Source organism: Ictidomys tridecemlineatus, chromosome 5, assembly GCF_052094955.1.
Source record: "Ictidomys tridecemlineatus isolate mIctTri1 chromosome 5, mIctTri1.hap1, whole genome shotgun sequence".
In the NCBI taxonomy this organism is placed as follows: Eukaryota; Metazoa; Chordata; class Mammalia; order Rodentia; family Sciuridae; genus Ictidomys; species Ictidomys tridecemlineatus.
In genome coordinates, this window is record NC_135481.1 from 96,258,493 (window position 1) to 96,312,536 (window position 54,044).

Here is a 54,044-nt window from a genome sequence, read left to right on the forward strand (position 1 = left end):
TGCAAAGCATGTGCTGTATCACTGAGCTAGATCACCAGTCTCTACTATATATTTCAAAATAGCTAGAAGAATTTTGAATATTCCAAGACAAAGAAATGATAAATGTTTGAAAGGATAGATACACAAACTACCTGGATTCAATCATTGCCCCTTGTATCTATGTATCAAAATATCACATTGATGTTACCAGGCATAGTGTTGCACATCTGTAGTCCCAGCTCCTTGGAATACTGAGGCAGGAGGTTCGCAAGTGTGAGGCCAGCCTGGACAATTTAGCAAGACCCTGACTGTCTCAAAATAAAAAATGAAAAGGATTGGGTTTGTAGTTTAATAGTAGAGCACCCTGGAGTTTAATCCCTAGTACCAGGCACACATGCACACACATGCGTGCGTACACACACACACACACACACACACACACACACACACACCCTATAACTATGTATAATTATTATGAATGTATGTTTAAATTCACGGGCTGACCAATGAAAGAATAGGAATGATCAATATCTTCTATGGAGATGGAGGCAAGGCAGGGACTAAATGAGAAAATGATAAAAGCAATAATGTATGTCTTTCACTGGCTTCAGGATGCCAAGCGGCACCAGAACCATTGCTTCAGCATTAGCTATAATGGGTAGGCTGTCCTGACTGTGCAAGCCTCCCCATCCAAAGGGTGCCCGCCACCTTGTGTCTGTATTCTTTATTCCATAGTCTTTCTTTTGTTTCCATTGCTCACTGGTTATAATCTGTGTCACACAGTAGACATCTGTGATGGTCTCCCAGCTTGTTCAGCCCATTTGGATATGAACTGTTTGCACCACTCCAGCACTCTTGTGACAGGCTCTGTTCTGGTTTCAGAAATTGTGTGTGTATGTGTGTGTGTGTGTTATTGGGGATCAAAACCAGGAGTGTCTTACCACTGAGCTACTTCTTCATTCCTTTTTATTTATTTATTTATTTATTGGCTACTGGGTACTGAACTCAGGGGCACTCGGCCACTAAGCCACATCCCTAGCCCTATTTTGTATTTTATTTAGAAACAGGGTCTCACTGAGTTGCTTAGCACCTTGTCATTGCTGAGGCTGGCTTTGAACTCGTGATTCTCTTGTTTCAGCCTCCTAAACCGGTGGGATCATAGGCATGCCCCACCAAGCCTGGCTCCTTTTTATTTTTTTGTTTTTAGACAGGGTCTTGCTAAGTCACCCCGGCTTGCCTTGAATTTGTGATCCTCTTTGCCTTGGCCTCCCAAATATCTGGGATTATAGTTGTGCATCATGGCACATGGCTCCAGAAACTCTATTTTGGATTATGTACATCTGCAGAGGTCTTTGTTTTGGTTTATGGAATCCTAAATCTGGTGTGCTGTTTAGTGAACATCTGTAACTCTGTTGCCTTTTACCTGTGGGGATCTGACACCTGGTCTAACTCTGAGGTTTCTGTGTCTTCTCATTTCTTGTCTCACTTTCTTGACGCTTTCTTTTCTGTTTATTGATTAAAGGATTGCCATGGGACAAATGTTTATGAATGTATATGATAAAGAAAAAAAAACAGAGTCATTTGAAACTAAGCTTAAAATGCTAAACATCAATTGCTAAATATGAATTCAAGAATCTTGGCTTCTTAGATTTTATTAAAAAGGCAATATTCAGACCTAGAGCAATGAAGTCAGTCCACCATGAACTGAACTGCTGAAACTGTGAACCCAAAATAACTTTTCCTCCTATAAATTGTTCTTGTCAGGTATTTTGTTCACAAAGATGAGAAATTGACTAACACAGCATTGGAGGGGACACTATGACTGATATTTTTTGGCTTATAAACACTGACTCACAGAAAATGATCAGAAAATCAGACTCCAGTCTCAGTGGCACACACCTATAATTCCAATCACTAGGGAAGCTAAGCCAAGAGAGTCACAAGTTCAAAGTCAGCCTCTGAAACTTAGTGAGACCCTCAACAACTTATGAGATCCTACTTCAAAATAAAAAAATAAAAAGGACTAAGGATTTAGCTCAGTGGTAGAGCAGCCTGGGCTCAATCCCCACTACAAAACAAAACAAAACTGATGGTCCTGGTAAATGTTCCCAATCATGATTGTTATCTTAAAACACCGTATGCAATAAACTCTTATAAAAATTCTAATTGTGGCTGTTCTCAGTCTTTCATCATCCACAGTTTTGATTCTTTTCTGCAGAGTTTACAATAAGATTTATGAAAAAGTCTCTAACAAGGACAGACATTTTTGTCATTTTTTGACAAAAATGAACCTTATTTTACCGGCAAATTTGGTTTCCTTTGATTGGCATGACAAAATTGATATGACAAAACATTATGTTTCTTGGTTCAAAACTACTGTACACACTGAATTTTTTTTGTTTTCATCCTTTTGGTTTTGTTCTACATTTCCGTCTGCTTTTGGTTTGTATTTTCTTTTAGTTTTGGTTTTTTTTTAATTTCCTTTTGGATTTGTTTTGTATTTCCTTTTTAAAACTTCGTGACTGTGGCCTCTCCAAAGTCTTCTGAGGTAGAACTACTAACAAAGCGATGTGGCCCGATACCTTGAGATGCTAACCATTATTCCAGAACAGAGAAGATTAAACCTAACAGTGGGTTCCAAGTAAGCTTAGCCTAAGAACCACTCCTTCTAAATCTCTTTGCTGCTCAAATGTAGCTAAAAGTGTTTGACACTGATCCCAATTGTCAATCACTTTCCCTCCAATGTGGGACTTGCCGATCATCAACTGGGTCACATAGATTCCCCACAGTGAGGGACAGTCAGGATGGTTTATTAGTGATGTCTTTAAAGACAAGAGAGGAATATAAAAACAATGAAAGATGTCAGAATCAAGATGGAGTCCCTTGTGTCAACCCCACCAAAAGGTACATAAAGCCAGGAGATGGTGAAGGAAGGGTTTTTATGAAAAAGTGTCTGGTAATAACTATCACAGAAGACTCTGAAGGATCATAAACATGTGCTTAGTCAATCTGAGGCAGATCTAAAAGACTTGCTATTAAAAAAATTCAGATCTTCAGAGCAGTTTTATGGAACAAGGAAAACAAAGATCAAGATATGTGATAGTAACCCAGAAAAAGGAAGAAATAATAATAATAATAATAATAATAATAATAATAGCCCTTCTACAACATACCTCCATAGAAGAGGTGGTGCTTTGTAGCTCTGACAAGGGCCCTCTGCTTAGGTAAAGATTAAAAAAAAAAAAAAAGCGATTTTCATTGACCCTAAATATGTTTCTTCCAGTGGCCCATCTCATGGAGCCATTAAAAAGAGAAAGGAGCGCCTGCATGATTTGGCTGGTTGGATACCTTCGGCTTTGACTTCCTTTTATATTCTTTTTTTGGGGTGTATGATAGTACATTTTCTTTCGGCTGAAATATCTACCTGCTTTGTAAGGTAGTACTTAATCTATTTTAATTGTCAAGAAATCATAGGGGATGGGGTTATAGCTCAGTGGGAAAGCGCTTGCCTTGTATGTGTGAGGCACTGGGATTCGATCCTCAGCATCATGTAAAAATAAATAAACAAAAAGTAATTGTGTTCATCTATAACTAAAAATATTAAAAAAAAAAAACAAGGGCTGGGGTTGTGGCTCAGCAGTAGAGCGCTCACCTAGCACGTGCGAGGCCCTGGGTTCAATCCTCAGCACCACATAAAAATAAATAAACAAAATAAAGGTATGGTGTCCAACTACAACTAAAAAAATAAAATAAAAAAAAAAAACAATGATAGACATCCTGTTGTTTTTATGCAACTACTGGTGAAATCATAAAACAAAACAAACAAACAAACAAACAAAACCCTAGGCTCTTAAAAAGACAACCTGGCTCCAACCACAGAGTCCAGCTTCCCTGCCCAGAATGATTAGAACACTGTTAAAAAAGCTTTGCCAGATGTCCCCTGATTTCTACTTTTTAGGTCCTATGCCTCTTATTGTGCTCTTTAGGCCATGTGTCCTCAACTATCTGATTTCAGAAGCCAGGGAATCTGTGTCCTTCTTGGGGAAGACAGTTGCTTTTACATTCATACCTCTAGGCAAATAATGAAAACATCAGTCTCAAAAGAAACATTGCCATCTTGGAAAAAAATGAAAACAAAACTGAGGCATGGCGATGGGGTGGTCTGTTATCTCAGATTCTTCAAGACTGGTTTGGAGGGTCCAGGCCCTTACTCAGCCCTTTGCTCTCAATTTTAGTTCTTGTGACACTTCTTATTTTTTTCCCTAGTTTATTTTACCTGCTTATATAAATGTGAATCTTCCAGGCTAAAGCAATTTCAAATCCAGCTAATGTCCATGCAGGGTTTCCAAGCACTATCCCCTGACATCTGTCATTTGTCTGTTAACCCATCTTCTTCTGCATCCTCTTTAAACCAGAGAGTGAGAGATTCTCATTCCTCCAGGAACATGCAGGACAGCACCCAAACCAGAGGGGCCCTGCTCCCATGATCCACTAAGATTAAGGAAGATAAAATCTCTCAGCAGGGAGTGAGACAGCTAAACAAGCCCTTCATCTATGGGGGTTAACAAGTGGGCCAGTCTTCAAGGCTGTGAAGATAATACCCCTGGAGATGGGAGACTGGAAAGTCAGCTTGGCCTTGAGAGAGTATGTGGTCAGCAGAGCTACCAAGAAGGCAGAACAAGAAGAAACAAGGCCATTAAAGTCAAACCTGCTGGGCCAGGGTTGTGGCTCAGAGGTAGACCACTCGCCTGGCGTGCATGAGGCACTGGGTTCGACCCTCAGCATTACATAAAGTAAAAAAAAGACATTGTGTCCACCTATAACTAAAAATAAATATTAAATAAAATAGAGGTAACCATAGATTATACATGTTTTGGACCTTAACACCTGGAATGTCCTAATAATATAATACTAAATATTAAAAAAAAAAAATCAAACCTGCAGCTGGCCATGGCTGTGCATGTAGGTAATTCCAGCTACCCAGGAGACTGGTACCCAGGATTGCAATTTCATTGTCAGCCTGAGCAATTTAGTGAGACCTCATCTAAAAAAACAATCTGATGCCTGGAGCAGTGGTACATGCCTCTAATCCCAGTGGCTCAGGAAGCTGAGACAGGAAGATCAAGAGTTCAAAGCCAGCCTCAGCAAAAGCAAGATGCTAAAAAACTCAGTGAGATCCTGGCTCTAAATAAAGTACAAAATAGGGCTGGCGAGTGGCTCAGTGGTCGAGTGTTCCTGTGATGTGAGGTAGTTCTGTAGTAGAACACCCCTGGTTTAAAAAAAGAAAAAAATCAAACTGAAACAGGACAATAATCTGCCCACTTCTGAAATAATATTAGGACATTCCAGGTGTTAAGGTCCAAAACATGTATAATCTATAGTTACCTTTATTTTATATGTATTGTAAAAATCACACTCTAGTGTGTTGGAGACCAGCTCCAACAGGGGGTTTCAGGAGACAACGGATGGTAAGGAGTCGGCGAAAGGGGGGTGGAGAAACAACACAGACACCAAAGTGAAGGTGCTGAATCCCAATCTTTATTCGTGAAGTTAATCATATATACTTTTCATTTTGGCAGGCTCACAGTACTTTGTGGTTACAAAACAGGAATCATTATTCAAAGAAACAAAATATTATGTAGCTTCAATTAGAATAGAAGACTGTATCTTGGCTTATGCATAAGCAAGCATTTGTACTTTCAGTTCGAGTTTTGCTTTGAGCTGTTTCTGCTTAGTTAACTTTTAATAATAGTTAGAAATGTCCCAAACTATTGGCCTATACCTTGACTATTCTTTTTTGACTTACTGACTGGAACCGGTGCCATGGTTACGGCAAGTGGTTGACTTGTTATTAATTTTAATCAAACAAGAGTAAGAGCACCAAACCATTTTGCAGAGGAACAAGAACAAGTTGCCCAGTACCAAGCACTAATCTGTCTTCTTAACATTAATTCTTCTTCTCTAGATTTTAATTTCTCAAAAACTTCCTTGACAGGAAAACAGGGAGTTTTTCATTAGACATTAACAATTTACGTTCCACAGCTGAATCATTGCATTTAGAGCAAACAGATTTATTCTTTAGAAGTAGTTGCATTAATTGTTTTTTTCCTTCATACTTAATGGTCATATGAGAAGCCGCAACTATACTTAGGATGGACACCTTGCACCATCCACCTCAGTAGGGCCTTGCCATTGCCTGAGTCAGAGGAGGGGCGCAGCACCTAGTGTGGAAATTTCAGATAGTAATGATATAAGTGTTGCATGAAGAAGTATCATGAAAAAGAGCCCAGGCACAACCCAAACTCCACCTCCACATGTGCTGATATCAAGAGACCACCTCCCTGTCTACCCCCTAGCTGCCAGGAAAGCTGTGTATTCTTGTCCTTTGTTTGAGTTGACTTAGGACTTCTGATCCCACATGCTGCCTCCCTTTTGCATATGAATAACTAAGCTTGCTCCAGTGCCAATGTGCTCTCATCTGATTCTTCTGATAGACAGCACAAGAACCCATGGAGTTAATAGTGACATCATTTGGAATTGTCCTCTTTTTCCCAGTTATTTCAGTTTTCCTATATTCAGTTCTAGCAAATAAATCAAGGTCCAAACAGGGTTTATTTCACATGAATGTATTAACTGGATTTTTTTTTTGTCAAATAAATATGGAATTCTCTTTAAATAATCATCTCCTCACTTTCTGAGTGGCCCATCAAGAGCAAATCTTCAAGCATCCAGGGGACATGAGTCTTAAAAGGAAGGGGACAGGCAGAGGGGCTGGCATAAGCTATGATCAGTACTCAGGGTTGGGGTGCCCTGGTTTCCAGCCAACCTGCAGCCCCCAAATAGCATGCTTGGATGGACATGCACTCTGGCCCCAGTTGAGAAGCCCCTTGTAGAGGGAGGAGAGACTAGAGGGAAAACAAATTCCAGAAACACTAGTAAGGAATCAGAAGGGCTTTCTTCCTAGCCAGTGGCCACCACCCAAATCCTGGAGGCTCATAGTAAAGCTCTGAAGTCAGAAGTGGTAACAGATGGCCAGGGACAGGGAAGACAGTGGGCATGACTAGGCCAGACCTGGCTGAATGGAATGGGGTTGACAGTCAGATGGGCAGTGACCTTCCAAGGCCAGGCACGGACCAGTGGAAGGAATGTGAGTCAGACCTGGCAGTGCCTGTTGGCCCACTGGGAAGACATGTGGTGGTCTGAGGGAGCTCAGGAGGCTGATGCAGAATGCCGAGCTGACCAGGGGCTGGACTGCAGTGGAGGAGGTGGCCACAGAGTCCCTCTGTGAGAGGGAGCTACTAGAGTGAAACAGGAACAAGAGGATGACCTGGGGCTCCTGAGCTGAGCCCCAGAGGTGGGGAGAGGGGTTGAGTGGGCTGAGCTAGTGTGGAAGCTGGGTTGCCTGTTCAGAGGCCAAGGATCCTGCCTTCCCAGACCCAGGGAAGAACATGGTCTGTCTCTGGCATCTTTCCTGGTGATTTGATATTACAGGAGTCACCAGTATAGCACCTGATAAAGTTAATGTCTCCAACTTCCCAGGGTGAGTTGAAACTAGGGCAAAAGTCTTGGCAAGCACCCAACTAGGTGGCTGAAAGGATCAAAGTTCTGAAAAGTCAGCCAAGAGAGGGCTTACCAGGGTAATGAGGAAGCTCTTTACCAGTGGCTGCTTTGAAAACCCTGCCTTCCCTGAATCTAATCTCCCTGAGTGTTGGGAGATCTCCCTTCAAGACTAAGAATGAGGCCCTTAAAAGGAGAAGCACGTGACCACTGACCCACTACATTATCTTCTTCCTCTGGAGAAACTGTCTGCCTGAGTTCTGATGCTCTGAACAAACAGAACCGTCAAAAAGTTCAGCGTATTTCCGATACAAGACCACACACAAAATGAAAATTCCTGTAAACCTCAAGCCACTGGGAAAGTCTAAGTGTTTGAGGATATGGAGGAGGAAGGCTCTGCGGGGGACAGAGGACCAAAAGAGCCTCTCTGGAGGTTTCATCACTCCCCAGGACAGCTGTGTTATGTTTTTCTTTTTCTAAACTTTTACTTTGAAATAGTTCTATACTTACAGGCATCTTTCCAAAAAAAAAAAAAAAAAAAAAATTTACTAGGGCTCCTTATGCCCTTCCATCAAACTTTCCTTCATGTTCACATCTTACAGACCACAGCAAAACTATTAAATCAGTTACCATTGAGACAACACTGTGGTCATGATGCTCCTGAAATTAAGTTTGAGGAAAAGTGCTTATTTGTAAATTGTTCTCGAAACTAAAGTGATGTTGAAGCCATTAGGCAGCAAAGCCTGGTATCAGGAACTCCCAGCAGCTACCCTGCTGGTTTGAGAATGTCTGCCTCATGTGGCACCTGCCTATTCCATCTCAAATTCAGCACCAGAGATGGGGTGACCTGCTGGGGACACACAGCCTCATGGAGATGGGTGTGGGTTGCCAAAGTGCCAATTAATCTCTCTACTGCAAGACACCTGCCCCACCAAGAAGCAAGCAGTGAACCAAGCCTCCTGCCGCTGAAACCTTATCCCTGTCTTTGATGTACTCCTCCTTAAATAAGAATTGGGGCCCTAGTTCAGTTGTTCAGTTCAAGCTCCTATCAGGATTGGAAGACCCATTAAGTGCTCCCCTTTTCATATCCCTTTTCTGTATCTGTCTTTATTTTTTACTGATTATTTCAGACTTTTTATATCTCAGGCGACTTGCACCTCTTGAGCAGGAACCTACCCTGTTGGGATGCTGGTCACCCCTGATACATATTCAAAAGGGTGGTATACAGACTTCTAAAAAATGAAAATATGGAGCTCTTCATCCCACTCCAACTCTAGATATGAAATGGGCCCAGACCCAGGGTCATGAGTGAAGTCAGAGCTATGACACCAGAGTGAGTGGGAGTCTGTCCCAGCTCCAGTCTTTCCCCCTTTACTCTCAGTTGGCTTATCAGAAAAGGAGATGGATCCTGCATAGTAACTGAGACTCCCAGAAAAGTAAATGAACTTGAGTTAACAGTGACTGACATCATGTATCTATAACAAGATCTCTCAGAATTACCCCCAAAGGATTCCTTTATCAAAGGACAAAGTGACAGTAATTTAAAGTTGTTAATTGGCTTTATTGTTTAGTCTGTAACTGGGCAAAAAAGATTAAGCATTCCCCTGAATTGAACAGAAGAGGTCTGAAAGAAGAAGAAACAAAAAAACAAGAAGGGACTGTGCATGGGAAAATTAACTTTCCTTAAAAGGTGGAGCCAGGAAGATTGCACAATAGAAGAATGGATTGGCTAACTTCAGGTTACTTGATATAAGGATTAAAAGAATAAGAATTAAAGCAAAGAAACTTTAATGATCATGCCTCTTGGCTCATTTAGGAAACCTGTCATCATACTCTTCTGGTTTCTCTAACTTCAGGCAACAGCTTGGTTTTATTTGGTGCCTGGAATTTTAGCCTAAGTGGCTCCATTTTGATTTTTATTCTTGTCTCTTGGGGCCCAAAGAATGGCCTCTCATGATTTTTATTGAACACATTCATTGAGCTTCCTAGAGCACTCTTTTCAGCCCCGATGCATTTCTAGACATCGTCAGCAGTTTGCCTCACTTGGCAGCAAGTGATGCCCCTATAGTCTTGCTTCAGGAACTTTCAGTAACATTAGCCATGATCTATTGAAGTGGAGCTTCACCCAGTGAGCTAGAGCCAATTCAGACCCAGAAAATACTCGTTATCTTCACGGTGCTCAGTTCGGGGCTGGCCCAGAAAGCCACTGCTTCTGCAGCTCAGACTTTCCACACTGAATGCTTAACTCAAACCAGTGGCTGTTCACCATGAAGCCAGAATTAGACAGGCAGTCAGTGTAGACAGGTAAATTGAGTCAGGTCGGGTCAAGGAGGCCAATTTTGAGTGAGTCTGGGAAGTTGGAGACTGTCCCCTAAGGGATCTTATCAAGAATCAGGCCCTGCTCCAACCTGTTGCCAAGATAACCTGTCCTAGGAATTTCCCCTCCCTACAGGGGGCGCTATAAGGTTATTAACGTGTCCTTGTCTACTCCATCCTGCCCACCTATTTCCCACCTTTTTGCCTTCCCACGGAGCATTCCTGGGCCTAGTCTGGTGGAAAGATAAGGGGGTGGGGGAAGGCAGGAGAACAAAGGAAGAATAGGACATATAAAAAGGGCAGAACACCCTGTTTCTTGGGATACCATGATAAAAGCTATGGCCCCCTTCTCCCTTGCGGGAGAAGTCTATGTTACCCCTTTTTAAATAAACCCTGATTCATATGCTTGCCTCCGCATGCTTCTGTAATGTTCAACCTTCAACATGTGGGGAAGCAGGACTCATCACTGATAACCAGCCTTATCAACCATGGTAAACCTACGGGACCCTCTCAAAGAGGAAACTTCCAGGAGTGTCATATCTGGGTAACCAGGAAATTCTGCTCTAAAGAGGGGAAGGGAGTTTGTCTAGCCACGAGGGTCTCATGCTTTGTTAGGGGCACAGAAACTAATATGTGGTCTAATTCTGGAGACAGCATGTTATAGAACTGGGTATGAGGTACAGCCTTCAAGTTACTGGACAACACTGGCCATTGTGTGGGGCCACCCTGCTCTCACGGGGACAGAGCACTTTCTACAGCTACTGATTCTCTGCAGATCACAACATCCCTGACAGCTGGCCTGACACCACCTACTTCTTCCATGGAGCTCCCAGGACAGAATGCCCCAGAAGAAGGGGCTCTGAATGGCTCATGGCAGGCCACCTCCTCAACTGCTTTTCCCTCCTGTGTCAAAGGGCCACTCTGTGTGTCTCCATAGCAAGCTGGGCATCAGGGAAGGGGAGGCAGGAGCTGCTCTTCTGAAATCTGAGTGTCCATTTCAATTTCTGTGTTGGTGGCTACAGCCGCTCAGGTCAATTCTTTGCAGATGGTATGTGTTTAAAAATCTGTAGCTGCAGTTGCTTCATTAGGTAGAGTGGGGGAAAGGTCACTGAATTAGGAGAACTGGATCCTGATCTAATAATGTTTTCTTGCTGCAACCTGCACTACCAAACCCTAGAACCTGGCAAGGGGTGATGGGGGATTAAGAAAGACACAGAAACATTTATAAGGAGAAAGCTGGGACAAAGTGGAACACCTTCCTCTGATGGAGGATCAGTGACCCAGAGCTAGCACAGCATGTTTATTATGTAGGTTTTATCATCAAAAGGTTATTTGTAGGAAAGTTTCTGCAAAGCAGGCAGGCTTGAAGGTCATAGCACTGATAAACGTAACCAGTGGTGAGTTCTGCTCCCTCAAATGTTGAAGTTTGAACATTAGAGAAGCATATAGGCAAATATATATATGCAAGCATATAAAGCAGGGTTTATTTAAACAGGGGTAACAGACTTCTTTAGGGAGGGAGAAGGGTGCCATAGCTGATATCCTGGTATCCCCAGAAACAAGGTGTTCTGCCCTCTTTATATGTCCTACTGCCCTCTTCCCCTTATCTTTCCCCTTCCTGTGTACTTGACTAGGCCCAGGAATGCTCAGTGGGACAGCCAAAAGGTGGGAAACAGATGGGCTGAAGGGGGAAGGGCAAGATGGTACAACCCAGGACACATTAACAACCTTATAGCTCCCTATAGGGAGGGGCAACTCTTGGGACAGGTTACCTTAATAACAGGTTGGAGCAGGGGCAGGTTCTTGATAAGGGTGGAGGAAGGGCTCTGAAAGAATTAATATTTCAATCCCTCAGAGAACCGTCTCCAACTTGCTGGACTCACTCAAAATTAGCCTCCTGAATCTGATCTGACTGGATTTACCTACCTATACTGACTGCCTGTCTAATTCTGGCTTCAGCACTTGCAAGATATTGTGGTTATCTTGTTATACTCAGAACTCTGTCCCTGGCAGCTGGTGTCTGAACTCAAGGTCAAGACAGTTATTGTTCCATGCCTTAGCATCAAACACTCTGTACCTTTGCATGGAACTACCATAGTTCCAAGGAAATCTCATCCTGCATCTTTGCACAGAATGTTTCAGGGCAAAGTTTAGCCACAGCTCTGAGGCAGTCAAAGACCATGGTCCAAGTCACCATTCTCCATATTTTCCTCCCCGTTTGTAAATGTTTATTCAGCTTGTTGTTGCAGGCCAGCCAGGGGCTGTATGGGTGAGCTGTGAGCATTTTGAATGCCTGAGCGGACTGGACTGATGTTACTGTTCTGTCTGGGCTGTGCACATACATATCCTTTTAGCTCGCTCTGCCTTTGATCCCACACAGCACCTGAGATGGGTGTGACTTGCCAAAAGGTCAATCAATCTACTAACCACAAGACATCAGGAAGCTAGATTAAACCCCCGAAACTTGACCCCTTACTTTTTTTGGATGGAATGTTTCATTGAACCTCCCCTTGTGTGTCCCCTATAAAAATAAAGAATTCAGGAGGCTTTCCATTGGACCCCTAGGGTCGAGCAGAAAAAGTTATTCTGTCTGTGTAATTATTTCATGCCAACCCAAATTCACCTGGAGTGTCCCGGAATGATTTAGTTGTGTGTTGCAGCAGCTTGTATTTAAAAAACACCTTCCATGTACTCTTCTTTCTCCGTCTGCTCAGTGTCCAATTAGGCTAAGCTGTATGGTTAGCTTCAGCCAGAAACTCACTTGCAAGATACACAAGGTCAATAGAAGAGTGAACTCAAGGTACTGAGTGGCCCCCACTTCCATCTCATTATAGGGTGTCTGCCTTCCTACAGGAAGGCAACAGTTCCTGCCAAGCAACCTCTTCTTTGAGCCCACAGTTCTTCACAAAACCTTGTTGGATCTCTTTGTTTCTAACCTTCCCATGCCTTTGCAAACACTGTGAAACTCTATGAAACTCTTTTTTTAAAAAAAATATTTATTTTTTAGTTTTCGGCAGACACATCTTTGCATGTGGTGCTGAGGGTCGAACTCCGGCTGCACACATGCCAGGCGCTACCATTTGAGCCACATCCCCAGCCCCTGAAACTCTTAATGTTACCCAATTTGCCCATGCCATTTGCTTCCTGCCAGAACTACAAGCCATACAACCCCAAACTGAACACTACCAACAATTAGATATGTGAGTTGAGAAGCAATACTCTTTCTCTGGGAATTGATACTGCAAACATATCACTGCTGTTTTAAATAGTATCTCATCTAATAGTCCCAACAAGCCTTTCAGATAAGCACAATGTATTCAGAGACTTCATGATGAAACTTTGCTGAAGACTCCTCAGATGTTAAGGAGCAGGGTCAGACAGGACCATATGCAATTGGACTCCATAAGCATCAACCTGCTCTGGAAAGAGCTCCAGGTACCAGGAGCTCTAGAAAAAGGCTTGGTAAGGAATTAAGAGACAAGGAGGGCTGGGGCTGTGTGTCTCACAGATCACCTGATACACGATTGCCCGGGATGCCTTTGCAAAAATTCAGATTCGTGCAATCTTTCAGCTTCAGCAGTCGTATTAGTAAGTCTCTTTCCACACTCACCACATGGATCTCCTGATTGACTTTGCTCTTAGCAGGCATTCTTCCTTTCATTCAGAAAGCTTTCAATTTGCACAAAGAAGCCTCACACAGCGACTTGGAGGGTGTCCCAAAGGCGAGCCAATGGGAGTAGTGCGACTGGTCCCGCCTGCGTAGGCTTCCCCGGATGGAGTAAAGAACCCTGCCCCACACCCCCAGGCGGTTCTGAGACCATTCTCTCATTTTCTCGCTGGATCCTGATGGCTGCGACTCTGATCCTGGAGCCCGCGGGCGGCTGCCGCTGGGACGAGCCGGTGCACATCACCGTGCAAGGCCTGGCCCCCGAACAGCCGGTCACGCTGCGCGCGTCCCTGCGCGACGAGAAGGGCGCGCTCTTCCAAGCCCACGCGCGCTACCGCGCGGACGCGGGGGGCGAGCTGGACCTGGCGCGCGCGCCCGCGCTGGGCGGCAGCTTCGCGGGCCTGGAGCCCATGGGGCTGATCTGGGCCATGGAGCCTGATAAGCCGTTTTGGCGCATGGTGAAGCGGGACGTGCAGACGCCCTTCGTGGTGGAGCTGGAGGTGCTGGACGGCCACGAGCCCGACGCCGGGCAGCAGCTGGCCCGCGCGCTGCACGAGCGCCACTTCATGCCGCCCGGGGTGCGGCGGGTGCCGGTGCGGGAGGGCAGGGTGCGGGCCACGCTCTTCCTACCTCCAGGTGAGCCTCCACTTGGCCTTTATTGTTTCGGTCTAGCACTGTCTCTTGTCTCCGTGTTATTTCGCCTAAGAAAGAGATAAATCCCAACATCCCAGAGGTCCGTGTTAAGAAGATAGCAATGGAATAAAAAGCTGCCTGGAGAGGTGGTCCTGATGATCCAAATCTGAGATTCTTCAAATCCAGGCTCAGCTATAAAGACATCATACGGAAAGGGCAAAGACACTTCTAATAATTTTTAAAAGCCATTGTAGGTAGTTTCAATTTTTCGGTGTTCTTTTAAAAGTTTCTCAGTTTTACAACTTTTCTTCCCATTCCCACACTATGTTAAGATTTATGTAAATTAGCAGTTGCAATAGGAGGAAGTTCACTTCTTGGAGATTATTGGGTGTTTATATACATAAAGTTATTGGTCAGTGAAAAAAAATGAAAGATTGCATAGCCTCATTAATAATGAAGGAGATGCAAAAATAAAAATACAGAATGCATCTCATAACCTCAAGAGTGGCAAAGATTTAGAAGTCTAACATGATCAATTGTTGCCAAGTACCTGGAGGAGAGAAACTCACTTTCCCAGCAGAAGCAGTCACAGTGTTCAGCTACTCTGGTCACAGTGTTCAGCTACTGCAGTTACCTAGTTGAATATGTCTTTCTACTTGTTCTGGTACATGTGCACCCAGAGGCATGTTGTTTGCTAACAGCTTGAATATCCACCAACAGTGGAAGTGATGGATAGATGGAGCTGTGTTTCAGCAAAGTGAATGAACCACAGCTGCAATAATCAACATGGATGAGTGTTCCCCACAGGTTAGGTGAAACAGTCAAATCCCAGGAGAACACGTTCAGTATATTTGCACTGAGATAAAATTCAAAAGACAGGCAAAAGGAGCAAAATGTTGTTTAAGGTACATATGTACATATATAAGTGGTGATATTATCAAGAAAACTGGCAGGCGATGGTGGTCCAGGAGTATGGGATGTTCTAGGCCAGCCTCAGCAATTTAGAGAGATCCTGTCCAAAAAAAAAAAAAAGGCTGGAATATACCTCAGTGATGGATCTCCCCCTGGGTTCAATCCTCATTGTGTGTGTGTGTGTGTGTGTATGTGTGTGTATAAATGCATACTTGAACACACATATGTACATATCAAGAAAACTGAGAGAAGGGGAGGTGGGGAAGGGACAGAAAGATTCAGGGAATAACAATGTATGAGTACTGAACTATTTTCTAAACAGAATGGTGCCTAGCAAGTGTTTGTTATGTTTTTCTGTAAACTGTATATATGAAAGAGATTTTTCTTACTATATAAATGGCGAAAGTATCTTATATGTATAATCATGCAGAATGAAGCTTTTTATTTTTTATTATGGGGTTGAGGATTGAACCCAAGGCCTTACACCTCCTAGTCAAGTGCTCCACCTATATACTCCCAGCCCCAGTAAGTAGCATTTTGAGTCTGTGCCCATTGGCTAATCAGATTGCCTTTGAGACTTACTGACCTGTTCTGTGTGTTGCAAAACATGGATATAGAGCAGTTTATATTCATTCATCAGTCAAAACACATTTGTTTGCAGTTTGTGGCGATTATACAAGGCTGCTACAAACACTTACACACAAGTTTTTGTGTGAAGATAGTTTTTATTTCTCTTGGGTAAAGACGTAGGAGTAGGATTTTGGGATCATATGGGAAGAATACATCGGCCTTCAGAGGAAACTGCCAACTGATTTCTTCACAGACTGCACTATTTTGCATCACAATCAGCATTGTATGACAGACATTGTATGACAGACAGCTGTGCATTCTCTAGCAGTTGGCATTGTCCAATTTTGAGGATTAGGAAAGGCCATATGTTTGTTGCTCTTATTGTTCATTTGTGTGTGTATGTGTGTGTGTATTTTTTTTCAATGCTGTTACACCCAGGGCATCACTCATGCTAGCCAGTTGCTGTATCACGGGGCCATAACGTGTTTTTGATCTCAAAAGAAATACAAGGTCTTTGTGAAAATCCTTGGGGCTTTTTTGATACAGAGGGGAACGTGGATTTAGCCTAGGCCACTCTCTGGATGTTTGGATACCAGAGGTCTTTAAGCATTTTTGATAGTGGAAAAGTTGTTCATCTCCCAGTAGGTAATATATGGCTTTTGATGGCACTGCAAAGACTTAAAAGGATGAGGAGATAATCCTTGCTTATTTTATAACTCCCTTTTCTGTTCTGTTTTGTTTCTCCCCAAGAACCTGGGCCCTATCCTGGGATTGTGGACCTGTTTGGACTTGGAGGTGGCCTTCTGGAGTACCGAGCTAGTCTGCTGGCTGGCAAGGGTTTTGCTGTGATGGCTCTGGCTTATTATGGCTATGATGACCTTCCCCGGAACCTAGAGACTGTGCACCTGGAGTACTTTGAGGAAGCTGTGAACTACCTGCTCCATCACCCTGAGGTTAGATCTCTTCTTAGTTTTGTGGGCTGCTCCCCACCCCATGCGTGCTTTTGGTTTCCCAGAAGTCAGCCCATTCTTGGGGGCCTCTCCTAACCCAGCAGCCACTGCCTTGCATAGACACTTCTCAGGGATACTTCTGTACAGTTCTACAGTATCACATTTCCTGTTAGTAAAGAGGTTACTAGTTGGTATTCTGGAATTCTGAATTCCAGGTTGTTTTAGTATTTCATAGGGTACCTTTGAGAATCTTGAGATTGTCAGGAAGTAAATGGTAAGAAGAAGCCATGACCTTCCCCAGGAGACGCCTGCTTGTAAGTCTTTGTACTCAGCCACCTTCTCTCCCCCATACCCCTGTGAGAGCACAGGGATAACCTTAAAGGGGGAAATTGAGAGCCAACACCTGGGTTCCTGGAATAGTTTATGGTTTTTAGACTCAATGTAGCCAAGAATGAGGAGGCAGTCCTTGCTAATTTTATAATTCAATCAGGGCACAATATGGATGGAAGCACTGGAGCTCTTGGAAAAGGTGATATGGCTGGGCGTGGTGACACACACTTGTAATCCCAGTGGCTCAGGAGGCTGAGGCAGGAGGATCACAAGTTCAAAGCCAGCCTCAGCAACTTAGCAAGGCTCTAAGTAACTTAGTGAGATCCTGTCTCAAAAGAAAAAAAAAAATTTAAAAGGCTGGGCATGTGGTATGTAGATCATTGATTAATCATCCCTGGGTTCAATATCTAGTACCCCTGAGAGAGAGAGAGAGAGAGAGAGAGAGAGAGAATAAAAGAAAGGTAATATGACTAGGCACCATGATACACACCTATAATATAAGCAATTCTGGATGCTGAGGCAGGAGATTGCAAGTTCAAGGTCAGCCTGGGAAATTTATTGAAACCCTGTCTCAAAATAAAAAATAATGGGCTGGGGATATGACTTAATGGTAGAACATCGCTGGGTTCAATCCCCAGTTCCACACAGACACACACACCCTCACACCAAACATGTAATTTCTAAAGCAGTCAGAAAGTATATATTTTACACACACACACACACACACACACACACACACACATATACATATATATGTGTAGTTGTAGATGGACACAATACCTTTATTTTATTATTTTATTTTTTTATATGGTCCTGGGGATCGAACCAAGTGCCTCACACTTGCTGGGCCAGTGCTCTACTGCTGAGCCACAACCCAGCCCCAGAATGCATATATTTTAAACATCAGAAAACATACTTTCTCATGTTCAATGTCAAGGGGTGACCCTCCTCGAAGGGCAAGGAAGTTCCTTTTCTGAGGACTTGTTTCCTCATTCAGGAGAAGGGCCTTACGCCGGCCAGGCTACTCCTGCCTCACTATGTGTGACTGCACAGGACTCCCTGCATCCCAGAGCACGGGCTCTCTTCCCTCTGCTTGTGCCATGCCATCTGCTTGGAATTCTCTCTTCAACTCCTTTTCCTGTCAAAGAATCAGTTGATTAAAAAGGTTATACAGGATAGGCTGAGGTTGTGGCTCAGCGGGAGCGCTCACCTAGCACGTGTGAGGCCCTGGGTTCGATCCTCAGCACCACATAAGAATAAATAAAATAAAGGTATTATTGTGTTCAACTACAACTAAAAAATAAATATATTTTTAAATTTTTTTAAAAATATATTTTTAGTTGTAGTTGGACACAATACTTTTATTTTATTTATTTATTTTTATGTGGTGCTGAGGATCGAACCCAGCGCCTCGCACGTGCTAAGCAAGCACTCTACTACTGAGCCGCAGCCCCAGTCCCCTAAAAAATAAGTATTAAAAAAAATAAGTTATAGGAGCCAGATGTGGTGGTACATACCACTAATCCCAGCTACTCAGAGGGCAGAGGCAAAGAGATCTCAAGTTTGTAGGCCAGCCTCAGCAGCTTAGTGAGGCCCTAAGCAACTTTAAGAGACCCTGTGTCAAAACAAGAAAGGGTTGTGGATGTAGCTCAGTGGTAAAGTGCCTCTGGGATGAACCTTAGTATCAAAATAATAATTATTATTATAATAACAAAAAACAAAATGATACATGGTGTAGTGGAAACAGTTACAATATCAAAATAATAACAACAACAATAATAATTATTATAATAACAAACAAAATAATATATGTATAGTGGAAACAGTTACAATCTGGAGAATAGATAGAGCTAGATTCAGGCTCAGGTCCAGCCAATTTCCCGTGTGGGCACTGTTTATTCTGTTATACTGTTGGTAAATTCACTCTTCTTATTCTTCTGTCCCATTTTCAGGTAAAGGGTCCAGGGATTGGGCTTCTTGGGAATTCCAAAGGGGGAGAACTTGGCCTTGCCATATCCTCTTTCCTGAAGGGCATCACGGCTGCAGTCATAATCAATGGCTCAGTGGCCGTTGTTGGGGCAAGCATACACTACAAGGACGAGACACTGCCCCCTGTGGGTATCATGAGAGATCGAATCAAGGTGACCAAAGATGGCATCAAGGACGTTGTGGAAGCCCTGAAAAGTCCCTTGGAAGACCAGAAGAGCTTTATTCCCGTGGAGAGGTCTGACACCACCTTCCTGTTCCTTGTAGGTCAGGATGACCACAACTGGAAGAGCGAGTTCTATGCTAATGAGGCCTCTAAACGCTTGCAGGCCCATGGGAAGGAGAAGCCCCAGATCATCTGTTACCCAGAAGCAGGGCACTACATTGAGCCCCCTTACTGGCCCCTGTGCAGGGCTGCCCTGCATATCTTGGTGGGTGGTCCTATTGTTTATGGAGGGGAACCCAGGGCTCATGCCATGGCCCAGCTGGATGTGTGGGAACAACTCCAGACTTTCTTTCACAAACACCTGGGTGGTAAGAGTTAAGGAGGGCTCTTCCAAAAATTTAACCCATTATCTGAAGGTTTGGAAGATAAGACTTAAGTATATTCTAAGAACACCAGTTAAGATTAGTTCATCTGATTAGAGGAAATAACTCCTCTAAGTTGCATACTGTTCTCTTTAAATATTACTATTCAAAATAGTGTCTATCCAAGGGCTGGGGTTGTAGCTCAATGGTAGAGCACTTGCCTAGCATGTACAAGGCCCTGGGTTTAATCCTCAATACCTCAAAAAAAAAAAAAAAAGTGCCTATCCAAAAAATGATATCAGGAATTAAAAAGGGAGCCTTAAGTATATACACATTTATTAAATTAAAAATTGGACCATTACAGGGGCTGGGACTCAATGGTAGAGTGCTTGCCTAACATGTGTGAGGCACTGGGTTCAGTTCTCAGCACCACATATAAATAAATGAATTAAATAAAGGTCCATCAACAACTAAAATAATATTTAAAAAAAGAAAAAATTGGACTTATAGACAAAGCAATTGTTTCCTTCATTTCTTAAGATACTGCCCACACAGCAACAATAAAGGGGCCATAGGAGATTAAGAAAAACACAAACATTTTTAAGCAAGGCTGGGGCCAGGTGGGACACTGCCCTCTGATGGAGGAATAGTAGCACAGAACTAGCTCATCATGTTTATTATATAGGGTCTCATTATCAGGAAGTTTAACTACAGAAGCTTTGTAAATGGTTCAAGGCTTGTGAGTTATGAAGAGGCTTCTTTGTGTAGTAAAAAGTTACAGAGCTAGAAACATTTTTGTGGTTATCCTGCTGTTACAGTGTTAGGAACTTCCTGCTGCTATCCTGCTGTATCCAGAAAACCCACTATACTAGAACATGTGATAACTATTGATGTTAGAGCTGAGTATCAAGGTTGTTCACATCCTCACCTTTTGGCAGGGACTATTTCCCAGGCTTGGCTTTTGCCTACACTGCAGGGTCAGCCAATAACCAGGGCTCATTCACTCTCCACATCTCTCCCTTTTTAATTTTTTAACTGCAACTCATGCATGTCTGCTCAGAGGTGTTTGAACTGGGATTGGATGAGCTTGCCTGGGACAAAACAACAGAATTAAGAGTAAGAAAACAAACCCTATGAGATACCATGCAGTATGTTTTAGCATATTTTAAGAATTGAAAGCATTTACATCATTGAATACCTTTTTTTGCAAAACTGGAAGTGATAAAATGGGAATTCTACGTTCCTGTGTAGCTTAGAGGTAATGGTGCTGTTACAAGAGATCTAAACTAACACTGTTATGAGTCCAAATTCCTAACAGATGCATCTTTATCTTTTTTTAATCCCATTGGAAGCTATTATATAGAATAGGTAATAAGTGACATGATATTGTAATGGTTGTCTGACATTAAGACTTTGTATCTGATCACCCAAGGCCATTACAATAACCTCTAGTGTATTTAACTTAGCTTTGAGTTTATTATCATAGCCTCTTCTGATTCTGGTCTCATTTCCCTGTCTGATTAAGGGAACCCTTACTGCTATAAGGGGAAACAGGCGATGGCTGCTTTGGCTGCTTCAGGCTGAGAGGGAGTGATGTGGAGCAAGCAGTTTGGGTTTGTCTTTTAGGAAAGTTTTGGGTCAGTCCATTGGTCCATGGTAAAAGTCGGGTTTGGAAAGAACTGGTTATATAGTCATTTTTGAGGTTGGTGTTTCCATGAGAGCAACAAGAAGACATGAGTACTGGAATGAAAGAGTCCTTTAATTAGGTTAAAAAATTATTCTCATTGACCCTAAATATGTTTTCTTCCAGTGGTCCTTGCTCATGGAGTCATTAAAAAAGAGAAAGGAGCCACTGCATGATTTCTGGGGCTTTGACTTCTTTTTATGTTGTTTTACGGTTTATAATGGTACTTTTAATTTAGACTGAAATATGTAGCCACTTTTTAAGGTAATAAATCTATTTTGATTGTCAAGAAACAATGATAGACATTGTGTTGTTTTTATGCTAACACCAGCGAAATCATAAAAGAAAACAAACAAACAACAACAACAAAAAAAACCCCCAAGGCTTAAAAAAAACAACCTGGCTCCAACCATAGAGTCCAGCTATCCCTGCCCAGAATGATTACAATACTGTTAAAAGGGCTTTGCCAGAGGTCACCTGGTTTCTACGTTTTAGCTCCCATGTGACTTATTTTGCTTTTTTAGGCCATGATCCTCAACTATCTGATTTCAGAAGCCAGGGGAACCTATGCCCTTCTTGGGGAAGACAGTTGCTTCTACATTAATACCTCTAGGTAAATAATGAAAATATCAAAGTCTTAAAAGACACATTGCCATCTTGGAAAAAATGAAAGCAAAACTGAGGCATGGCCATGGGGTGGTCTGTTATCTCAGATTTTTCTTTTTCTTAAAGAATCTTTTTATATATATATATTTATTTTTTTAGTTTTTGGCCCACGCAACATCTATTTGTATGTGGTACTGAGAATCGAACCTGGGCCACACGCATGCCAGGCGAGCGCTACCACTTGAGCCACATCCCCAGCCCTCAGATTTTTCAAGATTAGTTTGGAGGGTTCAGGCCCTTACTCAGCCCTTTGCTCTCAATTTTAGTTCTTGTGACACTTCTTATTTTTTTCCCTAGTTTATTTTACCTGCTTATATAAATGTGAATCTTCCAGGCTAAAGCAATTTCAAATCCAGCTAATGTCCATGCAGGGTTTCCAAGCACTATCCCCTGACAACTATCATTTGTCTGTTAACCCATCTTCTTCTGCATCCTCTTTAAACCAGAGAGTGAGAGATTCTCATTCCTCCAGGAACATGCAGGACAGCACCCAAACCAGAGGGGCCCTGCTCCCATGATCCACTAAGATTAAGGAAGATAAAATCTCTCAGCAGGGAGTGAGACAGCTAAACAAGCCCTTCATCTATGGGGGTTAACAAGTGGGCCAGTCTTCAAGGCTGTGAAGATAATACCCCTGGAGATGGGAGATTGGAAAGTCAGCTTGGCCTTGAGAGGGTATGTGGTCAGCAGAGCTACCAAGAAGGCAGCACAGGAGAAACAAGGTAAACCTGCTGCTCAGCACGGCTGTGCATGTAGGTAATTCCAGCTACTCAGGAGCCTGAGGTAGAAGGATTGAAAGTTCCTTGCCAACTTGAGTAATTTAGTGAGAACCTGTCTCAAAAAACAAACTGGGGATGTATTTCAGTGGTAGAGTACCCCCGGGTTAAAAACAAACAACAACAACAAAAAACTAAGACAAGATAATCATCTGACCTAACAATATTAGGACATTCCAGGTGTTACGTTCCAAGACATGCATAATCTAAAGTTACCTTTACTTTATTTGCATTGTACAAATCACACTCCAGTGTGGAAATTTCAGATAGTAATGATATAAGTATTGCATGAAGAAGTATCATGAAAAAGAGCCCAGGCACAACCCAAACCCCACCTCCACATGTGCTGATATCAAGAGACCACCTCCCTGTCTACCCCCTAGCTGCCATGAAAGCTGTGTATTCTTGTCCTTTGATTGAGTCAGCCTGGGACTTCCCTTTTGCATACTAAGCTTGCTCCAGTGCCAATGCTTTCATCTGATTCTTCTGATAGACAGCACAAGAACCCATGGAGTTAATAGTAACATCATTTGGAATTATCCCTTTTTTTTTCAATTATTTCAGTTTTACTATATTCAGTTCTAGCAAATAAATCAAGGTCCAAACAGGGTTTATTTCACATGAATGTATTAACTGGATTTTTTTTTGTCAAATAAATATGGAATTCTCTTTAAATAATCATCTCCTCACTTTCTGAGTGGCCCATCAAGAGCAAATCTTCAAGCATCCAGGGGACATGAGACTTAAAAGGAAGGGGACAGGCAGAGGGGCTGGCATAAGCTATGATCAGTACTCAGGGTTGGGGTGCCCTGGTTTCCAGCCAACCTGCAGCCCCCAAATAGCATGCTTGGATGGACATGCACTCTGGCCCCAGTTGAGAAGCCCCTTGTAGAGGGAGGAGAGACTAGAGGGAAAACAAATTCCAGAAACACTAGTAAGGAATCAGAAGGGCTTTCTTCCTAGCCAGTGGCCACCACCCAAATCCTGGAGGCTCATAGTAAAGCTCTGAAGTCAGAAGTGGTAACAGATGGCCAGGGACAGGGAAGACAGTGGGCATGACTAGGCCAGACCTGGCTGAATGGAATGGGGTTGACAGTCAGATGGGCAGTGACCTTCCAAGGCCAGGCACGGACCAGTGGAAGGAATGTGAGTCAGACCTGGCAGTGCCTGTTGGCCCACTGGGAAGACATGTGGTGGTCTGAGGGAGCTCAGGAGGCTGATGCAGAATGCCGAGCTGACCAGGGGCTGGACTGCAGTGGAGGAGGTGGCCACAGAGTCCCTCTGTGAGAGGGAGCTACTAGAGTGAAACAGGAACAAGAGGATGACCTGGGGCTCCTGAGCTGAGCCCCAGAGGTGGGGAGAGGGGTTGAGTGGGCTGAGCTAGTGTGGAAGCTGGGTTGCCTGTTCAGAGGCCAAGGATCCTGCCTTCCCAGACCCAGGGAAGAACATGGTCTGTCTCTGGCATCTTTCCTGGTGATTTGATATTACAGGAGTCACCAGTAAAGCACCTGATAAAGTTAATGTCTCCAACTTCCCAGTGTGAGTTGAAACTAGGGCAAAAGTCTTGGCAAGCACCCAACTAGGTGGCTGAAAGGATCAAAGTTCTGAAAAGTCAGCCAAGAGAGGGCTTACCAGGGTAATGAGGAAGCTCTTTACCAGTGGCTGCTTTGAAAACCCTGCCTTCCCTGAATCTAATCTCCCTGAGTGTTGAGAGCTCTCCCTTCAAGACTAAGAATGAGGCCTTTGAAAGGAGAGGCATGTGGGGGCTGGGGTTGTGGCTCAGCTATAGAATGCTGGCCTAGTACATGGGAGGCCCTGGGTTTGATATTCAGCACCATATACAAATAAATAAGTAAAGGTATTGTGTCCAATTACAACCAAAAAATAAATATTTAAAAAAAAAAGAAAAAAAAAAAGAAAGGAGAAGCACGTGACCACTGACCCACTACATTATCTTCTTCCTCTGGAGAAACTGTCTGCCTGAGTTCTGATGCTCTGAACAAAAAGCACAGTCAAAAAGTTCAAGGTATTTCAGATACAAGACCATACAAAATGAAAATTCCTGTAAACCTCAAGCCACTGGGAAAGTCTAGTGTTTGAGAATATGGAAGAGAAAGTCTTTAACCAGTGAGCTAGAGCCAATCCAGACCCAACTGAATGGTGAACAGCCAACTCTAACCAGTGGCTGTTCACCACGGAAAAGCTGTAGGACCCTCTCAGAAACCTTCCAGGAGTGTCATATCTGGTTAACCAGGAAATTCTGCTCTAAATAGGGGAAGAGAGTTTGTCTAAATAGAGGAAGAAGGTCTCACATTTTGTTAGGGACACAGAAACTAATACATGGTCTAATTCTGGAGTTACTATGTCACAGATCCAGGTATGAGGCTCAGGCTTCAAGTCACTGGACAACACTGGCCATTGTGTGGGGCCACCCTGCTCTCACGGGGACAGAGCACTTTCTACAGCTACTGATTCTCTGCAGATCACAGCACCCCTGACAGCTGGCCTGACACCACCTACTTCTTCCATGGAGCTCCCAGGACAGAACACCCCAGAGGAAGGGGCTGTGGATGGCCCATGCAGGGCAGGCCACCTCCTCAGCTGCTTTTCCCTCCTGTGTCAAAGGGCCACTCTGTGTGTCTCCATAGCAAGCTGGGCATCAGGGAAGGGGAGGCAAGAGCTGCTCTTCTGAAATCTGAGTGTCCATTTCAATTTCTGTGTTGGTGGCTACAGCCGCTCAGGTCAATTCTTTGCAGATGGTATGTGTTTAAAAATCTGTAGCTGCAGTTGCTTCATTAGGTAGAGTGGGGGAAAGGTCACTGAATTAGGAGAACTGGCTCCTTATCTGATGATGTTTTTTTTTTTTTTACCATAGTTTTGCACAGCAGAACCCTATAAAACAGTGAGAGGTGATGGGGGATTAAGAAGACACAGCAGATATTTATAAAGAGAAAGCTGTCAGAGGTGGGACACCTTCCTCTGATGGAGGATCAGTGACCCAGAGCTAGCACAGCATGTTTATTATGTAGGTTTTATCATCAAAAGGTTATTTGTAGGAAAGTTTCTGCAAAGTAGGCAGGCTTGAAGGTCACAGCACTTGGAAGGTATTGTGCAAATTCAACAGCTCTCTGAATGAAAGGAAGAATGTCTGCTAAGAGCAATGTCTAATCAGGTGATCCGTGTGGTGAGTTTCAAAAGAGAAATACAAAGACCACTGAAGCTGAAAGATTAAGAAAGGTACAGTTGCAGGGAGTTGTACCATTGTTTAAAGAGTTCAGGCTCTTTACCCATCCCAGTCCTAACAAACCTCTACAACTTTTTCATATTTCTCTCCCATTTTTCTCTTTCCTAACAGTCATGTTAAAGGGCGATGAGACCTGCAAAGTGACTGTTCATCATGTAGCACTTCTGTGGCTCTCTGAGCCTGGGGAAGGTCCCAGCCAAGACTAGCCTGGCTGAATTCCCAGACTCTATCCTTGTGAGTGTGCCCCCCCCCATATTCATTTTCTCTCTCTCTCTCTCTCTCTCTCTCTCTCTCTCTCTCTCTCTCTCTCTCTCTCCACCTTAGAGAAGGAGACCCTTCATACTCTCCAAGTCCACTTTGGTAAATGATGGCTGGTATGTGACCCAAAAAGACCCCACTCTTGGGCTAGGTTTTTGCTGCTCACTGCTACATGGACGGAGCAAGGACCTGTATTGGGTGCTCTCTTGGTGTTGGAGGCATCCTCCTTCTAATCCTATTCTCTCCAATTCCTCCCTTCTCTTACACACTTAGACCTCCAGATCAGAGGCTGCATTTTGCCATTTTCTTCCTGCATGCAACGCCAGCCTTCTCATTCTTCGGAGAGATAAGATCTCTTTCTAGTCTCTTGAAGAGATACCTTGTCTGAGACCCTCACTCATCTGGACCCCAGTGGTTCCTCCCCACTGAGACTGTAGAAGGGGATGTTCTTTCATTCTCTGTTGGAACTGCTGACTGGTGATGTGAGGTATCACCAGATGCTTTGATCTCATCCACCATGCTGATCAAACCTCTCTGACATGAGGGCTACTCCTCCATAGGTTGTCTCATAAATAATTTTAAGTACCTTAAAACTAGATGCCTCTGTAGGCTTAAAACTCTTATTGGGCTACAATCTAAATTAGACAACTTGTCCATGGCCCCAATTTGGAATTTGGGACCTTGATCCAAAAATTCTCCAGGATTTAGACAATTTCCTCCAATGAAATGGCAAATAGTCTGAGGTTCCTTACAGCCAAGCTTTCTTTTACCTTCACTCAAAGCCCTCATTATGCCAGCCCTGCTCTGCCTTGCAACTAATCCTGCTGACTCACAACTCTCTTCCTCATTCACTGCCCCAGAAATAGCTGATAAAGCCCTCCTTACAGGTCCCAGGGTCTCTTTCCCCACTCATCCAACACCCTACTCAAACACCACACTATAATCCTCCTTAATTCCCTGGCCTCCTGGGGGTACCAGGTACAAGCCCTAGGAATCCCTAAAAGTCAGGGAATATCCGCTGCTTCATTGCTTTCCTATGCAAACAACTAGACTCCGTCTATCCTGGCTGGCCCCAATACCTCAAAATTTTAGCTAAGCAGCCCTCCTCATCTCTGAAGCCAACAAATTTACCTTCTGTCAACCCATCGCTGTTCTTACCACACACTCCCTCTCAGATCTCCTCAGTTGTTGAGAGCTATGTATGGGTTTGTTTGAGCCATTAGGATAGGGAAGCTGCTTTTCTGGGAACTCCTGAGTGAAATTCCCCAGTTGAAGAAAGCCCAGATGATGCTGGTACCCTGCCTCAGCTCACAGTCTCAGGATCAAACCCAGCTGCCCGGAGATGGGTGTAACCTGCGAAGCACCCAACAACCTATTTACTGAAAGACCTCTGCCACGCTGAAACCTTATCCCTGCCAAGCTGAAAGCTTTGATATTCTTTCTCTTAAATAAAGGATTGGGGCCTTTTTCAGTGGTTCAGTTCCAGTTCCTATTAGGGCTGGAAGACCCATCAGGCTCTCCTCTTTTCAATATAAATTCTGGCTTTCTTTATTTCTTACTGATTACTTCATACCTTTTATTTTCCTAAGTGGCTCACACCTCTGAGCAGGAATCTGCCCTATGAGGGTGCTGGTTACCCCAGGATTCAGTCATCGCTCATGCCTCTCCCTTCCCCAAGCCAGAATCTAATTACTGCATGCACATCTCCCTGGACTACCTTCCCGCAAGAATCCTCATTAAACCTGCAAAGAGAAAAACCCTCTTCTCCCAGCAAAAAAAAACCTCTTCTGCCCCTGTGTTTTCTCACTCCTCCTGACCCCTTGACTTCTTAGTGAACCCTTTTTACATATAAAAGACCAACCACTTCCTGACTCCCCAGACCAGTTCATAGATGGAAGCTCCCCAAAATAGCTCCTTTACCTTCAGGCTATGCTATAATTTGAGGTAAAACTATTGTGAGTTCTTTCTTCATCCTAACCCAAATAATTGAAGCCTCCCCTCCATCCTCAGGCACAACTTCCCAACAGGCTACTAGTGGTCCTCATTTGAGCCTTATCACTAGCTAGGGACAAATCAATCAAAGTTTTTACTAATTCCAAATATACCTATAACATTATTCACTCTAACATCTTAATTTGGAGAGAGCAAAATTTCTTCAGAGAGGAACAACCATCCTTAACACTGACCAAACAAGTTGCTCTCTCTGGCCATCACTCTCAACCATTACAAACTTCTAATTCAGTCTTAAACTCTATTTCTACAAAGCTCCAATTTACCCCTGATGAAACCAAAGCTCTGTTATCCTACTTTCACAATCTGTTCCATCCAATCTTTGCTCCCTTCAACTACTCCTAAAGAATCCCCCAAACCTCTCCTTTTCAGATTTACCACACCTCCAACAAATTTCTCAAACCTGTACCACCTGTCTCAGGCTAATCCCAACTCTAATATGAGACCACCCCCATTTCCACACCCCAAACTAGGGGAGCCCTTCCTGCCATTGGTTGGAAACTTGATTTCCCCCAAATGCCCTCTATAGGAAAAATCTAAATATCTCCTAGTCTTATCTTTAAAATCAGACTACCTTCTCTAAACTCTCACAAGACATGTTTTCTTCTGTACTCCCCTCATCTGGCAGGAAAAAAACCAAAAAAGTCTGTGTCCTTTTATTAGAGTAAAACTACCCCTCATCTATCTAGTTCAGGGATCCAAATTACTTATTTTCTCTAGTGGAGATATCACCCAGAGCACTAACAGGCTCACAACAGCAGCTTCCCTTACTTCTTAGCTTCTGCCAGATCTCTGTTTCTCCAAGGTTTGCAGAACTTGCAGAGGTTATTGCCCCAAACTGGTTTGAGACCAAAAGGAAAAAAAAAAATGTCACTTTTAAATCCAAGCTGCTTGTGGCACCTAAATGGCTATCTATTACACTGCTTTTGTTAACAAGTTCTTCCCTAAACACTACAGTGCGGGGAAGGAAGATGGAACGATCTCATAAGTCTTTTTTACCCTGAGAATCTTTACCTAAGAGCTCTCTCATTCTTCCAATATCTAAACAGACTGTAATCTGAGTGCATTCTGATCTGACCAAGATGTTCTGCATGCTTCTTTACTAGAGTAATTACAGTTCACTTTACACCTAGCATTTCCAACTGCACAGACTCCTGTATTTAAGTCATAATGTGAAAGTCTGATAAGCTCTATTTTAATTTCTAACAGTTTAAATCTAATAGAGGCTTTAATAACATCTGTAGCATTGCCTCATACCTGTGGAGAGCTACCTATAAACAGCTACAAGTTCTCTTTTTTTCTATTTTATGTATGTGTGCACACCTGTGTATTGTGTTGTTGTGTCTACATTGTGCTTGTGTTCATATATCATGTACATGGTATCAAAATGGGCATATAGATAAGAGAGCATTCAAAAATCAAAATTTAAAAGATAAATGGATCCAAATACCTTTTAATTCATGTGAAGACGTCTTTAAAATTACCCACAAGTTTTGCTAGGTGGTCAGACAATTAACAAAGTGTTGCTTTCTATAAAATGTAATGCTCATTGTTTCTAGGATTTTTCTTCAATAGAGAAGAGACAGCTAGCACTGTTAACTACACTTGTCTGATGTCTTGGTTTTTATAGTTAAAAATGAGTAAATTATGGGCTGGGGATGTGGCTCAAGCGGTAGTGCGCTCGTCTGGCGTGCGTGGGACGCAGGTCCGATCCTCAGCACCACATACATACAAACAAACAAAGATGTTGTGTCTGCCGAGAACTAAAAAATAAATATTAAAAAATTCTTTCTCTCTCTCTCAAAAAAAAAAAGTAATAAAACTGGCTCGCTGGATATTTAAGACCTTGGAGGCTAAATTTAAGGAATAAAAGGGCCAATAAAGAAAATAGCCAATATTTGGCTTTTGGCTCTTGTCCTCTGAGGTCAGCTTGAAGCCAGGGAACAAAGGGACTTCTCTAAGGGCTTTGTGACCCTGGACCACATGACCTTCCAATCAGAGAAATTAATGAGACCCTGGAGAATGAAAAAGTCAACTAGAGCACATGTTGCAAAGAGGAAAGTAACTGAAGAAAGAGATATTCCTGATGCTTCCAAGGGAAGCCTCACAATCAAGGAGACCCTGACCCATCCTGGCAGATGGTGCTAAAGGAACTCAGAGGCTGCTCACAAGTTCCCAAGAGTGAGCCCCCTGAGGGAACTCAGCTGACTCTTAACAATAGATAAGAACTAGGTTAATTTGACCAGCGTGGTCTTAACACCTAGCAAAAACAGTTAAAATGAAAGTAGAGCCATACCTGGGCATTTAAAAGAAGAGACAATAGTTCATTTTTTTAATATTATTTTTAGCTGTAGATGGACACAATATCTTAATTTCATTTTTATGTGGTACTGAGGATCGAATCCAGGGCCTTGCACTTGCTAGGTGAGCACTCTACCACTGAGCCACAACCCCAGCCCTCCCCTCACAATACTTCTTTTAATGGAATTTAAGACATACACCTGTCTCAGCCCCACTGCTTCCCAGATTCTGAGGCATTTTTCCTCTGTAAGGCTACCAAAAATTGGACTGGCCTCTGTATCATTGACATTTTACCTAACAACCAAAGCCTATTCATTCCAATCACAGAATATACCAGATGTAGGAGAGGCCTCCAGATTATTCACTTCCTCATAGGGCTAAAATTTTCTGCTGGGATTGATACAGGAGCAGCAGGATCGAGAGTCTAATTACTATAAAAAGTTACCAAACCAGGTTTTTGAAGACATCCAACAGGTTGCTGACTCAGTACTGACCTTGACTCCTTGGCATCTAGTCCTGCAAAACCAGTCGGGGAAGAATGCTGACTCTATGTCAGCCCATCAGGATTGCTAAGAGCCAAGGTTAAACAGCCCCAGGACTGCCTGAAACAGCAGAGACAAGGAACAGCTGATTACCTGTAGTTCTCATGGGGGATCTAAAACAATGCAACTCCTGGCTACTCCCTCTTATACCCCCCTTAATATTCACTTTTCTCATAATAATCTTTCTTCTCTGTATGTTTTAAATATTTTTTTTAGCTGTTGACAAACCTTTATTTATTTGTATTGAAAGACCCTAGCCCAGTTAGCCCAGTTACCTAAGGCCAAGATATGAAACCAAGATACCAGGCACCAGACATGCTTTCCAGACAACAGGTTGAAGAACAGAGCACCCACATCCTGGGGCATGAATGAATAAACAGGAACAGATAAGCAGGAACAGAAAGAATAGAATACAGACCTGTGGTTTTTGGACTGCAGACCTGTACCCCCTAGGTGGCCTATATGCTAGATTTAAACAAACCAATAAGAAACCTGTTGCTTCCCGCGCGCGAAACCTATCCTAAACCCTATAAAAATCTCTGTATCCCCAAGCCCGGTGTGCCAGCTCACCAAAGCTCCGGCTGAGGTTCTGCTGGGCACCCGCAGGCGCCTGTGTCCCAATAAACAAATCTCTTGCTTTTGCAGCCAGTGTTTCGTGTGATTCTCCTTGGACAGGGATACCGGGGGTCTTTCATTGGACGGGGGTCTTTAACAGTATACAGTGCTGAGAATCAAACCCAGTGCCTCACACATGCCAGGCAAGTGTGTTACACTGAGCCCTAGCCCAGCCTCCTTCTCTGTATTCTTAATTTGATACAGAAACAGCTTCTTAGTAAGGTGACTTGTTTAGCTCATACTGCCTCCTAAGAACCCATCAAAGCTATTTTCTTCCTGAGCTTACAATTTGACACTCGGAAACCACAGAAAGGAGACTTTGCCTATGATGGCCTTGAAGCTTCTTCTATACACACTCCTCTTCAGCCTCAACTTTAGGATCTCTGTATTCTCTTCTAGAACTCTGAAAAGGCGGGGTGGTACCCTTAATTCAACCCTTTTCAGGAGGAAGCAGCCCGACAGGATATTGATGCTGCTATTCATTATCCCCTCTCAGTGTCTGGAATGAAGGATATGGAAAAGAATAACCCCCAGGGAGAAAAGGAGGACACTGGGTCCCTGGGAGAGAAGGAAAACAATGAGCTCAACTTTCACAATTTCCCGTTCTACAACTGTTTCCTTGACTGCCCAACCAGAACATTTTGCTGTGATTTAATCTAACTAAACTTATAAAATCCAGACCCCTATTGTAACCAGCTGCCATTTTCTTTCTTGAAAACGTGCTCTTGTAAAGCCTAGTTGCTCTGTGGAGGTCTGTCTCCATTTCTTTTACTTTATTTTTTATTTGCTTTCATAAGGAAAGGGAAAGACACTTCTATTAATAATTTTTTAAAGCCATCTTTAAAAAAGATGTTTTTTCAATGTTCTTTTTTTATAAGTTTCTCAGTTTTACAACTTTTTTTTCCCCATTTCCATAGTATGTTTAGATTTGTGTAAATTGGCAGTTGCAATAGGAGAAAGTTCACTTCCGAGTAGCTGGGAATCTAAGGAGACTATTAGAGTTTTTATATACATAAAGTTACTGGTCAGTGAAAAAAAAATGAAAGGATGTTTAGCTTCATTAGTAATGAAGGAGATGCAAAATAAAACTAGAATATATCTCACAGCCTCAAGAGTGGCAATGATTTAGAAGTCTGACATGACCAATTGTTGCCAAGTACCTGAAGGAAAGAAACTCATGTATGCAGCAGAAGCAGCCACAGTGTTCACCTACTCTGGGAAAGAATTTTTCTGCAGTTACCTAGTTGAATATGGCTTTCTACTTGTTCTGGTACATGTGCACCCAGAGGCATATTGTTTGAAAATAGCCCAAATGTCCCCTAACAGTGGAAGTGATGAATAGGTGGAGGCATGTTTTCCAGTGTTAGGTGAAACAATCAAATCCCAGGAGAACATATTCAGTGTCTTTGCACTGAGATAAAATTCAAAAGGCAGGCAAGAGAAAGCAAAATGTTGTTTAAGGTGCATCTAAGTGGTGATATTGTCAAGAAAAGTGGCAGACCATGGTGGCCCAGGAGGATGGGACATTCTAGGACAGCCTCAACAGTTTAAAGAGACCCTGTCCAAAAAAAAAAGGCTGGAGGTGTACCTCAGTGGTAGATGGCCCCTAGGTGCAATCAATTGTGGCCAAGGATTGTCTCAAATATCTTAGATAATCCTTATTTTTTCCTTTAAAAACTTTCTCTTGCCTCAATCTCTTTGAATGTGCTAATAGTTTAGTGTGATGTACATAGCTCCATTGCAATCCTATTCTATTACAAATAAATACCATGATTCTTTGGAGAACCTCTGATTGTTACTTAATTTGACACATTTGGTATCAGAAGTGGGAACTAAACCAAGACCACTTTTGGAGGGGATTCCTGACTTCAGGAACCAGGTTTAATACCACATCTTGTCTTTTTCTGTCCTGGTGAGTCTTCTCTCAGCTTGAGCCCACTCTTTTTGGTAGAGGCTCTCTGCTGACTTTATTTGTAATCCGGCTGGAATAAGGCTTCCTTACAGAAAGGACCTTGTATCCCTGTGAGGAATAACCACAAAGATTTTTTATTATTTTTTTTCTTCTTGTCTTTACTGCAAAGCCCATTTTCACATAAGGACATTGTTTTGATGAGTACCCAAATTTCCAGGAATTTATATTCTTTGAAGATTTCAGATCTCTCTAGTTGTTCTCTTTTTGTTCAGCACACTTGGTTTATTTTGTTTGATCTGCTGGCCTAATTTAAAATCACCCTGTGAGGGCTGGGGTTGTGCATCGCACGCATGAGACCCTGGGTTCAATCCTCAGAACCACATAAAAATAAATAAATAAATAAATAAAAATAAAGATATTGTGCCCATCTACAACTAAAAAAAATTAATAAATCATCCTGTGAGCATTTTCATTTTGGTTTGGTTATTATACATGTTTATAAGTTATTTGGCTTTTAACTCATTTTTTTTCTCCCAACTTATTTTTGAAAATCTTCTATGAGCAAAAATTAACATTCTAAGTGGTGTGCACAAAGTATAGAATTTAAAGCCACTAGGGCAGCTGCCACCATTTCTGAGAAATTCTAATATCTGAAGATAAACACTCCTTTGTGATGATTCCCTAGTCATAGGAAAGCAAGATTGTCCTTAGGGACCTGTCATGCAGTCTTTATGCAAATACAGACACCTTGGTCAGGGTAGGCAAACAAGGGAAAAATCTGTCGAACAAGCAAAATATTTGCCTATGCCCTCTCAATTCCCTGACAGTGCTTATAGGATTTTCTTTACTCTTTTTTTTTTAAATTTTTAATATTTATTTTTTAGTTCTCGGCAGACACACCTTTGTTGGTATGTGGTGCTGAGGATCGAACCCGGGCCGCACACATGCCAGGTGAGCGCGCTACCACTTGAGCCACATCCCACTCTTGAGAGGACAAGAAACAAAAATGGGACACCTAAATTCTAAAACATGCAAAGAAGTTTCCTCTTCGGGACTCCAGCCAGCTGTATTATGGTCCCTTCTCAAGTGCATTATTATTATTATTATTTTATCCGTGCAAAATGGTAATTCTCAAACTGCAATTATGGGGTTAATATGAAAAATCTTTTCGTTAGGTAGTAGCTAGCAATGAGCAGAGAAATGCATGGCAAGGTCACAAGCATTCTTTTAGTTGCTTTAGGGTCTTTTTTAAGCTACTTTCAAAATAGATGAGAAAGTAAAGAGTGGCTGTTAATTTGTAGAAAATAAACAGAAGCAAAGGAGCTAATGGTAAAATATGTCAAAAGAAAAGGATTAATGGGACGAACTCTTGACAGGGCTCATTGAGGTTGGTTTAAAGTGTCTCCACTTGTCTGGGAAGGAAGATTCCTTTAGTAGCACAGGCACAATAAGGTGACTTCTGACCAGCCACTGACCTCAGTGCCCATGTTAACATGGATTGGCTTATAGATGAAGCTCCCTCAAATGGGATGGCCACCATGACAGTTCTGGAGAGGACCAACTAAGGTCAAAACTCCACTGCTAGGTGGAGGAGTCGAACACCTGATTGGAGAAAGCGGCTGAAGGAAGAGCCCAGTTCTCCTGCTAATCATCAAAAGTAATAAATTTGAAGACAGCATTGTTTCCTTTGCCGTTCCTTCCCTGCTTGGAGACAGCCCACTCTGTACTGAGAGTGCTCTGTGCTCAAGCCTCACTTTGCTCTTATTTCACTTTCTCCTCACTTTCTCTTTACTTCCACTTATAATAAAGTTCTCTTGCATGGCTTTTGGTGTCTGACTTTGAATTTTCTTTCGTTGGAACACAGAACCAAGGTTTGGAGTTACAGCTCCCTGCTTTCCTATGACATTTTTAGCTCTTTATCACTATTTTTTTCCTGCCTATTTAATGTTGACTTTTTCATTTATGTTGAAGTAATGAGAAATTGAAATAAAATAGAACAAATACTGCTTGAAAATTTTTCTTTAGCATTTCAACCAACACAAGAAAAGGAAATAATTTTCAAATTAATGGTTTCACAACTCCTCTAGCAGCTGCATGGTATCCTAGACTCTAAGAGTCATCCTTTTTGAGTTCTATAGCTTTTTCTTGACTAATAATGGCTTAGGGTGACAAAGTGGTTCTGTTTTGTTTTGTTTTTGTTTTCCCAAATTTACCCTTATGACTTCATCAAAATCTTAGAGTAATAATAAAAGACCTCTCTGTCTAAAATTTTTTAAAAATTAATTTTTCTGCCATGTTGGCCAGAAAAATATCCAAGAAAATAAGTGCAAAAAATCTTTCAAAATCAATTTCTAATTTCAGTACCTATACATTTTTTTTCTTTTAATTAATTTCTCTTAAACTTGTTTTTAAAGACCTTTTAATTTATTTTAATAAATCTTCTAATTTATGAAAAGAGAAAGTTTTTATATGAAAAATAATTTAGTCTGATAGAAAAATTTTTGTCCTAGAGTAGAATACTAGATTGTTCAAGAACGGAAAAAAGAGGGGCCGGGATATGGCTCAAGCAGTAGCGCACTCGCCTGGCATGTGTGCGTCCCGAGTTCGATCCTCAGCACCACATACAAACAAAGATGTTTTGTCCACTGAAAACTAAAAAATAAATATTAAAAAAAAGAAGAATGGGAAGAAAGAAATACAGGTAAAATCAAATAATTGTCAGGTATCTGAGGGAGTCACAAAAGGTATATAAAGGACAATTTAATGAAAAGAAAAATCTGTGTGATCAATTTGGCTACAATTATAGGAAAATTATTTGTAGGTTTTCTAAACAATGGACACTAATACACTGATATAAGACCAGAATCTAAGTCTCTATGTCTGAAGCAATAAGGTTTTCTTGAAATATTTGTCTTCCATTATAAACAAATTTGTAAGAGGTTTTGATTGTTAATTCTGATATCCATTTTTTTCTTTCAGCTTCTTTGAGTTCTATAGCTTTTTCTATAGTACAATTTCTATTAGTTGATGACTTTTTAAAAAAATTTGTTGTTTTTAGATATATATGATAGTATGGTGTATTTTGACATACAGGAGGTGCAACTCATTCCAAGGTTGATCCCATTCTCGTGGTTGAACACAATGTGGAGTTACAATGGTCATGTATACTTATATGAATATAGAAAGTTAAGTCTGATCCATTCCACTGTCCTTCCTATTCCCATACTGCATCCCTTCCCTTTTCTCCCCTTTGTCCAATCCAATGAATTTCTATACTTCCCCTCCCTGTCCTCCCTTCTTATGGATTAGCATCCACATATCAGAGAGAACATTTGACCTTTGGTTTTTTGGGACAAAAAACTTATTTTACTTAGTATGATAATATCAGTTTCATCCATTTACCTGCAAATGCCATAATTTCATTTTTCTTTGTGCCTGAGTAATATTCCATTCCAAATTATATTTTTGTAATATAATTTGGTATATATACCACATTTTCTTTATCTATTCATCTGTTGAAGGGCACCTAGGTTGGTTCCATGCTTCACTATTGTGAATTGAGTTGCTATAAACATTGATCTGGCTGCATCACTGTAGTATGCTGATCTTAAATCCTTTGGATATAAGCCAAGGAATGGGATAACTGGGTCCAATAGTGGTTCCATTCCAAGTTTTCTAAGGAATCTCCATACTGCTTTCCATAATGGTTGCACCAATTTGTAGTCCCACCAGCAGTGTATGAGTGGACCTTTTTCTCTACATCCTAACATTTAATGTTACTTGTTAATTTAATATTCTTGATAATTGCTATTGTGACTGGAGTGAGACAGAATCTCAGTGTAGTATTAATTTGCATTTCTTTAATTTCTAGAGATGTTGAACATTTTTTTCACATATTTTTGAGCATTTGTATTCCTTCTTCTGTGAAGTGCCTGTTCAATTCAATTGCCCATTTATTGACTGGGTTATTGTTGTTGTTATTATTATTATTATTATTATTAGTTAATTTTTGAGCTCTTTGTATATCCTGTATATATAGATTAACACTCTATCTGAGGTGCAGGTGGTAAAGATTTTCTCCTCTGTAAGTGCTCTCTTCATGTCCTGATTGCTTCTTTTGCTGTGAAGAAGCTGTTTAGTTTGATTCCATTCCATTTATTGATTCTTGTTTTTATTTCTTGTGTCTACTTTAACTTTTTTTTTTTTTTTGGTACCATTGATTGAACTCAGGGGCATTCGACCACTGAGCCACATCCCCAACCCATTTTTGTAATTTGATTTGAGACAGGATCTCACTGGGTCGGTTAGCTCCTCACTATTGCTGAGACTAGCTTTTGAACTTTGGATCCTCTTGCCTCACCCTCCCAAGCTGGTGGGATTACAGGCAGGCGTCACCATGCCCAGCTTCTACCTTGACTTTTTAAGCAGGTCCTATAAGCTGTTTTTCCCCCCTCCCCAGATTCTGACTACTGTTGTGGATGACTTGGGATAAATTGATTCTTTACTCTTGGCTTTACTTGATGTATTCGGATTATTCTGTGGAACCAGACAATTTCACTTACTTTTATCATTTCCAAGGTTCTGCCTTCCCCTGTGCAAGGTAGTAGTTTTCTTGTTAATGTTCCAGAATAGGCTGTCAATTCATAACTCAGACACAGACCCTTCCAGTGTCTGTGTCCAAACATATTTTCAGAAAGCATCTCTGAACAGGTCAAGTACACACTATGAGCAATGCTCTCTGACCTTCCCAAAAATGTAAAGACAAGAAATTACCATTGAAATTAAACAGTGGCAGCTGGACACAGTGGTGCATGCCTGTAATCCAAGTGGTTTGGGATGCTGAGGAAGTAGGATTTCGAGTGCAAAGCCAGCCTCAGCAAAAAAAAAGTGAGGCAGAAGCAACTCAGTGAGATCCTGTCTCTAAATTAAAAAAAAAAAAAGAAGAAGAAGAAGAAGGCTGGGGATGTGGCTTAGTAGTTGAGTGACCCTGAGTAGTTCAAACCCTGTTACAAAAAAAAAAAAAAAAGAAGAAGAAGAAGAAGAAAGAAAGAAAGAAAGAAATTAAATAGTGGTAGCCTTGTCCAAGGAGACTTGCAGGGATTTGATACCTTTTTGAAGCTTGTGTAAGACAAACATATGAGTGAATGTGGCAATGGGTGTACAACAGAATATTGGAATGGTGTCATCTAGAGAAAAGGTATCCTGTTAGAATGCTTGGCAGTATAATTCATAGCAGTTCAGCAGAGAAATACATGTCACCTCTGCAAAGGTCCTGTTTTATTATGACGCAAAAATTGGGTCATGTAGGGGTTCATAATAAACTTTTTGTTAAATAAACTTTTGCAACCGTCAAAAAAAAAAAAAAAAGTATGTTTTCATCAGGTTTCACTTCCAGGTAGGTGAACGGGCTTCATATAAGCAGAAGCAATGACACAGCAAGAAGTTTTTCTTTACTTTCTGGTAACTGGCTTGGTAAACATAGGTGAGTTTTGTGACAATAATTTGTTTTTTGCCTGCTGTTTTTATTAGGTTTTGATTGCTTGGGAAAAATAAAGCTTAAAGGAAGTATCTTAAAAAAAAAACACATTTATTTGCTTTTAAAGTCTTTAAATCACTTTGTAACTCCAGTTAAGACATTCTAGTTAAATGAATGACCATTATTTCACAATGATGTGTGATCTTATTTTGATCAAATGTATTCAACCTTTGACATATTTGGCAGGCTTCCTTAGGGTTAAAGTTCTCAATTAGGTCTTTTTGGTTTCTGGATTTTGCAGTTGGATATTATTGTGAAGATAATAAAGTGATTAGGCTTATTGGGTATATCATATTGTATGGAAAGCATTTGCAATCAAATGGATGGAAGAGACTCTAATAAGTTCTCTTGAATACAATTTTATAATAGCACTAAGCTTAATGAACTAAATAAAAATTCCAGAACTCTAAGAAAGCAACAGATGGGCTCATGGAACTGTTATTAGAGGGTCAACAAAGCAAGAATTAAAAGAGACTGAATGAGCTGATATAATTTAGGGTTTTGTTTCCTCTCTTATTGAAAAAAATATAATTGGCTCTTAAATGTTTTTGTTTCCTACACTTAACAAAACTTCTTTCTTAAGCTATCTTTTACAACAATATCCCAAAATATACTTTTATAAACAAAGGTGGAAACATTTACTTTTCTCCCACTTGATTCTTCCAATATTCAAAAGCTATTTATAATTTACATTTCTGTGGTAATATGATCAATGCATAAGTTGCATAAAAAACAGATTCTTATGTGCAGGACACAATCTGAAATATTGGCATACTTGAAAATATGCATATAATACTTGCCTTCCAGGATTTCCAATAAAAACTGTCGCTTCCAAGTGGGTTCTGGAATCTCAAGTTATTTTAGGTGCAGTAGGTGAAAATCTAAAGTCTACCTCGGTTTGGCAAACTACCTGGGAGAATTGGTAGAGGGCAGGTGGTAATGGGGATTGGACCCCAGGGTGCTCTATCTTTGAGCTACATTCCTAGCCCTTTTCATTTTTTTTAGACAGGGTCTTGCTAAGTTGTCCAGGCTGTCCTTTAACTTTCAATCTTCCTGTCTCAGCCTCCTAAGTAGCTGGGATCACAGGAGTGCACCACTGAACCCAGTGGCCTGGAGAATTTTATAAATTTGACATTACTATATGGGAAATATCTTTTCCTGCTGCACATGTGTAAACAGTTAAGCCACATCTGATCAAACAAAACTCATTGTACAAGTAAGTTGTTTTTTCTTTGACTGCCTTTGGTAAAAATGGGTGTGATTATGGAGATAACACTTATGATTCCAAAGAAGAACTATAACATACCTGTCCATTATAGCTCTGATCATTGTTTGTGAGGTTTTTAAGTTATCTACCTAACAGATTAGATCCTAAATTCTTCCATGTTCCTCCAATCCTCTTTTCTGCAACGATATTATTAGGAACAAAAATTTCTCTTTCCTAAAGTCCTATAAACCAGAGCTGACAACTTGAAGAAAATTTCAAGGGACAGACTCATACCTGAAATGTGGGCCACAGTTTTACCAAAATGCCCAATGTCATAAACACAGATATTAAAACTGCAAACCGGATGAGAAATTGATGTAAGAACAGACTCAACATTATAATGAGCCTCTTGCCCCTCTTAATTTTTTTTTTCCTTTTTTGCATGTGGGAGGATAATGATGTAGTTAAAATTTCACAGTCAATAATCATTGCAGGTATGCTGAAAGAACAGTGGGTAACTTTGGAAACTTCCTTAATGCCTTTTTTTTTGTTGTTCAAATTATACAAGCGTTCCTCCTTTTTTTTTTTATATCACTCTTGATTCAACCTAATCATGGAATAACAAATGATAATATTACTCCACATTTTTTAATGGCTAAGAAAGAAAATGTGTGTGTTATTGCTAAAAATACATGCTGGATCTGAGAAATGGAGACTAAACTACATAAAATAAGAGAGCAGCCTCTGTGATTACAACAGGACTCGCCTAGTTCCCTTGTTGATTTCTTTTTTCTTTTCATAAATGTCATCACTGGGTTCTTGATTCAAAACTATTCAGCAAAGTGGACCCTTTATGTTCTTGGTTTTGTTTTCTTTTGTCCCTTTTCAACTTCATACTTATTAAATTTCTTGGCCTTTGTGCAAGGTTATGATATATAACCTTGCACAAAGGCCAATGCAACATATACCAAACTATAATTCTGGAACAACTGAGCCCACCTGTTGTCTGTGCAACAGTAGAAAGACTCAATCCTTGTTATTAGTCCTACTGGCCAAAGATTTTGTTTCAAAATCTCTTATGAAATCCTTCTCATTTTTTCTTTAAAAAGATCCACTTGCCCCAACATCTTAGAATACACTCATAGTTTACTATGGCATGAGGATTCCCATTCTAATGCCATTCGATTCCAAATAAATATCATTATTTTTTGGAGAATCTCTCACTGATACTTTCTACTTTGCCATTTCCTTGTAAGAAGATAAAAGAAGTCCCTTTCACTGATGTCAGTGGGGTGGGGGGAGCTGAAACTGGAGGTCTTCCCTAGGAGGCATATGAAGGCGTGCATGAAGGAGTAAATGAAGGAGTGACTCATGGCAAGGGTCAGAGGCAACAGTCAAGGGAACCCAGGTGCAGACAAATCTAAAAAACAGTGGGTGGGACTGGTCTTGAAATTACACTTTCGAACATTTAGCAATAATTCAACTGTTAAGGGAAAATGCTGAACACTAACAAAGCAGGGGAAGTATTTAATCATCCCATTTTAGGATAACGAATTCTAGGATAAAGGCAGGAATTGATCAGTCTTAATTTAGGAAGAGAGGATCTTACAAGGAGGACACTTTCTTATACGTGACATTACAAGAGTCAGATGCTCTGTTTCTGTGCTTGATGAGGATGGGGACTTCCATAACCCTAATTATGGCGAATTGGAGAAAAAGAACTGCTAAAATGATCTTCTTTTCCTAAAATATAAAAGAAATTGACTTTCCTAAATTCCCCAAAGACTTAAATCCTTCCATTCAAATGTTGGAGACAGAGCTATTAAAGAGAATGTATGATGTTGGCAGTGAAGAGTCAGAGAGTTCACAAATAACGTTTTTTTGTTGTTGTTGTTGTTGTTTGCTTGTTTGTTTGTTTTGTGGTACACCAATTGAACCCAGGGAATTTTCTTTTTAAAATTTGTTCTAATTAGTTATACATGACTGTAGAATGCATTTTGACACATCATACATAAATGGAGCATAACTTCTCAGTCTTCTGGTTGTACATGATGTAAAGTTACACTGGCAGTAATCTATGCACATAGGGTAATAATGTCCGATTCATTCTACTGTTGTTCCTACTCCTATACCCTCTCCCTTCCCTTCACTCCCCTCTGCCTAATCCAAAGTACCTCTACTCTTCCTTAGCACCCCCCCCATTTTGAATTAGCATCCACATATCAGAGAAACATTTGGCCTTTGGTTTTTTGGAATTAGCCTGATATTCTCCAGCTCCACCCATTTACCTGCAAATGCCATAATTTCATTCTTCTTGGTGGCTGAGTGATATTCCATTGTGTGTATATATACTACGTTTTCTTTATCTATTCATCTGTTAAGGGCATCTAGATCGGTTCCATAGTTTAGCTATTGTGAATTGAGCTGCTATAAACATTGATGTGGCTATGCCACTGCAGTATGCTGATTTTAAGTCCTTTAGGTATAAACTGAGGACTCATTTGGTGGTTCTATTCCAAGTTTTCTGAGGAATCTCCATACTGCTTTCCATAACGATTGCACCAAATTTGCAGTCCCACTAGCAATGTTAAGAGTTTACCTTTTCCCCCACATCCTCGCCAACATTTATTGTTGCTTGTATTCTTGATAATTGCCATTCTGTCTGGAGTGAGATGAAATCTTAGAGTAGTTTTGATTTGCATCTCTCTAATTGCTAGAGATGTTGAAAACTTTTTCATATATTTTTTTGATTGATTATATTTCTAGCCCTTGGGTCATTCTGTTTAAGTAATGGTTGTTTGGCCAAGGAGTCTGGCCGTGTTTATTCTGTTTAAGTAATGGTTGTTTGGCCAAGGAGTCTGGCCATGTTTACTGATTATCTAGTAAAATTACATAAGTAATCAATACAGCTCCTGAAAAATTTAATCTCTTAAATGTTCTAGTGAGTTGAAACTAGGGCAAAGGTCTTGGCGAGTATGCAAGTAAGTAACTCACACAGTTCAAGGTTTTGGGAAGTGAATCAAGAAAGGGCTCACCAGGATAATGATGAAGCTCTTTTTGTACCTGACAGCCAGTGGCTTTTTTGAAAACCCTGTCTGCCATTTAACCTAATCTCCCTGCATGTTAGGAACCATCTTTTAAAGACTAAGGATGATGGCCTTCAAAGGGAGAGACATGTGACCCCAATGACTCTTTAAAATATCAGTTTCCTCAGCAGTAACCATCTACCTCAATCCAGATGCTTTGAACAAGAAAACAATAAAGAAATCAGGGGATTTTACACAAGATCATAGATTATGCATAATTCCTGGAAATTTAAGATAATTCCTGGAAACCTTAAGCTAGTGTTTGAGGATATGGAAGAGGAGGGATCTGAGGAGGACACGGGCAGCCAAAGATCCTCTCTGGTGGTTTCATTACTCCCAAAGATTATTGTGTTTTGTTACTCCTTTTCTAAACTTTTTACTTTGAAATGATTTTATACTTACACAAATCTCGCAAGCAAAAAATTGTTAGAGTTCATACACACTTCATCAAACTTCCCCTAATGTTAGCATCTTACAGATCATAGCAAAAATATCAAAATCAGGGCTGGGGATGTGGCTCAAGCGGTAGCGCGCTCGCCTGACATGCGTGCGGCCTGGGTTCGATCCTCAGCACCACATACCAACAAAGATGTTGTGTCCGCCGAGAACTGAAAAATAAAAACATTAAAAATTCTCTCTCTCTCTCTCTCCTCTCTCACTCTCTCTTTAAAAAAAATATCAAAATCAGTAATTATCATTGACACAACACTATTGACATGACAGTATTATTGAAATTAAGGTATTGTATCTTGCTTATTTGAAAGGTTGTTAGACTGTAAAAATGGAAACACGCGGCTCTCTGTTGTCCTACCATAACGATAGGTGTGAAATAGGAACAGGTCCATGATCTGAGTGAAACCACATTTGAGACTGAAACAACTGGGAATCTGCCCCACCTTGAACCTTTCTCCCTTTACTCTCACTTGGATTCTCAGAAATGAAGATGGATTTCAGATGTTAACCGAGAATCAAAGACGATGAAATGAAATTGAGTTACCAATGGGTGGCACTGTGTATCTATAGGAGTCTCTCAAAATCACCCTTGATGTTGTTATGCTTTGTCAATGGACAAAATTGCAATTTATTTTAAAGATCTTAATTGGCTTTATTTTTAATTTCAAAATCCAAACATAATTAGTTTGGGTTGGGTATTTGGTATTTAGCATGTGTGACTCCATTTTGATTTTCAGTCTGGTCTGTTGGGGCCCAAAGTATGGCCTCCCATGATTTTTAGTGAACACATTTATTGAGCTTACTAGAGCACTCTTTTCAGCTTCAATGTATTTCTAGACATCGACAGCAGTTTTGCCTCACTTGACAGCAAGTGATGCCTCTACAATCTTGCTTCAGGAACTTTTGGTACTCTAACATTTACCATGATCTGTGGAAATAAGGCTTCAACCAGTGAGCTAGAGCCAATTCAGACCTGGAAAGTACTCATTATCTTCACGGTATAATGGTACAGCTTTTTTGACAACCACTTTGCCATTTAACCTAATCTCCTTGAAAGTTAGGAATCTTCTTTTAAAGACTAAGGATGAGGGCCCTCAAAGGGAGAGATGTACGACCCCAATAACACATTAAAATATCAATTTCCTCAACAGTAACTGTCTACCTCAATCCAGATGCTTTGGACAAGAAAGTTTGGGGCTGACCTAAGAGCCACTGCTTCTGCAGCTCAGACTTTCCACACTGAATGCTTAACTCAAACCAGTGGCTGTTCACCATGGAAAAGCTACGGGACCCTCTCAGAGAGGAAAACTTCCAGGAGTGTCATATCTGGGTAATGAGGAAATTCTGCTCTAAAGAGGGGAAGGGAGTTTGTCTAGCCATGAGGGTCTCATACTAATATGTGGTCTAATTCTGGAGACAGCATGTTATAGATCTGGGTATGAGGTTCAGGCTTCAAGTCACTGGACAACACTGGCCATTGTGTGGGGCCACCCTGCTCTCATGGGGTCAGAGCACTTTCTATGGCTACTAATTCTCTGTGGATCCCGGCCCTCCTGACAGCTGGCCTGGACACCACCTACTTTTTCATTTGAGCTCCCAAGAGAGAACTCCCCAGAGGAAGGGGCTCTGAATGTCCTATCCAGGGCAGGCCACCTCCTTAGCTGCTTTTCCCTCCTGTGTCAAAGAGCTACTCCGTGTGTCTCCACAGCAAGCTGGGCAACAGGGAAAGGGAGGCAGGAGCTGCCTTTCTGAAATCTGAGTGTCCATTTCAATTTCTGTGTTGGAGATTGCAGCAGCCCAGGAAATTCTCTGCAGGCAGAGGATTCCCAGATTGGGTGACAGCCTATAATACTGTATTTCAAAATTCGCAGCAGTGATTACTTCATTAGGTGAAATGGGGAAAAGGTCAATGAAATCTCAGAGCTGGGGCCTAACTTGATAACTTTTTATAAGATAATAATTTAATGACATAATCTGTCACAAATGACAGGTGTCCTGAGCTGTATGGTTGGATTTAGACTAAGACAGGACATTGGCAAGATACTGTAGTGCTAGAATATAGAAAAACTAAAGTAGAGGCCTCCTAAATGCTAGGTAGATGCTCTACCAGTGAACATATTCCCAGCTCTCTTGCTTACTTTCTTCCTTCCTCCCTCCCTTCGCAGCCTTCCTTCCTTCCTTCTTCCAATGTTATCTATGCTTTTATAATTAGTAATTTTATGAAAAGCTTTTCTGATGTCCAGTTTACATGGACTACTTATTTTCTAACTGAATTCTGAAACTAATACTGCCCGTGACTGTATCTGCAAGTGGATATGTACTCTTTCTACTGATGCCATAGTGTTCTTACATGTTAGCTCATTTAATTGCCCCCACATATCTTTTCAAATGAGGAAACCAGATTCAGAGACTTCATCGCCTACCTTACTAAAGATCCACACTAGAGGGCAGTCAGACAGGACCCCAGGCGATCTGATTCTATAATCATCAAACTGTTCTGGACGCAGGAGGGATCAGGGCCCTGTTGATCACAAATCACTTGAGTTAGTTACCTGGGATGTCTTTGCAAAATGGAGAATTTTGGAACTGTATGCCTTCCAATCAGTCCTTCTACCCGTATTTCGACCTCACCACGCTGGAAAGCAGGATTAATCATTACTCTTAGCATTACTTATCGCCATCCAGGGCAATTCCTGTACCCTACAAACACTAGGGGGCCTAGCACAGTGGATCGCAACCAATATAATATGCGAAGGATTCAGTGGCGACTTCCTTTCCGCGACGCCTAGAGAGGCCAGGCGGGGGTCAGGAGTCCTCCCAGCCGTCCTTCCCTTTCTCTCGGGTGAAGATGGCTGCGACACTGATCCTGGAGCCCGCGGGCCGCTGCTGCTGGGACGAGCCGGTGCACATCACCGTGCAAGGCCTGGCCCCCGAACAGCAGGTCACGCTGCGCGCGTCCCTGCGCGACGAGAAGGGCGCGCTCTTCCGCGCCCACGCGCGCTACCGCGCGGACGCCGGGGGCGAGCTGGACCTGGCGCGCGCGCCCGCGCTGGGCGGCAGCTTCGCGGGCCTGGAGCCCATGGGGCTGATCTGGGCCATGGAGCCTGATAAGCCGTTTTGGCGACTACTGAAATGGGACGTGCAGACGCCCTTCGTGGTGGAGCTGGAGGTGCTGGACGGCCACAAGCCTGACGCTGGGCCTCTGCTGGCCCGCGCGCTGCACGAGCGCCACTTCATGCCGCCCGGTGTGCGGCGGGTGCCGGTGCGGGAGGGCAGGGTGCGGGCCACGCTCTTCCTACCTCCAGGTGAGCAACCTCTGTCACTGTTACCCTCTGCCTGTGCTGCTTCATTGGTGCAGTGCCTGGACTTTCTCCCTTTCTCCAACCAAAGTCTCCTAGCGGCCCTTACAAGTCAGTGGTCACTGGGAAACTGCAGATCTTTCAGATTATGGCTGGGTTAATGTCCTGGTCCCAGAGTCAACAGCAGGAGCAATATTGGAAGTTACTTAGAAAAGGGGGAATATCAGACTTTGTCCAAGCCCTGATGAAATAGATTTTCAATAGTTAAAAGACACGCTCTCCCACTGTGGTTTGTGAGCACATTCAGGTATTGTGACAAGCTGCTCTCCTGTGGTTATTCAAGCAGAGTGCAACAGCAGCAGCCCAGCAGCATCACTGGGGAACTTGGTGGAACTTAACCAGTTCAGAAGGATAATGAATAACACTTGCCTACTCAGGAATTAAGTCTAATTGTTACACTCTAGTGATTAAGATGTGGTGATATAAGAATGGACTAATAAGTTATAGGATAGAATAGACATTTCTTAAATTGATAATACATATATGAAAATATGGAGTATGATATAATAGCATAAATTATTGGGAAATGGCAGTATTATTGAGATTTATTTAGATCCGTACCTCACATCATACACAAAAATGAATTCCAGATGGATCAAAGATCTATATGAGAAAAACAAATGTAAAAGTTATAGAGAAAAAAAATGTGGGTATCTATAACCCTATACAGGAAGAGTTTCTTACATAGACTCAGAAAGGACCAATAATAAAGGAAACTGAAAAACCTCGGTGAGACAAACAAGAAGATAAAGAGATAATTATGTGACAGAAGATGTTACAATACATATAATAAGGGATCAGAATCTAGAATATAGTAAAGAAAACTTCTACAAACCAATAGAGTAAAACATAAGCTTTGTAGAAAAATAGGCCAAGGATATAAAATTGAATTTAAAACATAAACAGGAAAAGAATGTCAATAAGCACATGAGAAAATTCTAAACAGAAATATCCCTTTTAAAGTACTGTGGAATACCATCTCATACCTTTCAATAAGGCAAACATTTTTAAATAATGGTCAAGTGTTGGTGAAGATGTAGTAAAACAAGAACAGTCCATATTTCTGGTGAAACTGTGCAGTAACACAACTTTAAAAACCAGCTTGGCAACTTTTAGTAAAAATTGAAATCTATATATTATATAAATAACCTAGGCATGAAAATTGAACATAGTCCTAGCTAAATGCAGCTGGAGTTTAGAGGATGTGTGTCACTGCAGTGCAAGTAATAATAAATTGCAACAACTTTAATGATCATCAAAAAAGGAAACAAATAAATTGTGCTATGTTTATTAACATGTTATGCATGGTGCAGAGATTCCCCACCCTCAGTTTGGAAAGAAAGACAATAATAATCTGAGTCTTTGTCAGTTATAATCTTACTACAAAAATAAAGATCTGGAAATTTGTGACAGCAGGTATAGAAGAAATGTGGACTCAGTTTTTGATGACAATCATGAAAATCATAAGCATAGACCTAGAATGTGTAAGCACTGCCTGAGATTTGGAGTTCTGTGATAGTAAAAGCAAAAGTGACTCCATTTTGTTTAGTAACTCCATTTTGTAAAACAACCAAGCCAAGTAGAAGGGTCATGACCAGGACAAGATGTTCTTTTCCTTTTGCTATAGAAACCTTTAAGAACATGAAACTACCTAATGGGGCATTGTTTCTAACTAGGGTAATGGGGCTTTGTTTCTGAAACTGGGGTGACTGGGCTAATTATGATTGGCTAAGTGTCCCTCCGCCTGACTGCACTCTCCCACTTCTGTAACTTGGCTTGCTTGCATTGGCTAGACCCCCAAACATCCCTTTTGCAGTTCTCAGGCTTATAAGCAGCGCCCTTGCAATTGATTGGGGCTGATGGGGGAACAGCTTTATGTTCTGGTCATTTGCCACCCATGCTTCAATAAAGGCTTGATTCCATTATTTGTGACTAGTCTGGAAGTCAGTTTCTGAAACCCAGGGATGAAGCTTTAAGTATAACAGTTCTTTTCCAGATGTTTCCAAGATGACCAATGGTACCTTCTGATGTCAAAACTCTTTTTTTTTTTTAATTTGTGTTGAGGATTGAATACAGGGGTGCTCCTGAGCCACAGCTACAGCTATTTTTATTTTTTATTTTTAGCCAGGGTCTTGCTAAGCTGCTGAGGCTGAACTCAGACTTCTGATCTTCTTGCACCAGTCTGTCGAGTTGCTAGGATTACAGATGTGTGCCACCTCAACCAGCTTAGTCATCACAATTCCTAGAAATTCAAATCAATTCAAATTTAGAATCACAAGCATCAAAAACAAACTCTGGGTTACCTAAATAGGAAAGGAATTTATTGTAAAGCCATTGATTAAGAACAAAGTTGAAAGGAATATTGGGGATCAGGATCAGAAAACTGAGAGAATCCAAGGGAGATTCTACCACCCAAACAAACCTGGACAGGCCATCACTGAAGCTGGATGCTTGTGGCTCCTGTGGACTCAATGGCAACACTGCTGGCCTGAGTGAATACTAACCTGAGTTAACTCTGTCACTCATGGGAATGAGACCGGGTCACAAGGGAGGTTGGGTCTCATGCTTGCCTTTTGCAGTACAAGGTAGAGCCAGGGAAACAGGAAAGGAGGCTTTGGGTGCTCAGCACCCCCAGCCTGCCCCTCTCCCCACAACAAATAAATGAGAGTCTGATTCCAAGTTGTTTGAGGACTAGCTCTATGCTCTGTTTCTTTCCAAGGACCTGGGCCTTTTCCTGGGATCATTGACCTGTTTGGACTTGGAGGTGGCCTTCTGGAGTACCGAGCTAGTCTGCTGGCTGGCAAGGGTTTCGCTGTGATGGCTCTGGCTTATTATAACTATGATGACCTTCCCCAGAGCGGAGACATCTTTCACCTGGAGTACTTTGAAGAAGCTGTGAACTATCTACTTCATCACCCCCAGGTTGACTGATCTTTTAGTTTATTGATTCCTAAATACTTGCCCGAGACAGGGTCAGATTTTCAACCCTGTGACCTGAGAGATTTACTCTATGACAAAATTAAATATTGAGCTTCTTACAAATTTACAGAGAAAAGTAAATATCTTTTTTTTTTTAATTTTTTTGAGTTGTAGATGGACACAATACCTGTCTTTTATTTATTTATTTATTTTATGTGGTGCTAAGGATCAAACCTAGTGCTAGGCAAGTACTGATAGACCCAACCTAATCTTTTCTTAAAATTGGGAGCCATCTCACCAGAAAGCCATGAAAAGATAATTTTTTTTGGCTTTACTATAAATTACTGCAAATTCTGTTTGGAATGCCTGCCCGTGCCTTGAATTCACCCATGCCTGGCTCTCTGACCAGATAGCAGCCCTCTCTGAAACTTTAGTGACACCTCATAAATATTGGCCTTCCCTGGCCAGACAACGACCCTCTCTGAGGCTCTAATGGTCCTCATAAATTCTGATGTTGGGGCCAGCAAAAAATGTAAACTACCATTAGTGTGATGCTTGTCAGAGTTCTGTTATCTGTAACCCCCCTTTGTGTAACTTTCTGGGCTATAAAGCTGGGCTGCAGGAAACCTGAGGTTGCTGTCTTATTCCCACTGTTTTGGGAGGGAGACGCAGCCCGGCCAGTCAAAATAATAAGCTTGCTTTAATTTGATTTTAATTAGAGTCAGTGGTCTTTTCTTGCGTCCTGGTCTAACAGTGCTCTACCACTGAGCTACAACCTCAGCCTAAGAAGAGTAAATTTCTGAGCTAGGACAACCCCACAGGGCATAGAATAAATAGGGAAACCTCAGGTATGAATTCCAGGTAAGGGGACTTAGCATCCCAGTATGCCCAGTACAGTGGGTTTCCTGGGACACAGACCATGAGTGCTAAGACCAGGATAGCATCAGGCTCACCAGGAGGGTTGGTCACCTCAGAAGTGTCACTGTTTTCTGGCTCTGTGAATCTATGTCCAACCTCCAGGTATGTTACAAAGAGTTAAATGATCACACTGGTGGAGTCCTTGAAATGGGCAGGTACTCATTCCCATGGCAAAGGATCTGGGCACAGTGGGTACAGAGTGAGGAAGATCAGGTTCATGTCCACATGAGCTTAGACTATAAAGTGGGAACAGGGGAGAGAGGGCTAGGAAACAAGGAAACTTAAAATTCCAAGTGCTAACAAGGACACGAATGGGGCACTGATTAAAAAAGAAAACAGTGGGGCTGGGGTTGTGGCTCAGTGGTAGAGTGCTCGCCTAGCATGCATGAGGCATTGGGTTCAATCCTCAGCAGCACATAAAAATAAAATAAAGACATTGTGCCAACCTAAAACTAAAAAATAAATATATGTATATTTTTATAAAGTGGAGTGGATGGGACTAGACAGAGCTCGGGAAGAAGAGCCTCAATTAGCAAAGATTTAAATGCTGACTATTAGTATTATTAGTGATGGTGGTAGTGTTGTCAATTGTCAGGAGATAATTCTACTGATTTTTAAAACATTTTGTTACCTGCTACCATTTACGTGTTAGAAACAAAATACATACAGAACAAAATAAATTATGATTAGTGTCAGATCAATGTACGTAGACTGATACTTTGGGTTTTTCATACATACTTGATTATGATTTCATACGCATACATATACTATTTGTCTGCTAGGTAATTGATTCCAATATTCTCTAAAGAAATAACTATTGGGCTGGGGTTGTGGCTTAGCGGTAGAGGCGCTGCCTAGCATGCCCAAGGCACTGGGTTTAATCCTCAGCACCACATAAAAAAACAAAATAAACAAAATAAAGGTATTGTGTCCATTTTTATCTACAAATATTTAAAAATCAAGAAATAACTGTTAATTTCAGGAAGAAGTTTTTTCTTTGAAGCCCAGGCCTTTTCTTCCCCAGTACTTTCATGGGCATCCTAAAGCCTTACTTACAAATGGAATGTTACTTAGGTTCCCCTTAAATTTCTTTGGACTACCATGAAATTCCATGAGTGCAGGGCCCATTGAAGTATAAAGGCACCACACACTACATAGCAAGCAGTTTTGGGATTTGAAATCTTCTTATTTCTAACCCTCATGCTCAGAGCTCTACATGTGGTTTCTCATTTGAACTTCACATGGGTTTTGTGGTATAGGGTTGAGCCTTATTTTACTGTTAAGGAAACTGAGCTTAACAGAGGCTGAATAGTGTTTCCAAACCTATGATATTGATAGAGCCCAGGTCCAGGCTCACGTCCACCTAACTTCTAGGTTGGCACTGCTCACTCTACCACAGTGTTCACGATCTCATTCTTCTGTCCCATTTTCAGGTAAAGGGTCCAGGGATTGGGCTGCTTGGGAATTCCAAAGGGGGAGAACTTGGCCTTGCCATATCCTCTTTCCTGAAGGGCATCACGGCTGCAGTCATAATCAATGGCTCAGTGGCCGTTGTTGGGGCAACCATACACTACAAGGAGGAGACGCTGCCCCCTGTGGGTATCATGAGAGATCGACTCAAGATGACCAAAGATGGCATCAAAGACATTGTGGAAGCCCTGAAAAGTCCTTTGGAAGACCAGAAGAGCTTTATTCCCGTGGAGAGGTCTGACACCACCTTCCTGTTCCTTGTGGGTCAGGATGACCACAACTGGAAGAGCGAGTTCTATGCGAATGAGGCCTCTAAACGCCTGCAGGCCCATGGGAAGGAGAAGCCCCAGATCATCTGCTACCCAGAAGCAGGGCACTACATTGAGCCCCCTTACTGGCCCCTGTGCAGGGCTGCCCTGCATATCTTGGCAGGTGGTCCTATCGTTTATGGAGGGGAGCCCAGAGCTCATGCCATGGCCCAGCTGGATGCATGGAAGAGACTCCAGACTTTCTTTCATAAACATTTGGAATGTGTTGAGGTGACCATCCCGGCAAAACTGTAATTTTCATTTGCTCTCTCCTGAGAATAGTTGCCACAGTTTGTGTGTCTGGATCCTGCTTCCTTTTTAATAAGTACTTATAGTTTTTCCAAAAACACATTTTTATCAATTGCATCGCTTATCAATTTGGGATTGGAGTCACTCTGCAGAAAACAGGAAACATAAGAGGTAGAAAAAGCTTCCTTCTCACTCTTGCACACCATGCAACTGACAAGGCTTTAGCTCTGAAAATAAAAATGAGTAACACTGATGAACAGTGCTTGTGCATAGTTGAGAGTTCAACAGTTGTTTGCTAAATGACTGATTAATAAGTAAATGATTGGCTACTGTGTTAGAAAAGCATATACAGTGCCCTTCGTGTCTATGGGTTCCGCTTTGTAGTTTCAACCAACTGCCAATCGAAAATATTTTAGAAAAAAATTGTGACTGTACTGAATGTATACAGATGAGTTTAATGTTAGTTTCCGTAAACAATATAGTTTAGAAACTACTGACCCAGGATTTACATTTTATTCGGTGTTACAAGTACTCTAGAGGTGATTTCAAAATACACAGGAAGATATGTGTAGGTTATATGCAAATACTACATTATTTTATGTAAGGGATTGAGCCTCTGAAGATTTTGGTACCTGTAGGCATCCTACCCAATCTCCCACAGATACCAATGGATGACTATAATACCAGAAAGATTATAATGTCCCCTTTGAGTTTCTTCTTTTAGAATGGAAGCAACACCTTAGCCATAAACTATTAGTTGGATATAAACTTAATAAAAATTTCCAAATCAACTATATTTTTGTTCTGTGGTATTTTCTCTTTGGATGAATATGATTCCCCTAACAAAAAATTTTGTTAGATTCCTGTTTATATATATATAAACACTTATGATTTTGTTGTTTCAAAAGCCAGCAAAACATTTTTTTAGATGAATTACCTAAGTTATTTGAAGAGTGATATACAGGAAAATAAAAAAAAAATATATGTATCACTTAAGATGAATAGATGAGGAACTTAAATATTTCTTAAACTTTAATTGTATTTAAACACCTCACCAGGCACAGTGGTGCACTCCTGTAATCCCAGTTACTCAGGAGTCTGAG

The 54,044-nt window shown here is 41.5% G+C and overlaps 2 protein-coding genes and 2 long non-coding RNA genes across 5 annotated transcripts; 2 read left to right on the top strand and 2 right to left on the bottom strand.

The window, feature by feature from the left end:
- Window positions 1-13,541: 13,541 nt before the first annotated feature.
- On the top strand, window positions 13,542-21,408 carry LOC144377883 (acyl-coenzyme A thioesterase 1-like). Its single transcript, XM_078050500.1, has 3 exons — window positions 13,542-14,155; window positions 16,385-16,587; window positions 18,867-21,408. The coding sequence occupies exons 1-3, from the start codon at window positions 13,699-13,701 to the stop codon at window positions 19,443-19,445; spliced, it is 1,239 nt and encodes a 412-aa protein (XP_077906626.1). The 5' UTR covers window positions 13,542-13,698; the 3' UTR covers window positions 19,446-21,408.
- LOC144377884 (uncharacterized) lies at window positions 17,233-31,049 on the bottom strand. The gene is made up of 2 exons (XR_013439118.1): window positions 30,862-31,049; window positions 17,233-18,052 (listed from the first exon to the last, which is right to left on the bottom strand). It is a non-coding gene; the product is annotated as an uncharacterized LOC144377884 (long non-coding RNA).
- Window positions 31,050-39,009: 7,960 nt separating this feature from the next.
- LOC144377885 (uncharacterized) lies at window positions 39,010-46,515 on the bottom strand. The gene is made up of 2 exons (XR_013439119.1): window positions 46,142-46,515; window positions 39,010-43,873 (listed from the first exon to the last, which is right to left on the bottom strand). It is a non-coding gene; the product is annotated as an uncharacterized LOC144377885 (long non-coding RNA).
- Window positions 46,441-53,735, top strand: LOC101972642 (acyl-coenzyme A thioesterase 1). 2 transcript variants are annotated; one of them, XM_078050501.1, is made up of 4 exons: window positions 46,441-47,023; window positions 49,797-49,999; window positions 52,348-52,535; window positions 52,648-53,735. In XM_078050501.1, the coding sequence occupies exons 1-4, from the start codon at window positions 46,567-46,569 to the stop codon at window positions 52,925-52,927; spliced, it is 1,128 nt and encodes a 375-aa protein (XP_077906627.1). In that variant the 5' UTR covers window positions 46,441-46,566; the 3' UTR covers window positions 52,928-53,735. The 2 variants fall into 2 exon arrangements, with proteins under 2 accessions (XP_077906627.1, XP_005321264.2); XM_005321207.5 differs by having other exon boundaries at window positions 46,450-47,023; window positions 52,348-53,735.
- The last annotated feature ends 309 nt before the right edge of the window (window positions 53,736-54,044 follow it).

Bases quoted from the DNA above. Each gene is read 5' to 3' on its own strand.
- LOC101972642 (XM_005321207.5), top strand. From the start codon at position 46,567: ATGGCTGCGACACTGATCCTGGAGCCCGCGGGCCGCTGCTGCTGGGAC. The intron at 47,024-49,796 runs GTGAGCAACCTC...TTTCTTTCCAAG, and splicing joins CACGCTCTTCCTACCTCCAG to GACCTGGGCCTTTTCCTGGG. The intron at 50,000-52,347 runs GTTGACTGATCT...TCCCATTTTCAG, and splicing joins ATCTACTTCATCACCCCCAG to GTAAAGGGTCCAGGGATTGG.
- LOC144377883 (XM_078050500.1), top strand. From the start codon at position 13,699: ATGGCTGCGACTCTGATCCTGGAGCCCGCGGGCGGCTGCCGCTGGGAC. The intron at 14,156-16,384 runs GTGAGCCTCCAC...TTTCTCCCCAAG, and splicing joins CACGCTCTTCCTACCTCCAG to AACCTGGGCCCTATCCTGGG. The intron at 16,588-18,866 runs GTTAGATCTCTT...TCCCATTTTCAG, and splicing joins ACCTGCTCCATCACCCTGAG to GTAAAGGGTCCAGGGATTGG.